At 32.5% G+C, this 72,089-nt stretch overlaps 5 protein-coding genes and 1 pseudogene across 5 annotated transcripts in view; 1 reads left to right on the top strand and 5 right to left on the bottom strand.

Annotated features, from left to right (window-relative positions):
* LOC114733701 (probable LRR receptor-like serine/threonine-protein kinase At5g59680) overlaps positions 1-1,590 on the bottom strand; it is a 3,509-nt gene extending 1,919 nt beyond the window's left edge. The window contains exons 1-2 of the mRNA XM_028921196.1: positions 1,476-1,590; positions 395-938 (exon numbers count right to left, since the gene is read on the bottom strand). Of these exons, the coding sequence (XP_028777029.1) occupies positions 395-938; positions 1,476-1,590 (659 nt within the window). The remainder of the gene's footprint in view (positions 1-394; positions 939-1,475) is intronic.
* A 2,215-nt stretch (positions 1,591-3,805) lies between these two features.
* Positions 3,806-6,929, top strand: LOC114733697 (protein CYPRO4-like). The gene is made up of 2 exons (XM_028921192.1): positions 3,806-5,527; positions 6,283-6,929. The coding sequence occupies exons 1-2, from the start codon at positions 3,896-3,898 to the stop codon at positions 6,571-6,573; spliced, it is 1,923 nt and encodes a 640-aa protein (XP_028777025.1). The 5' UTR covers positions 3,806-3,895; the 3' UTR covers positions 6,574-6,929.
* A 16,368-nt stretch (positions 6,930-23,297) lies between these two features.
* LOC114733709 (ethylene-responsive transcription factor ERF109-like) lies at positions 23,298-24,353 on the bottom strand. Its single transcript, XM_028921207.1, has one exon. It carries the CDS (start codon positions 24,290-24,292, stop codon positions 23,444-23,446), a length of 849 nt encoding a protein of 282 aa, XP_028777040.1. The 5' UTR covers positions 24,293-24,353; the 3' UTR covers positions 23,298-23,443.
* A 4,857-nt stretch (positions 24,354-29,210) lies between these two features.
* LOC114733700 (LAG1 longevity assurance homolog 2-like) lies at positions 29,211-34,933 on the bottom strand. Its single transcript, XM_028921195.1, has 6 exons — positions 34,586-34,933; positions 32,822-33,030; positions 32,007-32,162; positions 31,095-31,280; positions 30,829-31,007; positions 29,211-29,665 (listed from the first exon to the last, which is right to left on the bottom strand). Exons 1-6 carry the CDS (start codon positions 34,700-34,702, stop codon positions 29,646-29,648), a joined length of 867 nt encoding a protein of 288 aa, XP_028777028.1. The 5' UTR covers positions 34,703-34,933; the 3' UTR covers positions 29,211-29,645.
* A 13,304-nt stretch (positions 34,934-48,237) lies between these two features.
* Positions 48,238-51,745, bottom strand: LOC114733708 (abscisic acid 8'-hydroxylase 4). The gene is made up of 9 exons (XM_028921206.1): positions 51,447-51,745; positions 50,975-51,300; positions 50,574-50,725; positions 49,560-49,808; positions 49,329-49,418; positions 49,126-49,204; positions 48,917-49,023; positions 48,693-48,811; positions 48,238-48,494 (listed from the first exon to the last, which is right to left on the bottom strand). The coding sequence occupies exons 1-9, from the start codon at positions 51,668-51,670 to the stop codon at positions 48,404-48,406; spliced, it is 1,437 nt and encodes a 478-aa protein (XP_028777039.1). The 5' UTR covers positions 51,671-51,745; the 3' UTR covers positions 48,238-48,403.
* Positions 51,746-67,573: 15,828 nt separating this feature from the next.
* On the bottom strand, positions 67,574-70,570 carry LOC114733710 (ferredoxin--nitrite reductase, chloroplastic-like; annotated as a pseudogene).
* Positions 70,571-72,089: the final 1,519 nt, after the last annotated feature.

Here is a 72,089-nt window from a genome sequence, read left to right as displayed (position 1 = left end):
TGAATGTATCTTAACGTTGACCCACACTTGTTAGCTTATGCCCAGCACTCAGTCCACATGATATAAGAAGCCCTCAATAGAAATTCAAATTTCCAAAAATTCATGAGTGTAGGTGAATTTTAAAGACACAAAACTTCGAAATTCATGAAACTAAAATTTCTGACTAGAACTGATCTAATATGGGTCGTGTCAGTTTTTTATTTAACATGATTCATAGTTGAAGATGGGATCGAAAGGAGACATTGAAAGCGTTTTAATAAATAATGAAATAAAATGAAAGAACACAACTGTGGATGACAATTTAAAATGCATATATTTGTCAAGTAGGGGAAATAGGATTTTAACTAGTGAAAACCCTACAAGATTAGAGGATTACGAGCAAATTTTAGCTTACCTAATGATTTCTTCTTTTTCTCCAAAATTATGCCTTGCAACAGTGACAAGGGCATAGTTGGTGAAGTTAGTGGGATTATACACCGAAGCATCTAAGGGCTGCACCTCCAATGCTGAAATGAAAGGGCTGGAACTACCAGTCTGGTTATTCCTCGCCAAGCACACACTCAACCTCTTCCCAAAGGCCATCACTACGACCTCGAAGTAGGAACTAAGGCCTTTGGCAAAATCCTCTGTTGTGTTTATGATGCTCCATTTGGTCCCTCCAACAATTTGATCAAACACAGGAGGCTCCTTCCCTCCATCAAAACTTCCATAGTAGAATATGGTTTTCACAAGGTACTTGCCTTGGGGGTTGACAGGTATAGAATAACAGTATTTTCTTGCCTTTGTGTTAGGAAAGTAACGTGCTGTGGACAATATGGGAACCAAGTTTTCTGACTTTATAGGAGTGGTCTTGCCCACTTTGATGAAGTCCTGATCAGATATGTAATTGAGACTTCCCACCGTCACATTTTCCGAGCCTCCGCAATTTAACAAATACCCTGTGACCATGAATAAAGGACCCAAGTTATACCCTTCTTTCTTTAATTGTTGCCTGTCCAATCCTTCAAAAGACTACATTGGGCAGCCAACACGGTGACCTATAGTTTGCTTGATATAAAAGTTAAGATGATGAAAAATTATAATGTTCAAAACGTGTTTTCCTTTTACATTGAACAATTTTAAGGAGTTAAAATGATATCTCAAAGTTAGTCATTTTAACAACAAACTTGCACTCGCGGCCCAAGTAAATTAACAGATAAAATTTGGCATTAACAAAATCAGCGCGGTTCTAAAATCTAACAATGTCAACGAACTACAGAAATTTTACGTGACAGGCTTGAGACCAGTGAAGGGGAAACCAATTTTAGGCGAAATCAGGAGAGGAAAACTCTTAACTTTAATGCATCTAAAGATGAGGACATTGTTGGGTGGGGGGAGGGGGAACCATGTAGACCCATTAATCTATGTGGCGGAGAATTGGCTGAACTGGCTGGTGATAATGGAGTTTGAGGAAATGAAGTATATGGACAATGTACCTTGAGGATCAGAGGGAAAGGCAAAATGGGGGAGGATAAGGAGGAGGAGGAGCCATAGGAGGAAGACGGAGGGGCCCATGACGTCATAACCCACCGTCCAACCTGAAAGCTGCATGCGATGTGGGAAGGGAGCAGAAAAGAAACGAGGTGTACGACATGGCCTGTGCTGATTCTGATTTCAGAGGCGATCGACACGTCCTCGGCCATGCTGAAATTTAGAATAGAACCGTTCGTGGCTTGACTATGTCAACCATCCGTTTCTCTAATAACGACGTCGGCCTCTGGCTGAGAACCTCGTAGGCTGTCAAGGACAAGTCAACAACTACATCCAATATCAGAAATTTAAGTACTATCTTTAACTTTTAATTTGATCTTAAATATAACACTCAAATTTATTTTGTTTCCAATATTTATATATTTTGCCTCAAGTAATTTCTATAATAATTGCATATGTTAAAGAGTTACTATAAATGGATAATGCAAGCACACATGATTAATAAGGGTATTTTAAGAGATACAATTTCTATTTACTACAAATAACTAATTTTCTTAATTTTCTCAAATTAGTCAACTAGATCTTCTATTAAGAACGGAATGTAGTATTTTATCAATAAGATTAAATTAAATTTCTTATATATAAAAAAATTGAATTGATGCAATTAGTTCAATTCATTTTAATCTAATTGTAAATTTTTGTGTGTGCGAATATAAAGAATGAGCATTATAAGAATGGCTTCTATTATAAGAAACAAATAAGTAAGGGTTGTAGATTAAAATATTAGTTAAAATTAATTGAAAACAATAAATGTATCATAAACGTTGATGATTGTAATTAATGAGTGTAAAAATGAAAAAAGCAAATTAAAAATAAAACAAAAAGCAAGTCTTGTATATTAAATTAAAATATTAGTTAAAATTAGTTAAAAACAATAAATATATCATAAATGTAGATGATTAGCATAAAAATGAAAAAGGCAATTTAAAATTTTAAACAAAAGATATTGCTTATATTATTAGAATCAACCGAAAGAATATTGCTCATATATAATTATATAGAGTATTTAGCAATAAGCAATATCACTTGATAAATATGTTTATCAATATCATTATGTTTGACAAACTAATTAAAATTTATCTCGACTTATATAAATGTTTTTATAATCACTTAATATCATTATATCTCTCCCTTAACCAAGTGTCGAGGGTTCGATCCTCGCCTTGGGCATGGAAAAGCTTTAAAAACTCCGGGCCAGCTGTCCCACCCATCGAGGTACCTACAAGCCAGCGAAGGGATTAGTCACTGAGTTCGCCAGTGGATACCCTGATGTTTCATCAAAAAAAATATATCATTATATCTAAAGAAACCCTAAATTAAAATCAATTGAGCTAAAACTTTTACATTGTCACAAATCCCAAAAAAGCAAGGGAATATGGACTTATTTGGATTAACGTTGCAAAAGTGCTTATAAGCACTTTCACGCAAGTTGAGATAAAAATCTTCTCACATATTTACCTCGTATTCTGTAAATCACGTTTAAAAAGCTATTTATAAGCTATTCTAAACAAGTTCTATATTGGCCCGTCTCGAAAAAAGAAGGAAGAAGAAGCTTTTTCTTTTCCAACTGTTTGCGCTTTTGTCATTTGCATATTATAGTAATAAAATAAACAAATACTCCTCCGTCCTTAATATAAGACCTATTTAACTAATTTGATGAGATTAAGAAAGTTAGGTAAGTTAGTTAATTATAAGAAAAGTGACACATTTTTCCTAAAACACCATAATCATTTTTCTTAATACCCCTTCCCCTCTTCTATCTGATTATAGTTGAGAGAGTATCTATAGGGATAATTTAGAAAAAATGATAAATATAATAAATGCGTTTTATATTTTGGACAAAAACCACTCAAGAATTGAGTCTTATATTAAGGATTGAAGAGTAATAAACTTTCTTCTCCCTCTGTGCTAGAGTTATCTGATGAGAATAGATGATGTTCACTTGGAATCTCTGTAAATGCAATGTATAGTTAAATTAAATATGGACATTTTAAACTTTAAGTATGGTGTTAATTTATGCCTATCAACTCTTAAAAGTGGTGCAAAAATTTTCAATCCGGACGAAAGCCAAATGCCTGTTAAACTGAAGAGTGGGCAAATCTTAACTCTTGAAATTTTGGTGGGACACCCTTTAATTAATAATTTAATATTTATTATTTATGCTTTATCCCAATGCTTCGCCGGTAAGGAAAAGTGCGTTTCATGGACGCGACGCGGAGAGCCTCCTAACAAACCGCCAGGGACGTTATCCAACTTTTTATTCATCGCAACCCCTCAAAGATTACGAATTTCAAAATTTTGGCTCATAGTTTTCATCAGTATCCCATCGTTATTTCAATTTCCTTCTCTCCCAAATTCGTCATCCATGGGAACCTCTCAGAGCCGCGAGGGCCTCGATGTCTCGGACTCTGATTACGAAGAGGAAGACGATGAGCAGCAACAAAGCGAAGAAGACCATGACGATTCTAAAACTTCCTCCGGAGCCAAATCCGGAGCATCATTGGATCAGCTTCATGAAGTCGACGCGAAGCTCAAAGCGCTGAAGCTGAAGTACCAATCGTCATTGCAAACCCCTAATTTGAAAAACGCTGTCAAGCTTTACCTTCACATCGGAGGTAACACTCCCAATGCTAAGTGGATCATTTCCGATAAACGCACATCCTACGCTTTTGTCAAAGCCTCTAGTGATAACCCCGAGGATGATGACGATGATGAAGAAGGGGGATCATATGGTAAGGGAGAATCATGGTGGGTGCTGAAGGTGGGTTCCAAGGTTCGAGTTAGGGTTTCTTCGGAAATGCAATTGAAGATGTTTGGCGATCAGCGTCGGGTTGACTTCGTGTCCAGCGGCGTGTGGGCGTTGAAATTCCCCACAGACGAAGCCTACCGGAAGTTTGTGACAGAATTTCAGAATTGTTTGTTTGAGAATGTGTATGGGCTTGAGGCCTCGGAAGATAACAAGATAAAGATTTATGGGAAGGAATTTTTAGGGTGGGTGAAACCTGAGGCGGCTGATGATTCGGTGTGGGAGGATGCAGATGATGGGTTCGGGAAGAGCCCTGAGCCGGCAACGCCTGTTAGGGAAACCGAGGACTTGATGGAGGAGTTTGAGGAGGCTGCTAATGGAGGAGTGCAGAGCTTGACGTTGGGTGCTCTTGATAATAGTTTCTTAGTGAACGATATGGGCGTTCAGGTTTACCGAAATTTTAACCATGGAATTCATGGGAAGGGTGTTTCTGTGAAATTTGATGGTGGTAAGTTGCTGGGAAGTTCAAGTTCAGGGCAATCAGCAGCAAAGAAGGCCTTATTAATGAGGGCAGAAACTAATATGATGCTTATGAGTCCAGTGAAGGAAGGGAAACCACAAGCCTCAGGTCTTCACCAGCTTGATATTGAGACTGGTAAGGTTGTCACTGAATGGAAGTTTGAGAAGGATGGAGCTGATATTACCATGAGAGATATTACAAATGATACTAAGGGATCGCAGTTGGATCCCTCTGAGTCGACCTTTTTGGGCTTAGATGATAATAGGCTTTGTCAATGGGATATGCGTGACAGGAAAGGAATGGTCCAAAGTATTGCAACGGCTAATTCTCCAGTGTTGCATTGGAATCAGGGGCATCAATTCTCCAGGGGAACAAATTTTCAATGCTTTGCAACCACTGGAGATGGTTCGATTGTTGTAGGGTCTCTTGATGGAAAAATACGTCTGTATTCAAAGACATCAATGCGGCAAGCAAAGACTGCTTTTCCGGGGCTAGGCTCACCAATCACCCATGTTGATGTTACTTATGATGGGAAGTGGGTTCTTGGAACTACTGACACTTATTTGGTACTAATTTGCACTTTGTTCACTGATAAAGATGGGAAAACAAAGACTGGGTTTACTGGACGAATGGGAAACAAAATACCAGCTCCGAGACTGTTGAAGTTGACTCCTCTTGATTCGCATTTGGCGGGTACAAACAATAAGTTTCATGGCGGCCATTTTTCATGGGTAGGTACTATTTTCTTTATTGTTAAATTACGCAGCTGTTCCAATAAAATCCTAGCTGATATACCTAATTATTTACCTTTTACCTTGGTGCCATAAAGCACGTTTAATTGCCAATTTGTTACTGATTCCGTTTTTGTTAGATGAACTGTTTCTTTGCCCCCTGCATTGTGCATCAAATTGATTAATTATTATTTTTATGATCAACATAATATCGTACTTGTAACTTACTCATGCTATGCTATGTCTTTTGTTGTGGACATTGTTTTTCCAGCCATTTTAGTTATATTAGCATAATTACTTTGACTTATTTTGGTATATGGTAAACTCGGATATCTGCCTGAGACCATGAGTGTTATCCGTGTTTTGGTCAAACTGACACAAATTACAAGTATGCATTCAGATCGTTTAATGTTTGAAGCCTTTGTTTCCTGTCTCTATAAGGTTTTCCCTGCAAAACTCGTAAATGCTGCTGACAAAAACAAAGCTAAAGTTTGATCAATAAGATTAGGTTTAGAAAAAACACTACCGTCCCGTAATCATGTTTCTATACTGAAAAGATTATAAGGGCAAGCAAAAAGTTCTCGTTCATGGATTGATGGAAATTACTAACAGAAATACATCCCTATTGTCCCTTGCGTGCCTAAGCTGGCATGAGCCCCCCGTGGAGGAAGGGCCTTTTTAGTACTGTTCTCACTGTTCTGATCTTGTGCATCTGCTACAAGCATCTCACATTTGTAATTGTTTCTCTCTTTCAGGTGACTGAGAATGGCAAACAGGAGCGCCACCTTGTTGCGACAGTAGGCAAGTTTAGTGTGATATGGGACTTTCAGCAGGTGAAGAACAGTGCCCATGAATGTTACAGAAATCAGCAAGGGCTCAAGAGCTGTTACTGTTATAAGATTGTTCTGAAGGACGAGTCCATCGTGGAATCGCGATTTATGCACGACAATTATGCTGTTAGTGATTCTCCAGAAGCTCCGTTGGTGGTGGCAACTCCCATGAAAGTTAGCTCTATCAGTCTGTCTGGAAAGCGACGTGGTACATAGGTTTTCCAGAAACTTTTATCACAATCATTCCCCCCTTTGGTTTCTTTTCTTTTACTTTTTTTTCTGTTTGTGGGTCAAACCCCCCTTTGGTTTCATCTGTGTAGTTTTTTGTTTTTGTTTTTTTAGTTGATATTTTCCATGTAACTATCAAATTTCTTTAGGCTGACCTGTTCATTCTTCTGTATGAGGTTTAGGTTTTGCCTGTTTTGTTTGTTTATATGCACTCCAGTTTGGTGATGGATATTTTTTTCCGTTTTTTTTTTCCAACTTTTTCTTGGAGATGAATAGAAGTGTGAAGACGCCAAAAAAACGTGTATTGTCTGGTTGTTTCACAGTACGAGATGTTTCAATTTTCACAAGCACCTTCCATCTCTATCTTTATCTTCTTATTTATTGCCCACATTCAAGATTTGCATCTTACTTTGGGGGTTAAAATCAACTTGGGCCGATTAAGTTGGATAAGATTGTAGGCAAAAAAAAAAAACACAAAAGAAATGAGTAAACAGAAAACTGATCAAAATGAATTATAGTGATGAATAAATGGGATATTTGTAAGTAGTGGCTAATTCTACTTATGATTTCTTTTGTTGTTCTTCTTTGGGTGAGGGTCTGGTGCGGTGTTAAAAAGAGGAGAATAAATAGAAAACTGACCGAAATGAATTATAGTCATGTCTTGTGAATGAGTTTAATTGGTGAGGAAATGACTTGTAAACTATGAAGTCACAAAGTTCGAATTTCGCTATTAATGTGAAGACCTTACCCATTCTCTATAATCATTTTCCGAGCCTGAAAACATGCCATGATCATCACGAATCCTACGGACTGAATTTACCTAGAGTTTCTTGTAACAAGAGGGGGGGAAAAGAGGAGAGTATGCATTATTCGTCTGGAGAATGAATTATCTTCAGTCGTAAGTCATGTGAGTCCATTAAAGAAAAAAGTGGTGAGAACAAAATAGAAACAGATAGAGAAAGGGGGAGTTGGGAATCCATCTCATGCTTGATGCTTGCTATCTCCCTCTACTTTATCCCACTCCATACTTTAGGATATTCTATTATTCTCTACGGCCCTCCCTCTTATTCCACTTTCGGCTTAGTTGGCATCGTGGTTCGGCTCGTGGAAAATAATTTATCTTAAAATAAAATGAAGCTTTTCGCACTATTTAATTTCTATGCTTTAAAGATATATCAATTGAACATAATTAATAAGTGATTCGAATTGCAGATTTTATATTTTTGTTTATCGTATTATTTTCTAGCAGCTTAACGTCATCAGAGTCAATTTGGCATGCCATTTGGGCCCAGAAATGGGCCGAAGCCTTGTTCGAAGTTTGCGGTCAAGGGATGTCCAACACGTAGGCCCAGGTTCAGTAGAGAGGCCTGATACCTATGCGATGGGGACCTCAACAGGCTTGAATTGAAAAGAAGGAAAACGATAGAACTTCACCAAAATATCAAACATTTGAAAATCCTTAATTTTTTTAGGAAGTAACTTATGATTGAATATCTTAACTTGTTTAAAAATGCAATTAATTTACTCTTTTAAATACTTTGCGTAGGTACTTAAACTAACCCCTCATTAACTCCAATTAATGTTGATGGGATTCTATAAACATATAATAAATTAATCATCTCACATTGATGTGGGTATTAGGAGCATTCATTTTTTCAAGTGAATCAGGATTTGATTCTAAACTTTTATGTATGAAGTAAATTTAACTAATTTCGAAGGATGAAAGGAGCCCTTCACAATTGAAATACATCAAAATACATACTACCCCCTAGTATTAAATATAAGAGTTAGTTAGAGATTCAAATTGGTCCTAAATATAAGATGATTACATATGTTAAAATGTTTCCATCCTGGTGCATATATATGATTAACAATGATATTTAAAAAAAATAATTTTTTTTTAACAAATAACTAACTTAACTAATTTTTTTAGTATTTGTAAAGTAGTTATCTAAATCTTATAGTAGTATTAAGAACTTTTGGTAAATTAAAACTACTCATGAAGTAGTATATTTCTAAGCACCTAGTCTGTCAACATGTTGAGTTTCTTTTTCTTTCCCCTTATATTTTTTTTATCATTTTAAATTTGATGGAAAGAATTCACGCACTTATCATACTCATGAAGAATCAAACATGATTTAAAAGATGCTAAATCTCAATTAACTCAAATGGCTCCAACAAAACATGGAGGTTCTGAATTATATAATTTCACATTAATTTTGTATTTCAACGTGAAAGAGGACCTTGATAGATATTTTAGTACTCCTCCAGTTATTAATATAAGACATATTTAACTAATTTGATTAGATTAAAAAAGTTAAGTAAATTAGTTAACTATAATAAATATGATATGTTTTTTCTAAAATACCTTAATCATCTTTATTATATCTTTCCTTTCTCTCATACTTGACTATGAATGAGAGAGTATCAATAAGAGTGATTTGAATAAAATTAATAAATATCAAAAATAAATTTTATATTTAGAATTAAAATTAACTCTATAATTAAATTCTATATTAAAAATCACAATAATATCATTCATCCAAATTCAAAATATCCGTGAGGAGGACAAGGAAGTCACGTCACATCACGTCACATGATCACGTGACCCGGTGAATGACGCAAGAGCCTACGTAAGTAACTAAATCATTGGATGTGGTGCTCGGAGGCTTCATGAACTGATTCGGGTCAAAGTCAAACTTCAGTTTTCCGTACACGTTCTTGCCATTAAAAAATATATAGTCTTATTGGGAAATCAGCAATGATTCGTTCAATTAATAAATTGTTGAATCGATTCTTTCATTCACCTTAGAGGAAAAGATCGACCAAATAGGAGCGTGCAAATTAGTACTAAAATCAAAAACTGAACTAAACAGAACTCAATTCGGTTTTTTTGGGATTTGATTAATTTGGTTTTTGATTTATATTTAAAGGAATTTTGGGTTTTGGTTAGTATAAAAAACATTTCAGTTTAAACCGAAATTATTAAAAAAAAAAGCCCCCACAGTCTTGTCTATTTTTAAGTCCAAGTCCAACATATCAGGATTATGGTTTAAAAAAATGTGGTCAGCTGTTTTATTATCAATCGCTGTATCGCATGGCTTCCATCTCTCTTATCTCCGTCGTGGTCATCGTCTTCCTCCATTCTTCATCACCAATATCCAACTTCATTGACGCCATTCACCACTCCTTCTTCCAGAATCAAGGTATGTCACCTAACAGGTGAGAGAAGGATCGGAACGATTCAGTCCGTCATTGCTTTGCCGCCGAGCACCGTCTTCAACTCGAGTCGTCCATTGCCTGACCACCAGTTTGTGTCTTTCTTTGCCTCGCCACTCTTCCAGTTTGTCTGTGTGCATTTTCCAATTCTTGTCCTATGTTCGGTTGTTTCTCCTTCATCTTCAACTTGTCTTGCCATTGTCTCTGAGGTCGTCCATTGTGGCCGTTTGGATAAGCTATTTTTTTGTCTAGTTTTTCCTTTTTTAACTTTCTTTTATATCTTTTTTTTTAGATATATATTGTGGGACAGTTTGTGAAATAAGTTTACAACCCATTATCTCAAAAGATCAAAACCGATCTAAGATCAAAAACCAAACCAAAATATCTTGGTTAATTCAATTCAGTTAATTTCTATTGATCAGTTTCGGTTCCATTTTAACAACTCATTTAATTTGGTTTTTCATTTTTTACTGAAAACTGAATACTCATCCCTACGACCACATCTGAATTAATAATATTTTTGTCGTTTTGGAAAACAGTGTGTAACTCAGTTCGTTACATTCACCAATACCTATTGATATTTTAAGGCTAACATAAAACATAGAGCATTTAATACAATATACTGTCCTCCCTTCTCATAAATATAAGATTTGATTAACTATTTTATAAGTTGGCATAAAAAATAAGTAATTTGTCATGATTAAAAAAAATCAGTTGAATTGATTTTTTATTATTGTATAAAAAATGTGTCATTTTTCATAAAATCCCCTTCTTCTTTTTTTTTGAGTAAAAAGGAATTTATTAGAAACGACAAACAAACTGCGTTCACAGAAAATAAAAATTAGAAAATATTTTTGTTTCAATAAAAAATATAAAATCTCAAGGGACTTTATTTTTTAAATGGATAAATTTTTTGGAAAAAATTCCCTATTACTTGCATACAGTAGAGAGATTTCCATAAGGAAAATTAATGGTTAGAAAGGATATTTTAAAAAAATCAATACACATTTATTATAGATGACTAATTCATTCAGTATTCACATATTAGTTATATAACTCTAACAAGCTGATATTAAATATCAGATGGAGTATTAAATATAGGAGATAGAGCTGATAAAAAAATAGAGGAGATAAAGAGAGAAAAAGAAACAAGTGAAATTAATTAAGGTAATGTGACAAAAAGTATTAGATAAGGAAGGTGAAGCTGGCAAAAAAATTACATAACAGTAGTTGCCAAAGAAAGGATCAATTGAAACTAAATGGTTTTAAAGTTAGAGAATTGAAAGCATACTTTATAAAATAAGGAATGAAATTGAAATCTCATATTCTTCCGATTTTTAATATAAGACATATTCAGCTAATTTGATTATATTAAAAAAGTTAGACAGGTTAGCTAAGTATAAGAAATATGACATGTTTTTTAAAACACCATAATCTTCTTTCTTAATATCCTCTTTTCTTTTCCTACTTGATTGTGTATCAATAGTGGTAATTTAGGAAAAAAAGATAAATATGAGAAATAAATTTTATATTTAAAATCAAGATCAGCTCAATAATTAGATAATATATTAACGAGTATAAAATATTTTAACAAAAAGTGCATTTTTGCTAAAACAATGCTCCATCTAATAAATGTTAGAGCTATTAAGAAAATTAGTATGTAAAAAATATGTTTTTTTTAAATATCCTATTTAATCATTTAGAAAGAAGCTAGCGCATTTATGAAAGCATAAAAACTCCACCGAGAATATGTAATTAATAAAGATAATTTGGAGGAGAATCATAGATTTGATAAGTGGATAAAAATCTTATATATATATATAAATATATATTTAAGATTAAAATAAACTCTTCAATTAACTCTCATATAAGAGAAAGAAAGTACTCATCCAATCCTTAATATAAAACTTATTTAACTAATTTGATTATATTAAAGAAATCAGGTAAATCAGTTAATTATAAGAAATATTATTTTTTTTCTAAAATACTATAATCATCTTTCTTAATATCATCCCTTCATGTTCTACTTGATTATGGTCGAGGAAGTATCAATAAGGATAATTTAAGAAAAACTAATAAATATATTTTATATTTAAGATCAAAATCAACTCAACAATTAAGTTGTATATTAAGCATAATAGAGGAGTATTAATTTATGCCAGGCATCAACCAATAATAGAAGGTGGATCCATGTTAATGATTGTCCAGGTAAATGCGTTTGTTGAACAAATTATAGCGGTTTCATAAAGTATGAAACATCGGAATCAACTTTAGCCCCTAACCTAATAGCTTTTCATGCAATACATAACAACCATGCATACACACACAAGAAAATGACGTTGGCCCCAATTTAAAAAAAAAGGGAAAAAGGAAAATGACGTACACCATTACTAAAAACATGTGACGCTCCGATGATGAACGAGTATTTTTAAAAAAGCATATCTCAGTTCCCCCGTTAGGCCCTTGACTTTAACTTTGACGATAATTTAATTAATTAACAGTTGCATAATGTAGCACGAATATGTAATGTAATAAACATAAACAAATCTTTTTTTAAAAAAAAGTATTCGGGAGGGAATCTTGATGGGTCGCTCTTCCGTTTGAGATTCGCGTATATGTTCCCTTAACTTATCCCAAAATGGGGACAAAATTAAAATTTAAAGGGGAAGCAAAGAAATGAGCACATTTGAAACGTGACCAAAAAAGTTGGGTGAGGAGGAAAGGCACGTGTGATAATGCCAGGTGGCAAGGGCTGTCATGTGACGTGGCGCAGTTTGGTGGCTACGCGGCCCTACCAAAGCGAACTGGCACTGGCGGGTACTGTGTGATGCTCCCCACTGAACGGACCTAAAGTGCTCTCAGCTCACTAACAGTGTGTTTGGATTGCCGATTTATTGGGGTAATGTGCTTGGGAGTAATGTGAAATGCAGGTAAAGGTATTTAAGTAGCTCCCGTCTTACTAACAGGACTTGGGTCTAGCGGTTCGAATCCTCACTGAGAGAGGTGCTCACATTTAGTGCCGACAGTAACTCGAATAGGATTGCCTTCAATAGGAAGATACTTATGCTGTAGCAAAAAAAAAAAAAGGAGGTCTCGTCTTTATCTAATAATATGATTTTTTTTGGGTAACAATTTAATTATTTTTATTTATTATATTTCTTAAATTTATCAAACTATGTACATGTAATATAATGTCTCTTGTTCTTAAGATAAGACATAATGAACTAATTTAAAGAGATTATAAAAACTGAATAAATTATTTAATTATATCATATGTTATATGATCTCTCTAAAATATTTATATATATCACTAGATTATAAATAAATTTATAAGTCAGGCTATTTTATATCTGAACTTATTATTACTTATCCAAATGAGTTTCAATTTATCAAACTGACTTTTATAAAAGTCCATTTAAACATAAATTGTAATATCCTAAATTTTATTTTAAGATTTATACAAAAAATTAAATTAATAAATAATAAATAATAATAATATAAAATATATTAATATTTTATTATTATTATTATTATAAAATAACAATATTTTATTTTAAAAAAAAAAAGAAACCCCACCCACCTTTTTGCCAACAGTGAAAATTTGGGGAGTTGAAAGCAATCAAGAAGGAATTAAAAAGAGAGAGAGGAAACGGTTGCAAGAGATAAACGAGAGAAGGGGTGATTAAAAAGAAGGAAAGAGAGGATGAGACAAAGTAGAGAGCATGAGAGACAAAGAGAAAAAAAAGAGAAAGCAAGCTGAGCATGCGTGCTTTCTGAAGGATAAGGCAAATATTTAGAAATCATTTTGGTAAATAAAATCACTTCTTTTCATCAAGTTTTCTTTATAAATATTTTTTTATATATTTTAAGCTTTCTAATAACAGTAATACTATAGTTATTAGAGAAAATTTTGAAATTTAGATACGGAGTAAGTGTTGAGTTTTGATGAGTGTTAACCACAGTATTGTAGATCTATTATAGCATATCATTTCTATTGGTTTAGATTTGTCTATTTATTGATTTTAGTATTTAAAAATTAATTTTTAGTTGGAAAATCTATTATTTATCAGATATATTATATATTATACCAATAAAAAATTAAGTTAAATAATTTATTTGAGTTGTTTGATATTTTATTAAGATTTTAATCAGTTTAATTTTATTTATTGGGTGATTGGAGGTTTTAAAATAATTATTTTAGCTAAAATTCTATTATTTGTGAGGGAAAAAAATTGATAGTTTTATTATTAAAATTTTAATTATATTATTTATTTATAAATATTTGAAGTACTATTGAATTTTTAATGGTTTGGTTTTGAGGTTTAAACTTGAAATGAAATTTTTAAAATTTAAAATATAATAATTTCATATTTGGAAATTTTGAAAAATTCTTTTTTATTAAAGTAACTAATTCAGAGGATGTAAATGAATATTTTGGCTTGTTAGAAAATTTATAAGTTAGTTCTAAAATACTTAATTTTGAATTAGGACAGTTGTGAGAATTTAGGATAAAAATTAAATTAAATTAAATTAGAAACTTAGCTAATATATATAAGTTTATATTAATATGTGGTTATATTAATTGTGTAGATTAATTATTGGATTATTAGTTTGAGCATGAGGTTGACTTTGTGGTAATCCTTTTTATAGCGTTAGTGAAAGGTAATCACTTTCCACTTGTTATGTATACTTGTATGATGCTTATGATGATTTCAAATTACATGATATTCTTAAAATACCATTGGGCTATGATTTGAGCAATGAAATATATTACTGTTGAAATTGCCTTGAGATACTTCATGTCATTGAAAAACAATTATGAATTTATGAATTTATAAAGTTGTCATGTAGGACATGAATTTATTGAGAAATGGTTTTGAGGATTGATGTTGAATATTAAAATTTAGAAATCTTGATTTTGGTAAATGTGAAAGTTATTATATTGTTGGTAAATAATTATCTTATAAATCTCATGAGTATAAATACAATAGGGGATGGTAAACATTGATTGATGGAAGACATATTACAGGGAGAATAAAGGGTGAATTTTGTACATATTATAGGAAGAATAAGGTGGTAGGACGCTAGATGTACAGTGGTTGATCTTTTGGCCCTTTCATGTACTGTAGGGCATTTAACACCTCGCTAGTGGAGTAGAGGAGGAAACCATGGTCCAGTCTTGTGCTCTGTGGATTTTGGCCTATTTACATCATCTGATCAGTAAGCTTATTATGTTGAGCTACCAGTCACATGGGTTAGTACTAGCCCAAAGGTTTAAGTAGAGGAAATAAGGCGTGAGAAAATAAAGAGAAATTGAGAGTGAGATATTGTATTTTGATATATATATATATATATATATATAACTATGTGACAATTGTGAATGTTATGATTTTTGCAACTGTTCCGCTTGATAGCTCTGAAGCACTTATTTGTATGCCTGATGAGTAGAATTGTTGGTTACTAAGGCTTTTATCTCACCTCATGGTTTAACATTTTCAGGTAATAGCTTTAGGGTTGGTCCGTTAGGGAAGGCGACGGAGGCTTAGCTATCAAGTTTATCTTGTAGAGCTGCCTTTTTGTCATGTGATGGGTATTTGAATATTGTCACATATAACTCTTTTTGCATACTCTGATTTATTTAAGACTAATTGTCTTAGTTATATTTGTCACTAGATTATATGCTGGTAGAAGGCTAGATGTCTCTAGCAGTTTACTTGTGTTTATAGGTTGTTGATCCATAATAACTTTTGAAAATAGTTAATTAATGTTGGTTTAAAAGAATTTTATTCGAAAAATATCATGTTATTAACTTAGAGTTAAATGTGATATTCTGGACTTCGCAAGGTCCAAGACCCAATTATTGTGAAATACTATTATTATGGTTAATATTTCAGACAAATCAAATTTCTTTTTATAACTATGGTTGCCTTTTCAAAAATTACACTAAGATTCTTTTCTGCCATGATTAGTATTATCAAATTTTGGATTTAAAAAGGTTAGCAACATGTTGGAGATAACCGTTGTTACATAAATCAACTGACTTTTACCTCAACTCATGTTTGTAAAAATCAAATGAAATAAAAGTCAATTTTGCTATTACTAATCCAAACACACCCTAACATCACTTCATCAGGTGAGATTATGTGGGGCCCATGTGTCTGTCACCCCCTCGTCCCACGCTGTTCTTCACTTCTACTCACTAATCTCCGCACAAGTTCTATCCATCCACATCCCACTGACACCTAATTTCATGTTGCAAGTAGTTCTTTTTAATAATATTATCCGGGTGGACTTTCATATGATCGCAAGCAACTGGAGAATAACTAAAAACTTGCTAGAAATGGTAACTGAAACCGCAATTTTTAATGGTAATTTATAACATACGATAAAAGTACTCCCTCCGTTCCTTATTATAAGAGACGAATAACCGAATTACGTTGATCAAAAAAACAGTTAAAATTAGTTAAGAACAATTAATGTGTAAAAAGTATGATTTTTTTTCCAAAAATGCCCTCATTAATAAGGAGAGAGAGTATGAAAGAGAACAATAGTAAATTCTTAAAAGAAAGAGAAGTGGGAAGGAGAGAGAGTGTGAGTTGGAGACAATAAATATGGGTAAAATAGGAAATCAACACAAAAAAGTAGAGACAATTTTTAAGTGTCTCTTATATTTAGGAACATGCTATAAGCATCAAATGTCTCTTATAATAAGGAACGGAGGGAGTATATGATAAAAGTTTTCTCCTATGAGATATTTGGCATTTTCCAAAAAGTGCTTTTAAAAATCATTTTTTTGTAAATTGAGACAAAATCTTCTATATATTTACTTCAAATACTGTAAAATTACTTTTAAAATCATGATTTGGTTCTATCCAAACATCCCTTTAATTTACGTGAACATGCTTTTGATAAGCAACTTCAAACAAACATTGAATCCTTAGTCTTGGAATATAATGCATATGTGTTTTTAAATATTTATCTATTTTTATAATGCATGGTTCATAATTTTATAGTATTTTAAAAAAAATTTCAAAATACTCCTGTTTAAAGGACAAATTTGAAATGAACAGAAAATTGTTTGAACACAAGCAAATTTCTTGGTCTGCATAATTTTGACAAAGTTAGTTTGAATAAATCATTTCAACCATTTTAATGAAATTCTCCCATACTTCTAAGCAACTAGTCTGTCAACATGTTGAGTTTCTTTTTTTTCATATATTTTTTATCATTTTAAATTTGGTGGAAGGAAGTCACGTACTTATTATATTTATGAAGAGTCAAACACACAATGTCAGATTTAAACATGATTTAAAGACATGCTAAATGTCAATTAAGTCAAATGACTCCAATAAAATGTGGAGGATCTGAATCATATAATTTCACATTAATTTTGTATTTCAATTAAAAAAAACCTTATTTTCTTTTCTTTTTTTTTTAGTTAAAGACAACCTTGATATTTTAGGGTCTATTTGGCTCAACAAAAAGAAAGGGGGATGAATTTTAATAGAGGGAAGTGAAGGTAAAGAGAGGGGAGAGATTTTAATATTATTTTGTTTGGATTGATCAGAAGTGAGGGAATAAGAGGAATGTTAATGTTACTTTGTTTGGTTAAGGAGGGAAGGAGAGGAAAAATATTTTATGTGGACAATTTTACCCTTCTTTATTTAAGTTGTCTTTTCAAACTTTTTAAAATATTGAAAAAAAATTAAGCTTTTAGTCCTTTAACTTCTGATTCACTTATAACTTAATTTCTCAACCATAATTCTAAATGACTCAGTTCCTAAACTTTCGATTTGCTTATGACTCAGTCCCTCATCTTTTGATTTTTTTTATATTATTATCTTTATCATTATGACTCGGCCCTACATGGCAAACCATCCTTGAAATTGCTCCCGCCTAAGCTCCATCTGGATTTTTTTATAATAGTAAATAAAAAGAACAAAGGGTTGGAGGACGGACAAGGGAGGGAAAGAAAGTTGCGGAGCCCCCAAGCTTACCGACGTCTGTGATGTTGAGATTCAAAAGCTCCACTGATCAATCTAAATTTCGCTTCCATTAGTCTTGTCTCTTTTTAAGTCCTATCAGAATTATTTTAAAAAAATGTGGCCGGCTGTTTTATTAGAACGATCCAAACTCTGCTATCCTAGTCCAAATCTAGAACCATGGCCCGCAACCTCGCTCCTCATCAATCGCAGGATCGCATGACTTCCATCTCTCTTATTTCCATCATTGTCATCGTCTTCCTCCATTCTTCATCACCAATATCCAACTTCAGCGACGCCATTCACCACTCCCTCCTGCAGAATCAAGGAATGTCACCTAACAGGTGAGAGAAGGATTGGAACAATTCAGTCCGTCATTGCTTTGCAGTCGAGCGCCGTCTTCAACTCGAGTCGTCCCTTGCCTTACCACCAGTTTGCGTCTTTCTCTGTCTTGTGACTCTTCCGGTTTGTTCGTGTGCATTTTCCAATTCTTGTCCTGTGTTCGACTGTTTCTCCTTCATCTTCAACTTATGGTGCCATCGTCTCTGAGGTTGTCCATAGTGGATGTTTGAATAAGCTATTTTCTGTCCATCTTTTCCCTTTTTAACTTTCTTTTATATCTTTTTTTGCTATATATTGTGGGAGAATTTGTGAAATAAGTTTATAACCCATCATCTCAAAGACCAAAACCGATATAAGATCGAAAATCGAACTAAAATATTTCGATTAATTCAATTCGGTTAATTTCTATTGATAAGTTTCGGTTTGGTTTTAAAAATTCATTTTATTTGGTTTTCAGTTTTCAATGAAAACCGAATGCTCCTCCTTACAATCAAATCTAAATTTATAATATTTTTGTCGTTTCGCCAATATCTGTTGATATTTTAAGGTTAACATACAACATAGAGTCTTTAATACAATATACTGTCTCCCCTTCTTATAACTATAAGATTTAATTAATTAATTTATAAGTTGGCATAAAAAATAACTAATTTATCATGATTAAAAAAAATTGATTCAATTGATTTTTTAAAATTATTATTGTATAAAAAATGTGTCACTTTTCATAAAATCCTGAGTACTACCTCGAATGCTGACTATAAAAATTAGAAAATAGTTTTGTTTTGATAAAAAAATATAAAATTTCAAGTGACTTTATTTTTTAAATGGATAATTTTTTTTTGAAAAAACTTCCCTATTACTTGCTTATAGTAAAAGGGTTTTCATAGGGATAATTAATGGTTAGAAAAGATATCCTTGAAAAATCAATATATATTTATTATAGATAACTAATTTATTCAATATTCACATATTAGTTATATAACTCTGATAGGTTGATGCTAAAGATCAGGTGGAGTATTAAGTAGAGGAGATAGAGCTGATTAAAAAAATAGAGGGGATAAAGAGCAAAAAGAAACAAGTGAAATTAATTAAGATAATGTGAGAAAAAGTATTAGATAAGGAAGATGATGCTGGAAAAAAATAATAATAATATTAGTTGCCAAAAAAAGGATTATTTGAAACTAAATGATTTTAAAGTTACAGAACTAAAAGTATACTTTATAAAAGAAAAATATATTTCTAGGTCCTTCTAGTTTGATCAGATTTTGAATTAGGTTCAATTCTTATAATTTTATTTCTTTTTATTGAATCCTTGTAGTTGATTTTATTAAATTTACAAGTCCTTCTGTCCTTAATGTTGCAAACGCCATTAACTCGTAATGGTAGATGATGATCTTGCAGCGTGCTCCCCCCACCCCAAGTTTGTGTCTCTCTCTCTATCACTTGTCTCTCTCATCTGTTGAACCTAAGCATGATGAGCTCCATGACACCCAAAAGGAGTGAAGCAGGACTGCCTCTTCGATTGATCATACTCCTCATCAACATGGGCATGCTGCTTCTATGCAGTTATAAATATATTCAATTAATTAAATATATTTTCCTTTTTATAAAATAAGGGATCAAATTAAAATTTAATACACCTCGAGTCTTTAATGTAAGATATATTTAATTAATTTGTTTATATTAAAGAAGTTAGTTAAGTATCAGAAATATGACATGTTTTTTTTAAATACCAAAATCATCTTTTTTAATATCCTCTTTCCTTCCCCTACTTAATCATGTATCACTAGGGATAATTTAAGAAAAAATAATAAATATGAGAAATAAGTCTTATATCTAAGATTAAAATCATTAGATCTTGTATTAAAGACTAGATGGGTATCAAATTTTTTAACAAAAAGTGCATTTTTGCTAAAACAATGCTCCCTCTTGAAGCTATTAATAAAATTAGTTGATAGAAAATATGTATCAATTTTTTTTTGCAAACTATCCTATTTAATCATTTAGAAAAAAAACTAGCGCATTTATGAAAACTCCACCTAGAATGTGGAATTAATAAAGATAATTTGGAGGAGAATATAAATTTGATGAGTGGAAAGAAACTTATACATATTTTTAAGATTAAAATAAAGTCTTCAATTAACTCTTATATAAGAGAAAGAAGGTACTACCTCCTGTTCTAAATATAAGACCTAGTTAAGTAATTTGAATGAATTAAGAAAATAAGTTAAATTAGTCATTTGGAATAAATAGGGGTTATCTTTCCTAAAATATCCTTATTAATCAAGTTTGTTGGCCTAAACCACCATTATTAGAAGGACTATTTTGAAAATAAATAAATAAATATGAGAGACAAAATGGATTGAAATCTTATATTTAGAACTAATATAAAAAATCAAACAAAGTCTTATATCAAGGATGGGAGATAGTATTAACTAATGTCACATATCAACCAATAATAGAAGTTGAATCCATGTTAATGGATTTCCAAGTAAATGCGTTTTTTGAACGAATTATAATGATTTCAAACGAAGTCTTATACTACCTCCAGTATTTAATATAAGATCTTATTTGACTTTTATTTTGGTCCTAAATATTAAATCCCAATCCACTTTATCTCTCATATTTACTCAATTTTTTCTGATAGTCCTTCTAATAATTATAGTTTTAGTTAATACACTTAATTAGTAAGGATGTTTTAGAAAAGACAACACCTATTTAAGACAAATAACTAACTCAATTTACTTTTTTAATTTTCTCAAATCAATCAACTGGTTCTTATAATTAAGATCGGAGGTAGTATTAAAAACAGGAGGTAGCAGTTTTTTGGATAATAAATGACTACTATATATAGACAAGAAAATGACGTTGGTAAAAAAAAAAAAACAGAGAGAGAGAATGACGTACACTATTACTAAAAACATGTGACGCCCCGATGACAAACAAGCATTAAAAAAAGCATATCTCAATTCCTCCAATAGGTCTTTGACTTTGACGATAATTTAATTAATCAATAGTTGCATAGTATAGCACGAATATGTAATGTTATAAACATAAACAACTTTCTTAAAAGAAAAATTATTCGGGAAGGGAATCTTGATGGGTCGCATCTTCCATTTGAGATTCGCGTGTATGTTCCCTTAACTTATCCCAAAATGGGGACAAAATTAAAATTTAAAGGGGAAGCAAAGAAATGAACACATTTGAAACGTGACCCAAAAAGTTGGGTGAGGAGGAAAGGCTCGTGTGATAATGCCAGGTGGCAAAGGCTGTCGTGTGACGTGGCGCAGTTTGGTGATTACGCGGCCCTACCAGCTGCCAAAGCGAATTGGTATTACTGTGTGCTGCTCTCACCTGAACGGACCTAAAGTGCTCTCAGCTCAGTAGCATCACTGCATCAGGTGAGGTTATGTGGGGCCCATGCGTCTGTCATCCCTGGTCCCGCGGAATCTTCTTGCCACTTTCCAAACACTCACTTCACGCTGTTCTTCACTTCTGCTGAACAATTCCGCACAAGTTTCTTCATCCACACCCCACTGACAGCTAATTTCATTTTGGAAGTAGTTCTTTTTAATAGTATTATCTAGGTGGACTTTCGAATGATCGCAAACAAATAGGGAATAACTAAGGACTTATCAGAAATGGCAACTGAAATTGCAATTTTTAATTGTAATTTATTATATACAAAATACTACTCTGCTCTTGTTTATAGGGTAAGGAGAAAAGATATTTTTTGATCATACTAAGAAATTTTTTTTGTATAAATGTACAATTTCACCCTTTATTTATTATTATGTTGATTTTATTTATATGAGGTATAATGTATATCAAATAGGGATAAAGTTAGAAAATTATCAAATTTTAAATAAAATTTGATAAAGTTTAAAGTTTTTCTTAGTTTATATAAAACATATTGGAAGTGACTTATAAATAGAACTATGTGAGTAAGTATGTGATAGTATAAGTTTTATCTTAATTTACATGAACATGTTTATGATAAGTAGCTTCAAACAAGCATTAAATCCTTAGTCTCAAAATATAATGCATATATTTTTTAATATTTATCTATGTTTATAATACATGGTTCGTAATTTTATAATATTTAAAAAACATTTTAAAATACTCCTGTTTAAAGGACAGATTTGAAAGGAACAGAAAATTGTTTGAACACAAGCAAAACTTCTTGATCTGCGTAGTTTTGACAAAGTTAGTTTGAATTAGGGGTGTTCAAGGCCGGCCCGTCCCGGTCGGCCCGTTCCGGTCCCGGTCTTATTGGGACGGGACGGATCCGTCCCGAAATTTTTCGGGACGGGACAAACCGGGACGGGACAAAAAGGAACCGGGACGGGACGGGACACGGGACGGGGTCGTCCCGTCCCAGTCCCGTCCCGTTCCTTTTTTAAAAAAAAAAATTAATTTTTTTAATTTTTTATATAATATCATTTTTTTCATATTTTTTTAAGATTTGAGACTATTGTATGGAACTATGGATATATTTATTTAGAGCTTTTATATTTGTTAATGATTTGAGATTATTGATGATTAGAATTTTTAGCAAGTTTTTATTGTGTTAAAAGCTTTTGTTTAGAGTTTTTAATAACTATTATATGTAATATTTTGAGCTTTTGTTTAAGAGTGCCCAAACAAATAAAAAAGATGTTTTTATAAGATTTAAGCTCAAAAAAATATAATTAAAAAAATTAGATTTTTTAAAAAAATTAAAAAAAATTAAAAAAAATTATTTCGGGACGTCCCGGTCCCGTCCCGGATCCGTCCCGTCCCGACCGGGACCGGGACAACCCCGGGACGGGCCGGGACACGGGACAGAAAATCTGTCCCGTTACTGTTCATCGGGACGGAACCGGGACGGGCCTGTCCCGATCCCGATCCGTCCCGTGAACACCCCTAGTTTGAATAAATCATTTTAACCATTTTAATGTTTAATTTCTGCATTATTCTATTGTTTAATACTCCTTCCATGTTCCGTGATTGTGCTGAATGTTGTAGTAGTTGGCAGGAAACAACATAATTATTCAACAAAATTAAAAATTGATAATTTACTGAAAAGAAGTAGAAATACCGAAACTATATTACGAGGGTAAACACTTTCTACAAGTACATTTTCACTCAGACTTTTATACATTTCAACTCTTTTTTTTTTTTTTTTTGCATATTCACTCAAACTATAGAGACATGTATTTGCACCCTTCTTCCAAAAAAAATTACTGGAAGTAATTACAGGGGACAAAATCCCTCTCCTTCCTCCGATTAAGCAAATTGTACAATTTTTTATTTGGATTTTTCTGGGAGAAAAATCACCAACTATGAGGACTCTGGCTATTCATGGTAGCAGAGTCCGAGGAATCTCCTCCAAAATCCATCATCATTTTCAACCAGTGTTGAAATTCAGGGTCTCCAAGTCCATCCAAGAATTCATTTTCCTTGCTACTCCCAATTCCCATAGTCCAAACATCGTCATAATAATTCCCAGTATTTGAGTTTCTATTTCCTTCCTCTGCTTGCCGCAACACGGACTCTGAGCGTTCTGCTTCCAAATGCTGCTCTGTTTGGGAATGCGAATCACTCAGTGAGTTATCGGGAAACGGGAAATTGAGCTTCGCTCGCGGCCCGCGAAATTCAATGGCCGCATTATCGTATGCGCGTGCGGCTTCCTCTGCGGTATTGAACGTCCCCAACCAAACCCGGGTCGCCCTTCTCGGGTCTCGGATCTCGGCTGCCCATTTTCCCCAGGGCCTCTGTCGCACTCCTCTGTACTTCTTCTTCTTCGACGACGACGTCGCCGCCTTCTTTTTCGCTCCACTTTTCTTTTTCTCCTCGGGAAAAAATTTGCAACCTAAGCACCCTTCGATTTTGCATTCTCCGCAAGTCTCGACAACGCTCATGGTCGGAACAATTCCGATTGGGGAGGAGGCGGTGGCGGATACTGCACCGGAGTACTCAAAGGTAGGAGGAAATCGAATTTCTTGGATGACATCGCCGGAGGTGGTGGCCGTGATAGTGCCGGTGGAACCGACGACGACATTGGTGAGTGCCTCAACGATGACGGAGTGTTCGTGGTCGTTGTAGAAGAAGTTAGGCGGCGGATGAGTGGAGGTGGACGCCATCGGAGTTCCGGTGAGCTTCGATCGATTGGAGAAAGACATGTTTTGAAGAGTCTGAGTCGATTCGAGGTAAGAGTCCGATTGGTGAGTGTTTTGGAGCTGGATATGGTGTTTGGCGCGTTTTGGAGGTGAGAGCGAAGGTGGAGTTTGTTTATATAGGGTTTGGGGAGTGACGTGGCTGGGAGATGCCAGCTGGGCACATATGGCCACGCAATTCGCACACGGTTTTGAAGGGGATTAATTTTAATCACGTGCCCTTATTTCCAAGTGCAAGTGGACTCATCTGTTCCAGAATAGTAGTCTCTAATTGTTTTTTTGGACAGAGATTTATATAGTGCTTTTACTTATTTTAAGGTAATCATATTAAAAATTAGAATCCTTTTTCACATTTAATTCTTTTGACTGAGGATAAAAAGTGGTTGTTATTATTATTAAAAGAAAAGTGGCTTCGGTAATCATAAAAATGATAAGAACCAAAACGTAGGCCATCTTGATGTAGATAGTTCAGATTTATTTTTTCAATTTTAATTTTAAAAAAATTATTTTAATTTGTTTATCAAATCTAAAATAAAATTAATTTTTTAATTGTCCATTTTTCAAAATATAATATTTTAATTTAACAACTAGCAATTAAAAATTTTAAATGTGAACTATTAAAATCAACTATATTCTAAAAACTTATAGCACCTTATTTGTTTGAAAATGAGTGGGGTATGGCATTACTGGATATGAATATATTCAATTAATAAGATTTGAATAATATATTGATTCAATTTGAATATATTGAATTGAATTAAATGGGAAACATTATAAATAAATGAAATTTCAATTGGAGACTCAAATGGAAAAATTAATAATTTATTTTGAATTTGAATAATATCTTAGTTGAGATTTAAATATATTGAATTAAATGTGAAGCATCATAATTAAATAGTATATCAATTGAAGGCTTAAATAGAGAAATAAATAATTAATTTGAAATTTTATCTATTCCTCCTAAATTCCGCATCTCTAATTCAAATTCCATTTGAATGAACACAAAAAAATCACACTTCTATAATAAGTAACTCTTGATCTACAGTAAATAATACAATTTATTAGAATTTTAAATTTAATCAAATATATTGATCCATGCATTCATGAGGGAAAATTTTCTAGTTATATCTAAACAGTGTAAAGCTTATTATACCATGAGCACTGTAACTAGTTTTCATTTTGAAAAAAAGGTGTTGCCAGCTTAACATATTCTATGTGATTTCTTAATCAAATAATATTATATACGCCATTAATCAAATATTATTATATATATTTTTCCGGAGTAAAAGGAGGAAAATGTTTAAAATGTAAGAAATTGAAATGAGTAATTTAATCGTGTTTGAATTTGAACTGAAACGAACATTCTATATGGTATTCTTAAACTTTGACCCGTTGAGAAATGAGGAGTCTGACAGATTCAAAAGAAGGGAGAGAGCGCGTAGAGTTTGTGTTCGCGCGCGTCATTGATGATGATCCCAGAAGGGGAGGGAAAGGGAAAGGGAAAGGGAAAGGAAGGGAAAGGAAAGTGGGAGGCACGACCCCAAACCAAACACGTCATCAAACTTATTTTGGGAAGCGGCGCATCGTCCATTCGTTTGCTTGTGTCTTTTTATTGGGCGGACCACAGGATTTTCAAGCTCCGGAAGACCGAAGCAGCGAAGTACTATGAATTCATTTTGACTTTGACCAAATCAAGACCAAGTGTCTTTACTTTACCTTAACTCCCGACTCACGGAGTCATTTATTTCAGGGCAGTGCATTTGCCATTTGGGAACTGAAGTCGCTGTATCTACTCTTGTGTCCAAATGTGGTACAACTACAGAAAAAGTACAATGCCTTCATAAAGGATCACATTTAAATTGACCTTTGATACTTACAATTGTCGGTGCTTCTTTAGGGTTGGTCATCATAAATAAATTCACATAAGCGCCTCTCTGGTATCACGATCTGAGCATGGAAAAATAACTAAATAGATATGACTGTTATTAAATTAAAAAAAAGAGTAAAAATATGAATATACAAAATATAATAATTTTAAATTATTATAATAGGAAGAAGTTATATTTAGTGTATAAAATATATTTAAATTAGAAATTATAGTAATGTGAAAATTTTTGAACCAAATAATATCACATAATTAATTGGATGATATACTCTACACAATTTATGTAAATATAAAATTAAAAATAAAAAATTATTTTTACTTAAGAGAATATTAAAGATAAATAACTAAAAACTGATTGGAAAGCATAAGGAATATACAGAGAAAGAAGCATAAGAATAATATAAACATAAGAGTAAAAATATCTTTTAATTTCAAAAAGCTGCTTTCATATAGGTTATAAATAAGTTTTTTATGCTTTTACAATCATGTTTAAAAAAGTAGCTTTTAACCTATCAGTTAGATTAGCTAAAAGCTGTTACAAATAACTCTTAAATTTTTTTTTGGACCAGAGGCTGAAGAGAGAACCACCTAACACGGGTGGTACCCAAACAGCCCGAATGTCCTACTTTATACACCTACATACTCACACACCCATCCGATGTGGGGCTTGAGAACACCCACAAGGGACCCCCCAGCACGTACTACATGCACCCACTCTCGGTTCTTCCTGGGCTAGCTCGCACACTTGGCTTCTTTTTTTGGACCAGAGGTTGAAGGGAAAACCACCTAATGCGGGTGGTACCCAAACAGCACGAATGTTTTACTTTATACACCTACACACTCACACACCCATCCGACGTGGGGCTAATAACTCCTAAATTTGTAAATTTACTTATCATATCTATAACCTCCTTACTTCCTGCTCAAACGCCCCACCAAACAGGCTTGTGCTCTGTTTGGATTAACTTTGACCCAGACTTATAAACTAAAAGTTGCTTTTAATCTTGCGAATTTTGAGAAGCTATTCTTGGCGCCTGTCTTATTGTGCTTAAATTATTGTGTCATATTCTCTCTCTTCTCCCTCAGTTCGTCTCCACATGCTTCTCCTTTTCTCTCTGATGCACCACGCATCAAGTCCGTCCCCTCACACGCGCACACACACAAGTATGTGCCCTTTTAGCATAGTTTTTTTATAATATTTTTATTTTTTTAAAATTATTTTTCATTTTATATTTATATAAATTGTACACAGTATATCATATAATTAATTATGTAATATTATTTGATTTAAAAAGTTTCACAATACTATAATTTCTAATTTAAATATATTTTATTCATTAAATAAAACTTCTTTCTATTAATAAATGAAAATTATTATATTATGTACACTTGACATTTTTTTCATATTTTATTATTTAATAAAAGTCATACTTTTTTTTACTATTTTACAAGCTAAATTTACTTATTTAATAATAATCTGAACAACTTCTACTTACGTCATGCTTATTTATAAAAAAAACAATTCAAATATAAATCATATTATCCAATTTAACTTTTACTTAATGTAACTTTTTCAAAACCTAATAAAAAATAAATTACTTTTTCTACTGCTAATTCAAACAGAACCTAAGTTGATACAAAATTTCTCCCGTGTAGTTATCTTGCATATCGCAAATCACAATTAAAAAGGTACTTTTGAACGCTCTAATCACCATTCTAAACAAGCACTGAATTACCTTGCTTACACATATTACAAGAATATACTTTTGAATGGGTCCGCTTAACATGCTTCAGGTATATTACTCCCCCCCCCCCAAAATTCCTTTTTTGGAAGAAATAGTATTTTTAAATAGGATTAAAATATAAATTTGTCTCAACAGCTTTCACTTAGAAATCTTAGGCATCTGAAAGTTTTTTAAGATGCAAATTTATCCCAAAAGATTAAAATTATAGTATTGATGCCTCTTGCTATTAAAAAACTAATGTAAGCATTAAAATGTGTGAAAATTAGGTTAATAAAAACATTAGGTTTTTAAAGCCTGAAAAGGGGCTTGAAAATGGGTTAATTATGAGCCTGCTTTTCCTTTTAATTTCTCTGTTTTTTTTTTTTGGGTCTAGTTAAGTGTAGAATGCTGAAAGCTATGTGCACTTTTTCTATCTACGATATTTTAAGCTTTTTTTAATAATTTATAATTGGATCTTAGTATTCTTTATTCTTATAAGTTGTAAATTTTGAAATTGGACGCATAAATTTAAGAGGATGACTTATAAATATAAGGAGTTGAATTGTAAATCAATACGTAAAATTTGAAGAAATAATTAGCAAGCAAACTTGCTAGTAAATTTAAGATATTTATTTGTGAATTTAAAAATTGACTGGTAAATATGAGAGGTTTACTTGCAAATCTAACAGAATTTGACTGATAAATATTAAAATATTGACATAAAGAAGTTGTTTTCCTTCATCGGGCGGTTGATCAGTCAATGTTGATTAACAGTGGGCATTGGCCGGAATCAATGTGTAAGGTGGGTCAAATGGCATATGTATAATTTGTTCACCCGGCTTGTCGGAAGTGCACAGCTCATGAAACAGTAAAGTGCTAAGAAAGTATTTTTCTCATGGGAATTAATACTAGAACCACAGTCAAATGAAAGATCTCACGTTTTCAACTAAGCTGAGTAAATTCAAAGCATGATGATGGGGTTTAAAAGCCTAAAACACAGCTGTAAAAAGAGTATGAAGGCTTAGTTGGAAGTGGGCTAATGCAGCCCACCACGCTTAGCCCGCGGCCTACAGTGGGTCAACATGTTTTAGCTGGCATAACCCCCCGAATTCTATTTTTTACATTAAATAATGCCAACTTTCAATTGCGTCTTCACCTTGTCTTCCCAACTTCCTCACCGGGAAAGTCCACTTCGTTGTATTCCCTTTTAACCCACAAATACTGTGATGAATTGTCCTTTTCATTTATTTACCGTAATGCATACAGTTTGAGATATTATGTATAAATTCATATTATCATCACTTCAGAGTAATTATCGCACCCAGACGGCAATTAAGGCACGTTCCTGCAAAAGTTACAGCTCCAATGGACATGCCGAGGAAGTAGAATAACGGCAAAAATTTGTTTCCTCACTTTTTTCTTCCTTAATATTCTTTTGTTGCTATTTATCATTCAACATTTCAACCTCCAACTAATCTAAGCACGTTTGTTTGAAAGAAAACAATTATACAGGAAGCACTAATTTATACAGCAAAAAATGGAAGAAGCAGAATGTGCTGGATGGTCTTCCTACCTCCTTTTACCCAGTAACCAATGAAAAATTGAAACTAAATTTTCAGCCCTCTTCAAATGGCTGTACTGACCAACCCGTATCCAGGAAATCTACCAACATGTCAAAAGCAGCATCTGCAGAGCTAACATCAGCGATAGCAAAATAAACTCTCAAAGATTGTCAGACAAAAATCTCCATCTAATCATCATTCTCTGAATCTGCACCCAAAAAGATTTAAAAAAAAAAGACCGATTTCTTCAGCAAAATGAAAGACGATCAGAAGACAACAAGTGATTGAATCAAATCAGCTTATATCATTAACTTCTCATTGAATAAACACAAAACATGAGGGGCATACGGGATAGGAATTTTAGAATGCTTCCTTAAAACCCTCCCCTTGATCTCGTTCAGCTCTCAAGATTACATTTTCTTCCCTCACATCAGAGCCATTTCATTATATAAAGGCAAGAGGCTATTAGCATTCTCAAAATGACGGGGAACCATGCCCCATTCCATTAGTTTTTACATTTTAGACTCCCAGCAGCAGGCAAGCTGTTCTACCCCTTTACCCTTTTAATTTCTGAAAACACCTACTGTGGCCAGTGGCCTGTTTTAAGCCAGCGCATATGATGTCAAAATGCAGCCTATAAGACGATGCTCAATATATAATTTGAAATCCACAGAAAAACCACAGCATTCAAAAGCATACACACTACGGCTCACATTAGATTTCATGTAAAATATAGGTTTACATTCTACTCCCTCTGTCTCTTAATTATAAAACACTGAATTCTAGTTTATATGTAAAAATTTGTTTTTTCTTTATAGTTCTACCCTCAATTAAATGTCATTACTGGAAAGTGCATCTTTATTGAGAAAAATATAATTTTGATCCTATATAAGGGGAATTCTAGAAAAAGTTTGGGAAACTCACTACTAGGTCCCAAAGAATATGATTACTCAAAATCCTAATAACAAGTGAGCAGCCTAGACCTCATTGTCATTTTTTGCATTGGAACTTGTCCTTAATTTTTAGATTTGTTGTGTCCCTAATTACAAGTCTTATCACAAGGTTTTAGATGTAATTAAAACTTGTAGGGACTATCACTATATGTCCTCAGGGAGTAGTTTAGTTAAAGGCACCCCAGAATTAAGAGGCGCAGTTATCATTAACCAACCATGAAGATTTGCAGATTGGGCTTTTGAATCTCTCCACATTTGCCAAAACTTGTATACTTCTGAATGTGACAAAAGTTTATCTTTATTATCTCCGCAATTGAGAGAAGGAAGACAACAATAAAAATTAACATCCCGACCATAGATTAATTTCTTAAGCTAAAAACACGGATATATTGAATCTGAATTAAAGAAATTGATTCACCTGATCTTATATCCTCACCGACTTTTCCTCTATTTTTCAGTTGCTTACAGATCATCGCACATATGAGAATCCACCAGTATACATGGAACACGAGCAGCATTATGAGCAATGTATTAAAGAGATAGTACAGAAACTTGGGATAGTCCTCTGCTAGGTTTAAGCAATCGCGAATCTTATAGCTGAAAATAAAGTGAAGTGCAGAGATGATTAGAAGTGCAGCCAAGACAAAACAAAGTACAATCAATTTACTAAAACTGAAAATATACCTTGATGCTCTAATAACCCAAAATGGATAGAAAATTAGCCGAAGCATCAGCCATGAAAAGGCAAAGAATCCAAAGAACACACTTGCAAAAAATTCTCTCCCGGAGTACTTGAAAACCTTTGCAGCTTCCATGAATACGTCGCTTGCATCATGAAGGGCAAGGACTATAGAGCCAATCCTGAAAAAACTGTAAAAGCAGCACCTTACAATTATTTTTGATATTTTTGCTTATCTAAATCTGTTTGCCCATGATGCAAGACCAAGAAAAGACTAAAAAGAAAAATGAAAAAGAGCAGAAAGAAGACAATGCTTTGCATAAAATGAGATAATGTTTCCACCAAGACCAAAATGCTTGGGTATTGATGATGGTAAATTTATTATACCAATCAATTACAAGCTTAACGTTATACACATCCGGTGGTCACATAATACCTCCACCTGGATTAAAAAGTTGCAAAAACAAGAGGCATAGGCTTCAGTATTACATTTCTGCTCTGGTTACGTGGCTTGAATAAACAGATGCGTAGCAACTTTGCAATACAATCAAACATAACCCTCCATGTGACATGAATGAACATACGCATGAAAGGATCTGTTAGTACAATTAAGAAAAACAACATAACAAATGAAAATAAAAAAACTACAATGGTAGCTGTAGGAAGAAATTACTATCAATTTTAAATAACCTACAATTAAGCATCCCATCTTTCAGATGCAAGACCCCAATTGCGGGGACTGTGCTATATGTTATAAACAACTTCTAGAGCTGCCTTGAGTTGTGCCACATGAAAATCAACAATAAGCATGCAACATAAACAACCACGATGAATCATCCAAGCATATGCACAAGTACATGTAAAGAACTAAGTTCCATGTAATAATGAATCCTTCAAATGCAAAAAAAACTAATTACCTTGTCACATATGATGTTCCAATCAAGATAACAGTAATAATATGATGAGACATCATCACTGAAAAATCCTTCCTTCGAGTCTCCCACCTCAGAAGAGCAGCAATGCTGTAGAGGTAGAACCCACATTGGCACATATAGAAAATCTTAAGTGGATTCCTGAAATGAGAAATGGAACAGAACGCATATGATAATTAAAAAGCTATCCAATGGTGAGTGCAAAGCACAACTATGAAGTTGATCATCTTTTAAAATCAATACCGACCAGTGACATTCAATCAGAAGAAAGAAGGAATTTTTTATTGAAGCTCACTGGTTGGTATTAAGCTGCGGCCAGTGAACCGCACAAAATAACCAGATGCATGTTTATTTAAGGAAATGAGCCACATGTCTGCGTACTGTTTTGACTACTCTTCAAATATCAGACTAGTTATGTACCGATATGCAACCATATCAAAATAACTATATGTCGGACCTGTAAAATTTTCAAACCAAAATCAGAATAACACCAAATCCTCACGTTCCTATAACTCCCATAAACATCAACTCATCCCCACGGATCTACCACCTAAGTTGTCTGCTTTTTAATCTAAGTTTTCATACTATGCATTGTGTGACAGCAGCATTGAAAATTCAGTACAGAATAGACAAGATAACATGCACTAAAAGTTCTTGTAGATCAAGAAAATTAATAATGAAAGTGAAAAACAATAGTGAGGTTTGCATATGAAAGTGAAAAATTAATCTCTTTTGGATATGGAATAAAATTCATTGGGAGGACGGATGTCTGTTCAACAAGCTAGACTATAATTACTTACTTCAACTCTTGATTTGGCCAGCTATCGAAGTATAATTTTATATCTCTGAACCAGGGCTCTAGATAATTAATATTAAGAACATAAAATTCCACGGTGGCATAATAGGTTAGCTTCCACATTGATTCGGAGCATTTTACAATCTTTGATTCTGTTGCCTTATTCATCCTTAAACGCCCACGACCCTTGGTCAACAACTTGATGGCCAACCACTGTAAGCAACAAAACAACAAACTAAGGAATCAAAAGGAGTTTGAATAAACTTATATGGTTACAATATATTATAATATACAACAATAGAAGAAAAATGAAAATTGCTTGCATAAATGATTGTGCCACAGGACGCCAAGACAGTCCATACACACAACACGAAAGAAAGAAGTATTCAGAAGATTCCCAAGGTGCTGTAAATTTTGCTAAAACATAATGTTGGCTTGACAAGAAAACACGTTAGAAAAGAAATCCATTTGTTTAAGCCTTGTCCCTATAAAGACAGATGGATACTTCCTTTACACTGGAATATTTTCAGCTCACATTACCTTCATCCAAATATTGTGGATTGGAAATATTCTGCTTTAGTCCTTTTACCAACAACTGTGCATCTTTTCTTTTTACTTCCTATGACGTATTACAAAGACAAGAAACTAAAGCCCACCAACCAAATAAATTGCATCTGTTACTCAAGCTGACAGAAGATGAAAATGTTAAACGACCAAAGCATTGACATTCTTGGAAAGAAAAGGGGTCAAACAGGAAATATTAGAGATAGAAATAGAGAGAGGGTTTGGGAGGGGGGGAGAGAAGCAAAAGGAGAGATCCGCTAATTCACCAATCTCGTTATTGGAAACTGGCAACTCAAAAGAGAGAGGAACAATGAAATAATTAAGTATTCGTAGGCAATCCAAAGAACAGAACAAGTATACTATTAGCAACTGCATTTTCCCCTAAACTTGACAATGCTTGGCTACAATACAGACTGATGGTGCATCTATATTATCCTGGAACAATTGTGATCAGCTTCCAATACGATTTCCATCCGCAATGTCTGTCTTTTTTGTTGTCTTTTATGATACTAACATGTCGCTCTGCCTTGGAATTTACATAAAGAGTTGATATTCTTCTATATGACAAAAAACATCTGGCATTACTGCGCCAATCTGGATAAGATGATAATTTCTGGAGTCCAACGTATTTTAATGAAAAAAGATGTCCACTATAACTCTGTAAAAATTCGATCTTCTTTAATGGTATAAAATAAAGTAGCGCAGCAAAGTGTGGCCCAAAGTTTACAGATGTAACAGTCATTCACAGCTTTCAGACCTTTATACGGCTCACGCCAAGCTCTCACTGGCTAACAGTAACGAAGCAGCTGAAAAAATACAGAAATAACTGAAAAACTTAACATGAGAATAATGACTCGCTATTTAGACACGTCAGGTTGACAGGTCCACTGAAGATCCTTAAACCGCCAGCTTCATTCGATTAAACTCCAAGAAACTACGACTCTGTCTTGAAGCAATTGAATGTAGAAAAAGGAAAGGAATAAAAAAATGCAAGAAGAAGAAGAAGAGCCAAGATTCTCGATGGAAAACGCAAGAAGCAAAATATGATCCACCACATTAAGATATTTAAAAAGAAAATAGCCATGCGGAATTCAAAATGCTCAAAATACGGAGAGAAGCAAGAGCGGAGCTGTTCAGTCAAGCGAAGAAGCTAGTTCCAAGAATCCAATAGAAGCTCGGGACATCGAAAACGAAAGAATCTTACTCTGAAGATGTATCTGTCGAGAAAGACTCTCGCCACAACGAAGCCGATGGCAAAATAGATCGCGATGTGAAAATGCCAGGCGCTTGGTCTACCATTGTCAGTCGAAATGGAATCCATACGATGCTGGAGCTGGAACCGCAGCTAGAGGAAGACGACTCCAATCGGAAATTGAACTAATGGCGAAGATCAGCCATTGAAACGAAGGAATCTCATGGAATCGACTTTAGAGAGATCTAATTTGCCCTAATTCACAGAGAGAGAAGGATTTGCGACGCTGGTAACAGAATGCGGAGAGAGAAAAAGAAAAGAGGGAAAGAAAGGAGGGAAAGAGAGAAAGAGAAAGTGCGAGCGAAGGAGGTTGCAACGGAAATGGTGAGGGTTGGGGTTAATGATCTTCTGTGCTTTATTTATTGCCCCGAATATCTTTGAATCTCAAACTCACTTCGAGCGGCCGATATGTGGGTCCCGCTTTTATTCTTACACGTGGCAATTACTTGCCCGTGGGCATAGCATCCCAGTTTGAACTTCTGATGTTTTTTCTGGCCCTGCTTCATGGTTTTGCTTCAGGATATCCATAAAAATTAGTTGATTTTTAATTTAATTTTAAATATAAATTTTTTATTTATTTTATTTTTTGTATTTGTTTATTCTTTAGGCTTTTAATATAAAACTTATTTAATTAATTTGATTAGATTAAAAAAGTTAATTAATTATAAAAAATAGTATGATATATTTTTTTATAAAACACTATAATCATCTTTCTTAATATCCTCCCTTCCTTCCTTGATTATGGTTGAGGAAGTATCCATAGGGATAGTTTAAAAATAATACTCCTCCGGTCCTAATTATAAGACCCAATTGACTTATTTGAGAAGATTAAGGAAGTAAGTTAAATTGGTTATTTATAATAAATAAGTGTTGTCATTCCTAAAATATCCTTGCTAATTAAGTATATTGGCTAAAACTATCATTATTAGAAGGATTATCTTGGAAAAAAATGCATAAATATAATAGACAAAATGGATTGGGGTCTTATAATTAGGACCAAATAAAAAGTCAAATAGGGTCTTATAATAAGGACCGGAGGAGTAATAAATATGATAAATAGGTCTTATATTTATGACTAAAATTAACTTAATAATTATGTCATATATTAAGTACTGGAGGAGTATATTTTTTTTAAATAGTCCTTATAATAGTTACACTTGTCAAATGGTAATTCTAGCTAATACACATAATTAGCAAGGATATTATAAGAAAGACAACACATATTTATTATAAATAAACACCTATTTATTACAAATAACTAACTTAACAATTTTTTTTAATTTATTCAAATTAGTCACTGGTAATATTTATATAAACCAATTATGATCAGACATCTCACATCTAGTGGTTTTATTAGTAATAATAATAATATTATGTGATTAGACAATCGTTAAAGGAGCATTTTAAAACTACAGATATAACGACAACTCGAGAAGTCTCATTGGAGGTATTACTCTCTTGCTTGAAAGTTCATTACGAAAAATATATTTTTCTCAGTTGAATGAGATTAAATTAACTACTACCTCCGGTCCTAATTATAAAAACGAGTTGACTAATTTGAGAAAACTGAGGAAGTAAGTTGAGTTAGTTATTTGTTCTAAATAGGTGTTGTCTTTTCTAAAATATCCTTGCTAATCAAGTGTATTGACTAAAACTCTTATTATTAGAAAGATTACTTTGAAAAAAACATATAAATATGAGAGACAAAGTAGATCATGGTCTTATATTTAGGATCAAAATAAAAGTCAAATATGGTCTTATATTAAGGACTGGAGGTAGTATAATTTACATTCAGCCATAATTTCTCTATATCTTAGTTTCCAGAGAGGTTAAATTTTAGGAAAAATTAGAGATAAATCCCTATTGAAAATTTAATTAACAAATGGAACCTAAGGATTTTGTGTAAGCTAACTTCTTTTATATGCATCTTGTCTTTCCCTGTGTGCAATGATCTTCTTTTGTATGATGTACAACTCAATTTCCCTTATGCAAATAAAATTATCTTATGTGTAAGTCATCTTTTTTATGTGCAAACTAATTCCCTATATCCAAATTGTTAAGAGAGACTCTATAAATAGGGTCTTTGTGCATGGATTAAAGGTGTGAGATAATGTAATCTTCACCATGAAAGGAGAAGGTTAACTTGAGTCTCCCACCTCAAAAATCCTCATAGGTTAGGGGGTTTGTTTATCACTCTTGTGTAATGGATGATTAGTGTTAACCTAAGTGGCTTACAATGATTGTACGAGCATGTGAACTGTTATGAATAATACATCTGATTTATGTCTTTCTTCTCCTTATTTCTCTCAAATCTCTAAAGTTAATACAAATAATGTTTTGTGTAAACTATCTTTCTTTATGTAATTAATCAAACTCTATTTGTTAATTAAATTTTTAACGAGAGATTTATTCTTATTTTTTTCTAAATTTTATTGAATAGGTGACGAAAATGATGGAGGTGAGTTGCGAAGAAGAAAGAGGAAGGAAAAGGCATGTGATGGAACTGTGTAGAGTGGCGTGTAAGTTGAGTTGAGTTGACATTATAGCTGATCATGCTTGGAGTCACGGTACAACATGCTCATGAACTTTCCCACTTTATTACACTATTTTTTCACTGTATAATTTTTTTGATTGATTTGCTTGATTGATTTGATATATATATGTATATATATTTACGGCAGTGCTTTGTTTTTTTTTTTGGCCTGACTGCAATGCTTTGTTTTTCTTGCCAAGAAAATAAAAGGAAACATACTTGTTGATAATCAAAACATTCTTAAAAAAATTTGATAATAATTAATTAAAAAAATAACTTATAAATAGGATAAATATATTATTCAGTGTTTTTTATTTAACACATGAAATATGAATAGAGTACAATTTATGTTGAAAATTTTGCTGGGTAGAATGTTAATGTAGAATTTTGTTGAAGATTAACATTGAATGAAAACTTGCAAGTGATGAAAAATTTTGAAAATTAAAATTAAAAGTGTGAATAGTAAAAATTGAAAAGTTTAGTGGGAACTGATATTTTTTTTATTTACTGATAATATTAATGGATGTCTGGTTAGCCATGAAGCGTCGTTTTCTGTTTTTTCCGGTACATGTATTAATTGAGAGACAATGATAAGGGCACAATAACTGCAGAATCTCTTTACCAAACACAAAGGCGGTGGGAGCAAGGAACCTGCACGGCGCGCACACAATCAAGGCCACTGCATGCTTCCTTTTATACCTCTTTTTATGGTAACAAGCCAAAACTCAAATATTTTATTAAATATATTTTTAGAAAAAATATTTTATCAAAGTCTCGGCCCCAAAAAAAATATTTTATCAAAGAACAATACTTACACCAAGATTCTTATATCAATTTTGTCAAGTTCTTCAATTACATATAGTTATGTGTTCTTTTTTTAAATATTATCATTTAACATTTAATATAATTAAACCCACATAAAAAAATAGGAAAAAATAATTATGTGTAATTAAAAAATTTGACATAATAAATATAATGAGTTTTCTTTATCAAACACGACTGTTGTAATTAAGTGTAATATTCCAAGGAGCCTTAACAAGCAAAATAATGTAATCTCTCTATGTCTTAAATATAAAAATTTTAATAAATTAATTATTTAAAAAAATGTGGTGATTTTCTTGAATTATCTCTTTTAATTATCTGTTTTCTAAACTATGCTTGTTGAATAATCAATGGTGGTAGTTTAGGAAAAAAAATAAATAATAAAAAAAAATTAGAGTTTTATAATTAAGATCAAAATAAACTTTTCAACCAATTTGGACATTTAAGTCTCATTTGGTAAGAAGCATTAAAAATAGAGAGTAAAGATTACAATTAAGATTAAAAAAATCTATAAAAAAAGTGTTTAGTATGAAAGATTGCTTATTATATAAAATTAAATAAACTCACGCGGGTGGGATTAAAAATACTAGGAAGAGATGTGTTATTCTCCAATCCCATTTTTATGGGTTTGTCAAATCCCATCTAATTACCAATTACTCATACTAAATACTCCTCCGGTCCTAATTATAAGACCCAATTGACTTATTTGAGGAGATTAAGGAAGTAAGTTAAGTTGGTTATTTATAATAAATAAGTGTTGTTATTCCTAAAATATCCTTGCTAATTAAGTATATTGGCTAAAACTATCATTATTAGAAGGATTATCTTGGAAAAAAATGCATAAATATAAGAAAGAAAATGGATTGGGTCTTATAATTAGGACCAAATAAAAAGTCAAATTGGGTCTTATAATAAGGACCGGAAGAGTACTATTTTAATGGTTTTTTCTAATCTTAAACCCAATTCTTACATCTCATTCTCAAAATTTCGTATCACACACGGGAACTTAGAATAACAGGGGTAATATATAAATTTCTTCATGACATCTCAAGTTTTACCCAAGGAGAATGGATTATTATTCTTTATGTTTTTTCCCTTGAAGGTGGAAGAACTATTCAACATTAGATTTGGAAAGTTCCTCATTATTCCCATTGCTTTTTGCTTGTTTGACTTTTTAAACTTCCAGACAAAAATTAAACTTATTGACCAAAGCACAAACGCATGCATTCGTATGCTATTCAAATTTTTTTTTTTTGTGGAAAAAAGAATATATCTCCATAAATTTCAACTTAGCTTTCCAGCAAGCTTTCACAATATCATGCAATGAACTTCAATTGATTATTTGATGCCAACCAAGCATGAGGAAATTGGAATCAATAACTGTTGTCTTTACTTAGTGTTTAAATTCTTTGAAAAATAAATTACACGAGAGAAAATAAATAGAGGAAATTTCTGGGGCGAGGTTAAGGTTAAGTTTTGTGAGGCATTTTCTTTCATAGATCATTCCAAACTAACATGGGCCATGGCCCATTAATTTTCTTTGGGTATATGAATACGAGACATATTTTATGTGCCCAAACAGATCCCGGGCAAAACATTGATGGATTTTCAAGGCCCATGGAAAATAAACTTCAGATTCAGGTGTAGCCAGCAAGACCAACGTGAGAATTGATTCTAGCACAAAAACTAGTCATTCACAGCAACAACATGACAAACAAATATTCAAATTTTTACTAAAAAAGATATTCACATTTAGTACTCGACAACATTTTGAATATGATTGCCTTCAATATGAGAATACTTGTACCTAGCAAAAAAAAAGGTTGTAACTACTAACTGGCAAGAAGAAGATTCCTACATTTGCATGAACTTGTACTACTTACGGTTCTAATTATAAGATCTCGTTTGTAATTTACAAATGAGGTTTTATAATTAGAATTGGAAAGGCTAGCTGTAAAATAAGTATGTAATATATACATGTAGAAAAGACTAGTTGGCCAAAAAAAAAAGAAAAAAAAAAGGCTAGCTAGTAGAATCCATACTTTGAGCCAGTGTCTATGTGACCCAGTAGCACGAAAGCTTCTTTTGTAAATAAGAGGTTGTGAATTCAATTCTATTTGTCCTTATAATTGAAAAAATAATAATGTTCACGGAAAAATAATTAATATTTTGAAATTTTTGGATCAAGCTGTCATCTCAAACTTACTTGTAGAGGATTCCAGAGTGTACGCTAAAGGGTTGATAAATTCTTAAGTAACAAAAAAAAAATTAAGAGTATAAGCCAGAGCCGTGAATTGTTGGAATTTGATTGGTGTTTTCACTCATATTAAGGTAAGTAATCCCTAATTATCAGGACCTTTTTTCCTTTTATGGCATGCTAAATAATGGCTTGATCCTAAGCGAGGTCTCTTGAGAAAAATGTGGTTGCCTATGAAAGCTTCATGTGTGGCTGTGCTCTTTACCGGTGCGTAGATAATAAGATAACTAAAATGTATTGTCAGTCTCATTCAGCGGATTTTTGTAGTTTTGTGACCTTGCCTCCTTTTTTTCATTTTCAAGACGTAATTAATTAATTCTCAGTTATTAATTACTATCTTCTTAATATAAGATCTTGTTTGACTTTTATTTTGGTTTTAAATATAAGATCCCAACCCACTTTGTTTATCATATTTATGTATTTTTTTCAAGATAATCCTCATAACAATGGTAGTTACAACCAATACACTTAATTAGCAAAGATATTTTAGGAAAGACAACATATATTTATTATAAATAACTAATTTAACTTCCTTTTTTAATCTCCTCAAATTAGTCAACTAACTCTTATAATTAGGATCGGAGGTAATATTAACTATAACGAAAAATTTGAATATTGGAGTATGACATAATCTAAAATCTTGACACATTAGTCCGTGAATCTTTTTCTACCTATATACCTCTTTTTTTAGTTTAACTTTATTTAACATGAAATTTATTTTTATATAACTCACACTGAAGTCCCTACACATAAGATTTTATTGGAGTTATTTCCTTGTCTAGCGAAACCTCAAAAACACTGACCTGACCTACAATCTAAAAGCAATTAGGGTTCCATTCGTATTGAAAATTATAAATAAAACTTGATATTACAATTGAGAAAACATATTAAAAAAGTACTTAATTAGAGGGATTGCTTGCTATTTAGGATTGGAGAATACCTATTCCCTCCATAGTATTCTTCAATTTCATTTACATGGATTTGCTCAATCTCAGATAACAAGCAATTACTCATATTAAGCATTTTTTTAATAGATTTTCTCAGTTATAATTTCAATCCTCATCTCTCATTATTAAATATGCTTCGTAACAAATGGGATCTAACGGTGTTTTTTTTAGCTTATATTAAATGATTGTGCGTTATACAAAGTAAATGTAAGGTCCCGTTTAATACGAAGTATTGAAAATAAGGGATATAGATTGTAATTGCAATTGAAAAAAACCATTTAAAGTATTATTTATACGAGTAATTACTTGTTATATGGAATTAAGCAAACCCATAAAAGTAGGACTGGAGAATACCACTTTCCAATGGTATTTTCTAATCCCACATACATAGGTTTAGCTAATCTCATATAACAAGCAATCTCTTATACTAAATATTCTTTTAATAGATTTTCTCAATCCCAATCCCAATCCCAATTCCTATCCCTGATTTTTGATACTTTCTACCAAATAGGACCTGAGACTATTTTCCCGTAATGTAAAAGTAATTTTTGGAAGATTTGGGATTTCCTTCATGAGACGTTACAAGAGTGGGGTGGTGAGAGTTATAAGTGATGCAATGGACACAGCCCGTAGATGGGGATGGGTTCATGTGGACGCAGCATTAATTTAGGCTATTGGTTTTCTTGTGGGTGAAGTTGAAAGGATGCCAAATATGGCACCAACAGATCATCTCTGTCATGTGTTGTTTCCTTTGTCTTTTATCCTTGTTTTGTTTTCTTGATGTTATGCTGCTTCCCTTATTTTCTTTCTTCCCAAAAAAAAAAAGAGAAGAAAAATAGAAAGGCATACACTAAAATTTTAATATTACAAGTGGATTGAACCTGTAACTTTTTATTTATCGTAAAATTTTCATACGACTAGTCCACATAATCATTAGCTTCATCTTCTTCTGAAGGCAGTTTTAATACTTATTGCAATGATAAGCGTAATTAGGTCCTTTATTCCGGCACTAAATTATTATCTAAAAATTTTTAATTTTAAATAATTTACAATGAGTCGACAGGCCCTTCTCGAATTCACTTTTGGAGCCACACCCATGATGAAATCCTGAAGGTCCAATGAAACAATTTTGGTCCCCCCTCTTCCACCAAATACGAACAGTCTTTGTTCCTTTTGAAATATCAATCCCCACTTAAAAATTATTAATCATATAAAAATAATAAATACGTTTGGTTGCATTTTTTTTTTTGAGTACTTGAATTCTAGTTATTACTCCTATATATACGTTTTAGATAACTAAATCATGTTTAACAAACTAACAGTTAAAATTAGTTAAAAATAATAAATAAGTCAGAAATAGATTTTTTTTTCAAATTTGTTCTTATTTATTAAGAGAGTAAATGAAAGGCAATAGATAAAAAAAAATTATGAAAGAGAATATATGGAGTAATATTAATGTGTGAGATATTACTAAATACAGTGAACTAAGAGTAAAATAAAAAAAACTAATAAATATTCAGATAAACTCAAAAATACAACTTATATTTTGGATTAGATCTATCTCTAACCCTCTGTTTGGATGGGAAGAAAAGTTGAGAGGAAAGAAAATAAGAGGAGAGAAAATCAAGAGAAGAGAAAATTGGAGAGAAAATATTATCACCTCTTATGTTTGGATAGACAAAAGAAACAGAAAAGAAAGAAAATAAGTAAATATATAGATGACTAAAATACCATTTCTATTATATCAAAATATATTTTGATTAAAATCAAATTAAATATCATAATGAAAAACCATATTTATATTAACATAATCATATAATTTAAAATTAAATTATTTGATAAAGATATATTATCATGTTATTACATTTTAATATCAAATAATTTTGTAAGAAAAAAAAAAGATATTTTGTGTAATGTAATGCTAAAAAAAAACCAAAACAATAAATCTACTTGTTTTTCCTGGGTGTATGATGCTTGCTGCAGGATCAGATGACGAAGCAAATAATGGTGGAGCAGAATGTGGCGCAATAGTAGGAGTAGTTTCCTTCAAACGTCTGGTGTAGACCCAAGACAAAGATGGTTGATCAGGTGCCAGTACGGGAGCTGGTGCTGGTGGCAAGCTTGGACTAACAGAATATACCAGAAAGGTATCCTCCTCCGCCGGTGGAGAAGGTAAAGCGGAAGCATTAGATGCAAAGTAGGCAACAGATTCCTGAAAAGTGACATCAGCTGAAACCAAATAACGATTCAAAGTAGGAGAAAAACATCGATAACCCTTTTGAACTCGAGAGTAGCCAAGAAAGACACATTTAAGAGACTTGGGGTCCAATTTGGAGACCGTGGGACGCACATCTCGAACAAAACAAACACAGCCAAAGATCTTAGGATCAATAGGGAATAAAGCTTTGGAAGGAAAGAGAGTGGTGTAGGGAATGTTACCATCAAGGACAGAGGAGGGCATGCGATTAATAAGAAAACAAGCTGTGGAGACTGCATCTGCCCAGAATGGTTTTGGAACCTGCATTTGAAATAAAAGTGCACGGGCCACCTCTAATAAGTGACGATTTTTTCTTTCAGCCACACCATTCTGGGCCGGTGTATCCACACAAGAAGATTGATGAAGAATGCCATGTTGAAGCATAAAAGAGCGAAAGGATTCAGAAAAATATTCTTTAGCATTATCACTGCGCAAGGTGTGGATAAGCGTATTGAATTGAGTTTTAATTTCGGCAACAAAAGTACAAAAGTGAGAGAAAAGCTCAGAACGATTTTTCATTAAATATAGCCAAGTGGTACGGGAATAATCATCAACAAATGTGACAAAATATTTAAAACCACCTTTGGACTCAACTGGACACGGACCCCAAATATCGGAGTGCACTAACTCAAAGGGGGACGAAGCCCGTTTATTGACTCTAGACACTAACGGTAGACGATGATGTTTAGCAAACTGACACGACTCACAATCTAAAGACGACAAATGCTGAAACTGAGGATAAACCTTTTTTAAAGAAGATAAAGATAAATGACCCAAACGACAATGTGCTTCAAATGGAGTGACACCACCAGTACAAGCCACCGCACGAGACCCCTGATCATCAAGGAAGTAATGTCCGCCAGATTCGTAGCCCCTACCAATAATCCTCTTCGTCAAAAGATCCTGTATCAAGCAATGGTCAGGAAAAAGTGAGACCCAACAATTTAATTGGCGAGTAAGCTTGCTAGGGGACAAAAGGTTAAAAGCAAGATTTGGGACATTGAGTACAGATTTTAAATGAATAGAAGGAGTAGGTTTAACAGATCCAGATCCAAGGACACGAGAGTGGGAACCATCCGCAATGGTGATAGCAGAAGGGTTGGCATACGAATTATAGCTAGAGAAGAGATGACGGTTACCTGTCATGTGGTCAGTAGCACCAGAGTCTATGATCCATTTGGAGGAAGAAGAGACAAGGGCAGTAGCCTCATTACCTGTTGTACTAGCAGTGCTCACGGGGGGATTTGCAGTTTTCAATTGAGCATACTCAGTAGCTGAGATAGTAATCATGTCACTGGTTGTTGTGGCCACATGGGCAGAGCTCTGTCGTTGTTGCTTGTTTTGCAGCTTACGACATGTGCGTTTAGTATGTCCCGGTTCCTTGCAGTAATAACATATCACTTCCTTGGGCTCCTGATTACCACCTCCTGGTTTCGGACCAGTACGACTAGGGAGCCCTCGATTGTCATTCTGGCCTCGACTGAGTAATGCACTAGTAGGTGGAATGGGAGTTGAGGAAGGGTTTTGTTCAGTTCTCAGTACACAAGAGAAAGCTTCTTCAAGAGAGGGGATGTCAGCTCCCGACAAAATTTGTGATCGAGCAGCCGCATATTGAGATGACAGTGTAGTCAGAAAACTCATGGTGGCCATCTGCTCGCGGTGAGACACATTAACTTTCCTGTCATCAGAAATAGGCATAAGAACATTGAGCTCTTCATAGGTGCTTTTAAAATCCATAAAGAAATTTGTGAGGGAACGGTCAACTGGCATCTCGGACCGATAGAATGATCTGCAGACCTCGTACATACGAGAGATGTTGTTCTTTCCTGAGTATAAGAGTGCCAAATAATCCATTAGCTCTTTAACAAATTCACAATGAGTAATAGAAGGCATGATCTCACTGTCAATAGAGTTACGAAGTTGTAACAGAAGCCGTGCATCATCTCTTAACCATGACTTGCGAGAGGCATCCTTTTCATCAGGAGGATTGTCAGTCAAGTGATCTTCCTTCTCAATACTCCGAAAATAAATACGAATAGTCTTACTCCAATCCAGATAATTTTTCCAAGTTAGTTTGTGTTCAGTAATCTTAGTGACTACTGGAACCATCTCAGAAATAACAGACTTGTTATCACCCATTAGGATAATAATTATCACAAAATACTAATCAGCCAAGTGGATCACACTAGGGACCACAGAATAAAAAATAGATTAGAATACCACAAACCAGAGTGTCAACGCTTGTTTAGGAAGCCAAAATTGCTCTGAATCATAACAAACAATGTGACCCAGAAGGTAGAAGCAGTAGGGATGGGTCGGAAAACACCAGAAGACGCCGGAAATCGAGAGAAGACGCCGGAAAACGCTGCAAAACGCGACGGCGCGTGAACAGTACCCGCGCAGGGTGACGGCGCGTGAAGGCCACGCGCTGCTCGGACGACGACGAGACTCCGGTGGCTGGCCGATCGGACCCCTGCGACCTCCTATGGCCGGTGCGTGTTCACTGTAGAGGCTGGAAAGCTGATCGTTTGGTAGCCGCGTGAACAGTGACGGCGCTGGTGAACAGTGACGGACGCTGGAGGCCAGAAAAAAATGTTTCTTTTAACCCTAGTAAACTGGCTCTGATACCATGTAATTTAGAGAATGAAAATTGTGTATATTATTGATACTTCGATTGGGTATTTATATACACTAGAGGAGCCTAGGTATTAATGACTCATTAATATGAAATCATATCACATCATATCCTATATACTAATTACAGGATATTTACATATCTTATAATATCTCCTATAATATCTCTACACTTTCAATTCATTTTAGAAGGATTTTTATAATTTTAGTTATTTTATTTTTCAATTAAACAAACACAGAAGAAAGACTTGATAATAATAAATAAAGTGAAAAAAATAAATAGGTACTATTTTGTTGAAAAAACATATGTAAGAGTAGAAAGGAAAAATACGTTTTCTTCTCGTTTTCTCGAGAAAAATTGGGAGGAAAATGGGTTATGGGACCCATCTCATTTTCTCCCCAACTTTTCTTTCCTCTCACTTTTCTTCCCTCATCCAAACAAGAAAAAAAATCACTTTTCTCTCTATTTTCCTTTCTAGTTTTCTTTCTTCCTTAATTTTCTCTCCATCCAAACATAATATAAAAGTGAAACTTTTGTATATGAACGGGGAGTATTATTTACACTTCACCCGTCAAGTGGCGAGAGACATTTTTTAAAGTACGTAAATCACAACACGCACGTTTTTAAGATAAATTTCATAATTATATGGAAAAGAATAATTACCTTCATTCTTTTTGGACCTGGATTTTACCTTCATTCATTCCTTCGTGTTTTTTTTTAATATTAGCTGTAAACCAACGACCAACAGATCCGTATAGCTAAGGGTGGATCTTCCTTTGGCGCTGCCTGATTCGCTTGGAACACGTGGCTCTTTTTGAACGACAGATCGTGAACCTCAACGTCATTCCGTATGCACTCTCCACCACAGAAACGTAACCCCGATTTTGCTTCTGGTTCATCGTTGCGTGTTAACGTTATTTTCCTTTGGAGACACTTGTCATGAATCGTACTATCGATGATTCTCCCAATAGGGTAATTTTTTTTATCATTATTTATTTATAATTTATAAATAGTTTGATTTGTTAAGTTTTTTTGTGTTGAATATAAATTATTAATTTTTTTGCGATCTAACAATATATTACTCTAACCATTTCATTTTATAAACAACAACTATTATCTCTTTCTTGTCTCTATAAGTAACATTTTTATGTTGTCTTAAATTTTTGTGGATAATTCTCTATTTTGTGCTCATTAATTATTTATTTTGATACTTAATATATTTATTATTTCATTTTTTCAAACAATCATCTCTCCATCACATATTTTCTCTCTTTCATAATTCTCTTTATTATAATAATTTTATTATTCTCTCTCTTATACTCTCTCCCCTCATAAATAAAGACATTTTAGAGAAAGAACTTATAATTTTTACACATTGATTGTCTTTAACTAATTTTAATTAACATTTTGATCAACGTGATGAGCTCTAACGTTGCTTATAAAAAGATATTTATTTGCATTGTAACACCAACCTCGTACATTAAAAACTTGCAAAATAAATTAATTACAATTATGACATATGTGTCAAGTGTATAACAAATACAAATTTTATTAATCGTTTTCATATGTTCATTAACAGTATGTGAACGTGATGGAATAGAGGAGACAAATACTTGGGGTAAGGTCAGAGTAAAAAGGGAAAAATTTAGAGTCAAAATTAACGGACTGGTATATTGATAATATTAAAAATTTTAAGAATTTAAAAATGTTGTGAAGAAAACAAACTTGTCTATTGCGCTTCCAAAATAATTGTTGATACTTTTTCCTAATTTAAAATCTTCCCGAAATAAATGCATGCTTGAAACTGTGTATATATTAATAAAATTAAATTTTTTTTGGATACAAATAATAAAATTTAAATTTGTAATATAGAGTAGTTACAATAAAAATCAATTATGTATTAATCATTAATAAAACAGCATACACTGAGAATAAATGCATGCTTGAAACTCTGCATATATTTATAATATCTCAGCACTCACAATTACAATAGGTAGAAACGTACAAATAATAGCGAAGGCGTTACATGGAAGACCTTAGATATATAAATGACCTCACTTGAAAAAACTAGAGGCTTTGTTCGGGTCGAGTCGGGTTAATTAAGGAGGATGGATTCATATATATATATATATATGGAAGGGGCTTTTTATAGGTAGTGGAATGCAATATGTAAATAGTAAATTAATACTCTCCAAGTCCTAAATATAAAACAAATTTTGTAGTGCAATTTTGTACGACAAAATGAGTTTCATATTCAGGACCGGAGAAGTAATTAAAAAGAAGACCAATAATAACATATATAATTAATTAATTAATTAATTAGTTCTTCCAAAATCTTGCAGGAAGACCGTGTAGAGGCACTGGAAACGGGCTGTATTGAATTCCCTTCTCATTTCGCATCAGTTCCCACCTGCAAACCAACCAAAAAATTATTAATCGCCCTTCTCGTACTGTTTAAAATTATAAGTAATGTACATGTCTAATTTTATTATCTATGAAACTTATCGAATTTTACAAGAAATATGAGACTAATTTAAAAAATAGGTGTATGATTATTTTTCAGGAAAAAAAAATTCAGAGTAATGAAGGCCATAAAAGAGTTACGTACCTAAATTTGGTGACCAAATGGTGGATAAAGATGAGCATATTCAACTTGGCCAGCTCATTTCCAGGACAAGAGTGTACTCCATTTCCAAATGGCATAAACGTATTGGCCTTTGGAGGAACCTGCATGATCCATACACGAATCAAAATGCAATTGAGATTTTCCTCTGTAAAAGAAAAATCAAATCAAATTATAGTTTTTATTTATTCTTCATATATGCAGCCTACCTCAAATCTGGATGGGTCAAAACTTTGAGGAGCGGGGAAAAGTTCTGGATTATGATGGATATTCCTGAACAGTGGCATCACTTTCCATCCCTTGGGGATCAAATATCCTGAACAGTCAATTAATAGTAAAACATATTATTTACCAATTCATAGTCAAATTAACATTAGTTATGTCGAACCGAAAAGACTAGAATTCATAATAATCTTACCTTTGTACACTACATCTTCTACAGCTTCCCTGAAGGTAAAGGAAATAATACTAGCCATCCTCAGGCTCTCTTGTATCACCTGCGAATTAAAACAGTATCCTGATGTTGAGGAAACCAATTCATGAAAGAAACACGAAAAACAAAACAGGACCCTCAAACCTAGCTACCTAGGAAACTGTAGTTAGTAGTGTAGGACCACGTACCCTATATGTAATGGGCATGTTTCTAGTCTGACCCCAAGTTAAGGGCTTCTTCCCTTGCTCGTTGGCTTCGTAAATTGCCATTTGTTCTATCTGCATCGCAATTATTGTTGACCAGTTAATGATTAAATACACCGCACGTACAGCGATGTTATTATTGAATATATAAATTCAAACACAGTTTTATAGATATGGCCTACTTGGATATGACAAATCTCTTTATAGATATGTTACCTTTACAGCTTCAAGAAGCTTCTGGTCATCGTGAAGATACTTGAGGATCCATGTGAGGACACTGGCTGTTGTGTCCTGGGCGGCAAATAGGACTCCTATTATGTTATCAGCAATCTGATCATCACTTAGAGCTTGGCCCTTGTTGTCCTTGTAATTCAACATGTGCCCCAATAGTTCATTCTCCATCAACCTTTGCTCTTTCCACTTCCTAATGAGCTCACTAATTATGTCATTTATTCTCTTCCTTGCCTTCACATATTTCACCAAAATCCCCCAATAACAAATTATATCAGTACTTTTGTTGACATCAGTTCAATATTGACAAAACTACAATATCATATCAAAGTGATACAAAGAGAAGTTTATTATGTATAAAGATCAATGTAAGATAAAGTAGCATCCAGCACTCTGATATTATTTTTCTAGTCTCCTGATAATATTGTTTAGTTTCATCCAACATCCTAATTCTATTTATAGTTTAGGATGTTGAATGCATCATAAATAAGGTTAGGGTGTTGGATAGTATTAGCAAATAACATTAGGAAGTGTTGGATGTTATTTTACCTATGAATGTAGTTATTACTGTATGCATAAACACTTTTTTTTCGTGTTAATATAAAAATTATACATTGAGATCAATACTATAATTAATATAAAATATGATTATGTATTGAACAGTCAACCAATATGTAATTTAGGGTAAAATTTTATTAAGGTACTACTTCCGATCTTTATTATAAGACATTGTCTAACTTTTATTTTGATTATAAATATAAGGCCTAATCTATTTTATCTCTAATATTTATATATTTTTTTCAAGGTAGCTTTTCTAATAATAATAGTTCTAACTAACACATTTGATTAGTAAGGATATTTTAGAAAAGACAACACCTGTTTATTACAAATAACTAACTTAACTTAACTTATTTCCTTAATCTTCTTAAATTAGTCAACTAGTTCTTATAATTAAGACAAGAGGTAGTATATATGTACATGAAATGAAATAGTTCTTACCAGGAGAGCCTTGGAATAAGCAGTTCCGGGGATGCTGGTTGGGAAGGAATTGTAACCTTTGTCTACAATGGTATAGTTCTCCTTGAGCCGATCTCTATAATTGCTATCCAAGTGACCAAACACAGACAGGATGCCGATGTTGAAAGAGAACTGTCAAAGGGGACATAATAAAGCAGTAATAATGCATCGAAATTATTAGTATGTAGCCCCACAAATGAAAACAAAATCCAACGCCATGCGTGTGATAAATTACAACGAATAAGCCAAAAACTAACCCCAATGCCACAGTTGAAAATCTCTCAAATTCAAAATTTCCTCTTTCAGCTAACAGTTCATGTGATCTTTATATATTCACAGAAAACTGACAAAAGCACAGAAACAGAAGAGACTGAGACAAATCTTTTTCATCTCGTGGAAGACGTTGATGACTTGATCGGGAGGAGAAGCCCAGGAGTGGAGAGCAGAAATGGCTGCGGATTCGATATCTGGTATGAGTTTTCTGATGCTTTCTGGGGAAAGAGAAGCCTGGACGAGCTTCCTGAGGCGAAAATGGTAATCTCCTTGGTGAAAGAATAATGCAGAAGGACCAATCAATCTCTCTTTGCTTTTAGGATATGTGGGTTTGAACAGGTTCGCGTGAGTCACCAACACGAACCTCGCAGCCTCAGGACTCGCCAGCATCACACAGGGACACCCTAGTATGTGCGTCTTGAAGATTTCTCCATATCTGCAGCACAAAAAGCTTCAAGTTATAATAGGTTTCATGGAAGCTAAGAGACAGACACGTGTGTGAGAAACTGATGAGAAGAAGTGAGCTATGTTTATATATGTGTGTGTGTGTGTGTGTGTGTGTGAGGGAGATAGATATGGAACCTTTTCTGTTTGGAAGCGAAGAAGCGATTGGGATTTTCCGAGTAGAGTTGAAGAGTTTCTCCGACGTAAGGCCAACCCATTGAACCAGGAGGGAGTTTGGCGGCGAGTTCTTGAGGTTGTCGTCTTTTCTTCATGGAGGGATGATAAGAGAGGAAGAGGAAGCATGACGAAGAGAGGAAGATGATGGTGTATATCAGAAATATAGCAGAAATCTCCATACACATGCACCACCTTCTCTCTCTCTCTCTCTCTCTGCTTTGTGGATATGTGGATTTGTTGATATGGATAAATGTTGAAGCGAAAGAAGATTATGGGCGTCTTCGTGTGAGCACCGATGACTTTGGCTGAGACGTTAGGCTGAGGTAAGAGGAGTGGTTTATATAGAAGCCTTTGGGAAGGACTGGCAGCTTCCGCCATTAAACAATTGGGAAAATTACAAACAAATACCCCCAAATTACTGAAATTACGCAGAGGTCACCTAAATAAACAAAATTACTATGAGGGACCCAGTCTCATATTGTAAATATGAAATCTTGATGAAATGTCTAAAATACCCCCAGTCAAATGACAAGTTGACTATAGGAAATAATAAGTTCACTTTAACGAATAATAATTTCAGTAGATCAAATCACAACTTGATTGAAGGTATGCTAAATGACAAGTTGACTATGGGAAATAACAAGTTTACTTTAGCTGATTACAAAACTTCAATAAACTAAATCACAATTTAACTGAGGGGTATTTTAGATATTTTGCCAAGATTTCATATTTACAATATGGGACTGGGTCCTTCATGGTAATTTTACTTATTCAGGTGACCTCTGTGTAATTTTGGTAATTCAGGGGTCTTTATTTGTCATTTTCCCTAAACAATTTCTATTGGCCAGAAATTATATTATTTTTAGAAACCACGTAATAAATTTCAATACGTTTCCATAAAATAACGAGCACCAAACTGGTTCCGCAACAGAAAACTCCATGACTAAAGACGGTGAATTAAGATTTAACAATAGAGAACAAGTTTATCTCGAGAATTGAAATTAAAATTTTTATTTATCTTCGAGGCCTGGATACAGACTAAATAAATAAATAAATAATACGATAACTTAGTAAATTTAAAAACCACAAAAAGTTGGTTGGATCTTTCCTTCTTGTTTGGATTGTCTGGATATGTTTGGATACAAATAACGACTTTGTTCATTTTCCAAACTCAAGTTAAATTAGGTATAGTAAAAAAAAAAGTAGTTTTTACATTTTGGCAAATCAAAGTCTGAATTGTTGCTGAAAAAAAGTACTCACGTTTAATACTCGATATATTATCGAGTAGACTTACCTCCAATAGAAGGATGATTGTACTTATGAAAAAAATATAAGAGCTAATAAAGCTATGCTTTGTTATTAAATGTGAAATCTTGGCCTATTTTATCTCTCAAGTTTATAATATTTTTACCAAATTATATTTATTGATTGAACATATTAAATACTACATGTGATTTTTAATACAATAACTAGTTTGATATTCAATTTAGTCCTAAATATAAGATCTCTATTTATTCTGTCTCTTATATTTATTTATTTTTTAAGATAGTCATTGTAGTAGTTATACATATTAAAAGTGTAGTTTTAGCTGATACATATTATCAATAAAGAAATTTTAAAAAGACAACACATATTTATCACAAACAACTAACGTAATTAGTTTTTTTTAATCTATTTAGATTTGTTAACTAGTTTTTATATTAAGAACCCAGGTATCACGTGTTTGTATATGGGAGTAATTTCCATTACAAATGATTGAAATAATGATATCTTACAAAAACCAACACATTATTTTTTTAACAAATAACAAACGTAATTAATTTTTAACCTTCTTAAATTAATTATCAAATTCTTATATTTAAGAATCAACGGAGTATAACTAGAGTGGCTATTTTTTGTTTGATCGAAACTGAGGTTTGAAAATTATAGTTTGGGCCAAACGCACATGAAATTAGAACCAATCGAAAATTTGTTAACTATATCAATGAATAGACCGGAAAATTCGTTAACTATATTAACTATCTCAATGAATATAACTGAAAATTAGTTAACTATATATATTGACTACATCAATGAATATAACCAAAAATTCGTGAACTATATCACTGAATGGATGTGTGATGGTGTTATTTCTGTTTCAGAATAAATATGAAACAAATAATTTTCGGACCACTCAGATTTTGTTTGTTTAGAAGCCTCCACCTAATTATATGGAAACAAAAACTGTTACAAGCTGGAAATTTTAAAATACGTGTCAAATTCGAACAAAATTATCTTCAATAAAAAGGTATCTGTGCTTAGCGGGAAAAAGAAATCACTAGCAAATTCATTAAAAATATGTTCACTTTTTGTTTAGAAATAAATTTGGCAACACTATTTTACTCTTCATAACAATTTTTAGTAATTCAAATAGTAACATGATTAATAAAATTTTGAAAAATCTTTAAAAAATCACTGTTGAATTTTAAATTTTAAATCAATAATTGCTGTAAAAATGTGTTGTATTTGCTTTTCGAGTATAGTTATTTTCTTTACGAGTGTTGTAACCAATACTGATTTGAAATTTTAAAACTCAACATTCATTTTGCTAGGATTTTCCCTAAAATTTTACATAAAAATAATAATTCATCAATTTCTGATTTTTCTTTTGTTAAATACTAAGAATAGATCAATGATGCATGATCTATTCCTATTTAAAATTTTTAAACATTTACTTATTTAAAAATAACCACAAAAATTATTTCTAAATTACCACAAAACATAAGAAATCAAAAAGTGTCTTGACTTGACTATCATTGTTGACCGTGACACAGACTATTATATTTATAACACCATCACGTTAGGTCCATCTCAAAATCAGGACCGTCCCTAAATAAACAAAATGGTTACCCGGTCAAATGAAAGCTAGAAATATAAATTACTACATCTAATTCTAATTATAAGATTTTATTTATAATACACTACAGACAGTATTTTATAATTGGGATCGAGGTAGTATAAGTAAAACCTGAACCGTTGATTTTGTCAACAGTTCATGATCTCATCTTAGAGCCCATTTGGAATAGTTTATAAGTAACTTTTCAATTGTGATTTATAGAATACGAGATAAATATGTAAGAAGAGTTTTGTCTCAACTTACGTGAAACGTGTTTATAAGTGATTTCAATTGTGATGACAAATAGGGTCCTAGTTATCCTCCGCACAGTGCAATTCCAAATCAAGGTCAGATCCATACTGTTTCTCTTGTCTCTATTGATAAGTAGAAAATAAACAAAATAGTCATGCAAATCAAATACTACCTCTAGTTTGTAATATAAGAGTTAGTTGACTAATTTGAGTGGATTAAATAAGTTTGTTAAGTAAGTTATTTGTAATAAATAGATGTTTTTTTTAAAATATCCTTCCTAATCATATGTATTAGCTAAAACTAAAATTTAATGAAATATTACTACGAGAACTATTTTAAAAAAATAGATAAATATGAGAGACAAAGTGAATAGGAGTTTTATATTCAAGACCAAGTTCAAAGTCAAACTAGATCTTATACTAAAGACCGAAGATAGTAATATCTATTGTACTTAATATTTAAAAAAATTAGAAAACTAATGTAGAGATATTAAAAAATATATTAAATGATATACTATCTCTGGTCCTAATTATAAAAGCTGGTTGACTAATTTAAGGAGATTAAAGAAAGAAATTAAGTTAGTTATTTGTCATAAATAGGTGTTGTCTTTCCTAAAATATCCTTGTTAATCAGGTGCATTGACTAGAACTACCATTATTAGAAGGACTATCTCGGAAAAAAATACATAAATATTAGAGACAAAATGGATTGGAGTCTTATATTTAGGACCAAAATAAAAATTAAACAAGATTCTATATTAAGTACCGGAGCTAGTATTAAAATCTTAAAATATATAAGTTGAGCATATGCTTAACATGGTTTTGCCGATGGTTCACCTGATAAAATTGTCCTTTTATTTTCCTTTTCTGTGTGTGTGACGAATTGAATTTGAAGGTCTGTAGTGTTTCGATTAACCTTTCAAATTAATTTTCGGGTTAACTATTAGTTTTCACTCCTCACATCCTTAATGTAAGCAATACTTAATTAATTTGAGTATATTAAAAAAATTAAAAAAATTATTTAATTATGAGAAATATAATATGATCTCTTTAAAATACCCCTATAAAACATTAATTATATTATATATCAGTTTACATAGTAGATAAATTAATTTTGGAAGCAATGATAAATATAATAAATAAAATAGATTAAGGTTTTATACTTAACTAAGTCTTACATTGAGAACTATAGGAGTATTACTCATCAAAACTCGTAACATATGTATGACATATACTTTCTTATATCTTCAATATATGAGTTAAATAACTAATTTGAAGTTTTTAAAAAATATGTTAAATGATTTATTTGTAAAAAAATATGTGCTGTTTTTTTTTTTAAACAATACCATCTTCTATCATTTGCATCACTTGGCAAAAAAAAATTATTTGCTTTGGAATTTGATGGAAATTTCTTAACATGCAAAATCAATAAGAATAATAAAAAATTATAAATTTAGAAGATAGAGTAGATAAAAATATTATACTTAAAATTAAAATAAATCTCTAACTATACCCTATTTAGAACCGGAGAGAGTGTTCGATTTAGCACAAAGAGCATCATACTTACTCTAGTTTAAAATATAAGCTAAATTTTATCCATTCACGTTCATTATGAAATTAGGCTAAATCAGTTTTAAACAATAAATATGTAAGGCATATTTTTTTTTTGCAAGTATGCCCCTATTAATAAAAATAATAAGTAAAAGATGTAATAAATGAATCAAAGAGGAAATAGAATATTTGGGTATAAAATTAAAAAAAAACTCATTAAATACTTAGACAAAAGTAATATTATCTTATAAAAAAAACTAAGTCCTTTTAATAAAGTTTAGCTTATATTTTAAATCAGAGAGAATACTTTTAATATGTGTAGTTTATACATGCACGTAAATATATCAACACAAAATTAGAGTTTAAAACACCGTCCAAGTATAATGGGTCACGCTCTACCACTTAAACAACTTTTCCTTAACAGAAACAGGAATCAATTGAAGAGGCAAAGGAATTAAACATAAGTGGGGAATATGGGAGGGTGTTTGATCTGCCAGGAGCGGAAGGGGACAAGAAAGTCATAAAAGCAAAGAATAGACATAGGACAGACGCGTGCCTTCGAAATCCCTACCGTAATTAATTTCCCTCTCTTTTACGTTGTGTCCCATGATTCATTCTGCTGCACAATTCTCACTGCCCTTCGTTACAGTCCGTCTCCTTCTTTTCATCAAATGTCAAAGGTGCCAATTCACTAATAATATATATATTTTCTAAATATAAATCTATAATTGCGCAAGCCTGATCTCAAAAATCATATACAATTATATTTCTTTAAAATTTATGTTGGAACGCTATTCGAATTGTACGTGAAAATTTGAGAGCAAATAATGGCCCGTGCAATATTCGAATTGTACTCGAAGGAATCCATATGGATGAGCCAAACATCGTCATTTTGTCAACTTGAAAATCATGACTGACATTTTCATTTTAGAATTATTATTTCATCATATAAGATAAATTAATAGATTAACCCATTGTTTCATGAGTCATAGGATAATACAAATTATTCTTTTTTTTATTTCGTGCAACATGCAAAACCCATACTAATTTTTTTAAATATAGAAAAATGTCATATGTCTTCTTAATAATTGATAAATATATGATTTATAAAATTTAGGTGTAGGGGACTCAGATAATATCTTGTTTACTTAATAAATAATAATTTTGTTGGCCTTCTACATAATAAAGAATTATTAAAGATTAAAAATGTAGAGCCTTCAAATTAGTTCCTAGCCAAAACATGTGAAATAATAGTCTTCTTCTCATCAAGGAAATTTGTACTAATCAAAACCTTTTTTTTTGGTTGACCAGCAACTAATCAAAACTTTGATGCCCGTTGCGTTATAGACGAAAACCTAAATTAAGATGCATGTCTATTTTCTTTTCTTATAATATTGTTTTCTGTTTGGGGGGATTGAGACGTGTGTCTTAGTTGAATTTGACGTCATAATTCTATCGTGCACTTAGTTGCAGGGTGTGCGCGTTTAATTGTCCTTAATTTTTTAAAAAAGGTTTGCATACTTATTGTGTTATTATACACCTATATTATTCGTAGATGTAATTATTTTATCTCTAAAATATTTTTTTTTTGGTGAAAATCAAATATTGTATTAATATTTCATCAATGAGTTACTATTTTCGTATTTGTTATATACATACACACGCTATTGTCTTGTGAGAAAGAAGCTATATAGTTCTTCTTCACAGTTAATTGACATAACTCGACAGGAAATTTTATCATTATTTTATAATTTCTCGTACATGTCTGTCAAAATATTCTATTTATCTTCTTTTCTTATGTTTTTGAGCAAATCCATTTGCACTCTAACTTATTATGGCATGTAAAACTCTTATTTTCTTGATGTATTTTTTTCTTATATATCCCAAAAAAATGAAGCTATACAGTTTATTTAGCATTTCAGAAACATTCTAAAAGGAAATAAACTTGAAAACGAGGAATTGAGAATGAGGTTCCTAATAATGCAACAGTCAAGAGAATGCTACTCTTTTTCTCAATAATATAATGTCATGACATTTCTGGTTTTATACTGGAAATCGGGAAAAGGCATGATTTTATTATTTTTCATGAAACGAAATGCATATTTAATTTATAGAAATTAATTAGAAATTCAAGTTTCGTAAAAGATAACATTAAAAAAATTTGAAAAAAAAGAACTTTAAAATATCAAAACTATGAATGAGATTTGTAAAATATTAATATTTTTTAAAATTTAGGATATATTATTTCTCATAAGATTTGTATTTCATGAAGTCATGTCATATCACTCATTATTACAGGAATATTCTGAATAAAGAAATTAAAAAGTTGAATGACAGAAAATTATGAAACTGCAAAAATATTAGCGACAATTTTGATCTTTGAATTAAGATGTTTTTATTTATGAAATTTATTACTTTACTTCTATAAATTTCGAGCTTAATTTTTATTTTCTTTTGACACCTTACTTTTTGAAAGAAGTTAGGGAAAATGAATTTAAAAATTTCTATTTGGTCTTCTAAATAATGAAAATCCCTATTTGAGCACGCATACCCACATTATGATTTTGAAATTTACGGAAAACACCAAATTGCTTTTTAATTTTTTTTTAAAAACCCAGGAAGCACTCTCATCGACTGGCAGTCACCGAAGCTCTAGCACTGGTGGTCAACACCTGGGTTTAGGTGGGCGGCTAGTTGCTTGAGCTCTGGTGGCCGGCGACAACTATTTTTTTGGAATTTTTTCAAGTCCCCGTAATGTGATCAACAAGTTTGTTATAACATTTAACAACAAGTTTTTCAAGAAATTTAAAAATTGACATTTTTACAACATTAGTAACACGTTTGACAGGTTCTTTAATGCTATTAACAAGTTCAATATAGTAATTAACAACAAGTTTTTCAGGAAATTCAAAAAGTGGCATTTTTACAACTTCAGTAATGCGGTTAACAAGTTATGTAACGATATCAACAACTCTTGTAACGCCATTAAACACATTTTCTATGAAGGTTGATGTTCTTAATGTTAGCTTCCCATAAAGATTGCATAACAAAAAAATTTTCATTTATTCGGTAATCACTATGGTTATGAAAGTTGTTAATATCATTACATGACTTATTATTAGAGTTGTTAATAGCATTATGGGAGTTGTTAATAATGTTACATGACTTAATAATCGCATTATTAAAGTTGTAAAAATACCGCTTTTTGAATTTTCTGAAAAACCTGTTATTAACTGTTATATTAAATTTGTTAATAATGTTAAAGAACTTATGAACTACGTTACTAAAGTTGTAAAAATACCAGTTTTTGAATTTCTTGAAAAATCTATTATTAAATGCTATAACGAACTTGTTAATCACATTACTAGACTTTAAAAAAATCTCAAAAAAAATTTGTCGGTCACTGGAGCTCTGGTGACTCACTGTTGAGGGTGCTTGATTTTTTTTAAAAAAAATTAAAGGACAATTTAGTCTTTTTAACAAATTTCAAAATCTCAATTTGGTTATGTGTGCTCAAAATTTTTTTTTATTATTTAAATGACCAAACGTGGATTTTCAAATTTAGCTGTCATTTTGATATCATTTTCCAAGAAGTTACCTTCTGTATTCAGAATTTTAAAAAAGCCTCAAATCCTCATATGGAAGCCTGTTTTAATACCTATTGGATTTTACATATTACTAATTATAAAAGTTAGTTTGACATTCAATTTAATCATAAATATAAGATTTTAGTATAGTTTATTTTTCGTATTTATTTATTTTTAAGATAGTTCTTGTAGTAGTTACATACTTAAAAGTTTTATTAAATATTAATTATAATTAATACATATAATTAGTAAAGATATTTAAAAAAACACTTATTTATTATAAATAATTAATTTAATTAATTTTTTTAATCTGCTTGATTCCGGCAGAAGGGGATAACTAGTGTCACATCGCAATCCTGGAGGATTTAAAGGCGAATCTCGCTTGGCCGGCGATTGGTCATGTGGCCCGGTAGGGCCCACAGACCCGGCGGTGCATTACAGCTCACAAATTCGTGGCCGTTCCTTGTCCCGGACTTTCCCTGATCCAATGGCCATCACCTTGCGTACGGCAACCTGCCCACGTGGAAGCTTCACGAAGCCTCGGTGAATGGTCCATACGCGGGGATTCTCTGAGGTCAGGTGGTACGGGGCCCCCACGTCGCATCAAGCTGAGCTGGCATACCGACACGTGTCAAGTGGATGGTGGTCCAGACCTAGCGAGTTCGGAGCCAGACGAGAAGCTGCTGGCATGTTGTGGGACTCTCCGCAACCTTACCAGCACAGTCCACCGTTGGATTCGCCTCCGTGTCGGGTCCCACTTCCCACTTTGCTTTGTTGCTGTTTTCCCATATTTAGGTGAATGAAAAAGAGGTCGGGTTGTTCATTTTTAGATGGGTGAAAATGAACGACTGGTACGATTGTGTTTGGCAATCATAACTTGTTGAGTGCAAGAAACCGGTTTCTTATATATAATTTTGAAGAATATTTGAATCTAAATAAAGCAACTTAATTGTATTAGATAATCATAATATTTGAATTTAACATCATATTAAATGATGAAAAATACCATATGGTGGTTTTATACGTAGCTTACTTATAACTCATTCTCACATACTAAAAGATATACTCCTTTAGTCCTATTTAGAAGATATTTTTTGATCCTATTTATAAGGTATTTAGAAAAATTTTTTGTATGATGTACAATTTTATTGTTTATTTATTATTATGTTGATTTTTTTAGACAAGATATAATGTATATTAAATAAGGATAAAGTTGAAAATTTGTCAAATTTTAAATGAGAGTTAATCAAATTTAAGATTTTTCTTGGTATGTATGAAACATATTGGAAATAACTCATAATAGGATCGTGGGAATATTAAATTGATAATTTTTTTCATATTTTTTGTATTGAAAAAATATGCTGTATGTTTTTACTCACACATATCCTTTATTATATTTAACATAGGTAAAATTTGGAAAAGAAATATCATTAATTATTCTATGAGTGATCTATATTTAAAGCCAGGCTTTTTTGACAAATGAGTCATATATAGGATTAGAAAAAGTAATTGGATCGAAATTGACGTGAGAAAGGAGATGCCGGCCACAATAGGAACAGGAATGGGGAATGGCTGAAGAAAAGCATTACAACGAACAGAAATAAGATGAACAGTGAAAACAAGATGAAAAGATATGAGCATATTTTAGAGTATGATGGTGCAGATGGTGAAAACAAGATGAAAAGATCTGGGAGAATCTCGTGAAAGTAAGTCGTCAGACATGATGATGATTCATAGAGATATATATGTAAGGTAAGGTAATTGATCTTTTATGAGGAGAATTATTAGGAGATTCCAGACAACGAAGATAATCATTAAAATTAAAAGTCTCAATGACAAACACTGAACACCTGAGACTTATTATATTTTTTATTATGAAATTTGTTATTACAAAGTTTTTATAAGATTTTTTTTTTTAAATATATTTTTTTCCCTGGATCTTATTAATTTCTCCTCTTTATTTATTGCTCCACCATCTTCAGCTTGCTTGCTCGCAATTTTGATCATGCATGCCTGCTTCCATGTAATGTTACTAACAGGCCACCACACAAGAATATAATTTGTTCTTATATTGCTTTCACATAACAATGCAACACCACCTCACTGCCTCCCTACCATCACCGTTATATTCTTTTTATTTTCTTTCTTGGATTTATTAAGTGTAATTTTTTCAGAAAAGTTGCTCAAGAAATTACTACCTCCAGTTCTTAATATAAGGCATCGTTTGATTTTTATTTGATACTAAATATAATATCTTAATCTATTTGTTTATAATATTTATCTATTATTTTTTTAATATAGTCATTTTAATAATGATAGTTCTAGCCAATAAATTTGATTAGTAAGGATGTTTTAGGAAAAACAACATCTACTTATTATAAATAACTAATTTAAATTATTTTTTAATTTACTCAAATTAATTAACTAGTTCTTATATTTAGAATTGGAGGTAATATGAAAGATGTAGCTTGTGCTTTCTCCGTTTCAGAATATAGGAAATAATCCCCGCGGGGTGTTTTGATTTGGTCCTAACTATTTATATATTGATTACATACGCTAAATTTCATTGAAGGGTAGCTAGTTTGAATGCAATTATTAAATGATATTTTGAAAACTAATATACATTTTTAACAAAATAATTAATTTATCTAATTTTTAATTAATCCTTATAAGCTAGTTATTTAACTACTACATTATGGATCAAAGGCAGTAATATTTTAAAATAAGTGAAGTCAAATGTTATCTTTTCAATAGTTATACTTGGTCGACTAGTGAAAAACTTGAAGGTTTGGTTGGAATTAAAATTTTACTGCTTTCCATCAATTATCTATATTTTCAATGCTCATCTTTTACATTTTTAATACTTATAAATATATATCAGTAGCATCTTCAATATATTTTAATTTCTTCAATGGTCATCTTCTATGTTTTCAACAGCTTATCTCTTATATTTTTCAACACTTATCTTTATTTATTTTAATACTGAAATATGAGTATTGAAAAACATCTAAGATGAATACCAAAAGAAATTAAAAAAAAAAACTGAATACTGAAATTGTGAAACACGAGCGCTGAAGCCAAAGATCATGATTTTTTTTGGGTATTTGAAAATTTAAAGTTTGCAGTTGACAATAATACTAAAAACACGAAATATGAATCCTGAACATCTAAGGTGAAAACTAAAAAGAAAAAAAGGAAAATTGAGTACTAAAATTATGAAAAATGAACAAAAAATATAAAAGATGAGCTCTGAAACAAATTAATTTTAAAATTGTTTTAATGATTTTGATGTTGAACTTGATCACTCAAGATTATAACCTTTACTATTATTCTTCTAAAAAGTTTGAAAGGGTCATGATACTAATTATTGCTCTAGAATCAAATCATGGCTTTCTCAAAACCACCTATATAAAAGGAAAAAGAAATCTTTTGTCACCATTGTTTTATGAAATTTTCATATATCATATTTTATCTGCTTTCTTCGAACAAATAATTATTGCTGTCTCATGTTAGCCACACTCATATCATTGTAGGCAAAAGCAAAACACACACGCACACACAAAACAAATAAGGATGCAACCACAGAATATATAGCTCTTAAATTTTATCGTACGAATGAGCCTTTGTGTTTTCAACTCGATATGATTACCATCTTTTTAGTAATAGTACTATTTACATGGAAGCTTTCTGTGGTATACTACTTCTTTTTCTACGAGGGGGAAAAACAACCTTTGATTCTGTCAGGATTAAATTACTTTCTAAATTGCATTTTCTATTACATAACTCCAACATGATACATCTAATAAAACGGTTTTTGCTTGTCAACTTTCTCCTCTATCTTCTTTTAGACTCATCTTATCTAACGAGATAACTGATAATCTGACCCGTGCACTACCATCCACTTTTCAATTGTTTTAAGAAAATTAAATATTATTTTTTTCATGAGAGAAATGATATATGGAAAGATTGGAATTGAGAACATACAGAGGAAGAATATGAGAATAAAGACAAGGAGGAGGATATGGATGCTGATGCAGTCAAAAGGAGATATGAAGAAATAAATGTAATAATCAGAGAAGATCTGGGGGAGATATATCGGAGTGATTCCAAAAATCCAAAAAAGAGATAGCCTTAATAATTACTTCATATTTACCAAAACAAGACACACCCATATCCGCCAAATAAAGCCCCTTTTGTCTTCTCTCAACTCCCCTACCTCTCCTCTTTATCTTACTCTAATCTCTAAGCTTTGAGTTTTTGTTTTTAAAATGATTTCAGTTGCAGGCTAGAGAGAGAGAGAGTGCGTGTGTGTGTGTGTTATTTTTTTCAAAAATTAAATCTCTTGAGTTTTCATATTTGATTAGGAAAACTAGTTTACTTTTCTATAGGATTAATATAATTTTTGGTTTTTTAAATTTGTTTCTCATTTTGGTTTTGGTCTCTCCAGTTACAAACTATAGGTTTTAGTCTCTCAAGACTCAAGAGACAAAATTGCCCAAGTTTTTATTGAGTTATAAGGATCAATGCTGTAAATAATTTTTACAAAAAAATTAAAACCCATAATTTAAAATTTGAGGGACCAAAACTAAATTGAGGGTAAACTTGAGGGATAAAAAAATATATTAGCCTTTTTCTATATGATAATGATGTTAATTCATTTGTCGCCTTAATTAGGCGCCTTGCATCAATCACGTATTTTATTGAGGTCGGTGGATATGTTTGTGATACGGCAAAGGGGTTAATGCAGGGGGATTTTAATCTAATTTTGTCACTATTTAGTCTACTTCATATATTTCTTTTACTTTGTGTGCGTAACTTTGAACAATGTAGGTTTATTCACATAATTACCAATATCATATGTTGGGTATTTTTTTCAAGAAAGTATTTCTGGTCTTAGTGTAATTTATACGGATAGTATTGAAAATTATTTTAATTTTATGACAAACCTAATGTTTTAAACTATTTTTATTAGTACGCACAAAGGGTTATGAGATAGTTAAAAATGATTTATATTTGAAATCATAACGTTTTGAAGCTCTAAATAATAATCACTTTAGCCAACAAAGTTCGTAAGAATGTGGTCATGGATTCAAATCTTACCATAAATGAATCACTTGCATGGTTTTGAAGTTACAATCTCTTCTCTTTAATATAAGATCCAGTTGATTAATTTGAAAAAATTAAAAAATTATTAAATTACTTTAAAATATTTATATTTATCGTTTTCTTAAAATTAATTTGGCTAACTTATAAATCGATATATAATCTAATCATATACACAAGTATTTTAGAGATCATTTAACATATGTTATAATTAAGTAATTTAGTAACATTTTATTTTTTAAATTAGTTAATTAGTCTTATATCAAGGACAGATGTAATATTAGGTGCTTTACCACCATTTTAAACCATATATGAAAACTGAACTACTTATCCAAAGTTTTGATCAGTGAAATAAGTTCTAGGGCATTTATAAAGAACACTTGTGCTGGCCCTTTTGACATCTAATGCTGCCAAATAAATGTTCCAATTGGAAAATGTATGGTTGCCCTTTAATCTCACACCCTATTGGAAGTGGTCTTCATCAGGTTTCGGACAACACAATATAATACAACAACGGATTTATCAACAAGAATTAGCATATATGGACGCCTCAATCTGATTTTTTTTTTGGGTAATAATTATGCAGAGTGTGCTTCTTCTGATCGGTTCGTTTTGGTTTAAAAAATAACGTTATATATGGTCCAAATTCAATTGTTGGATCACACACACGGACACACACATATTATTTATTATTAATATTTCTCAGTCATATCTTAGTCTCATTTATTGGCTGATATTTTGCTGATCGATCGGTATGGAGTGGTAGACCATTCGGACGGCGCTGCAAGTTGGTAGATTATTGGTTGAAAATTTTGTATGTGCATTGCCAACTCGTGAGTTTGCATTTTTGATAGGGAAAAATTAGAGGCCACAAATATTTTGATTATATATATATATATATATACACACCACACACACTTACATTGCGTCACGTTTCATAATTTAATGCAAAGTAGTAAATATAATTTAATGAGATTGATCTCTTTAGACTTTGGGAAACTGCATGCATATATTATATACTCAATAATGCAAGCGTCGTTTTCAATTTTAATGTTCATTAAAATGATGGGAAAAGTTTCTGATTTATTTACTTGAGTTCTTACGTGCTCTTGTTTATCAAAAAATTGCTGAAAAATTTTCCATTATAAAATTTTTATCTTCAAAAAGAAGAAAAGGCACTAGTTTCCCCTCATGTCAATGAAACAAAAATTCCTTTCCATATCATAAGCTAATTTGGTTAGGGAATCCACTTTGGAAAGATGTAACTTTTGTGATAGAGAAAAATTTTTTTCAGCAACGTTTCTTACATTCATTCTTTCATTGATTTATTTTTCAATTTCATGGAAGCATGCCTTATTGAGGACCACTGGCCCAATAGAAAATGAAGAAAGAGATTAGCCCAATCCAAAGGACTTGGCCCAATTCCGTCATTAGTCATTAGAATAAGCATGTTGCGCCTGTATTTATAGGAATAGATTTATCATGCATTTAAATGCAGGGGGAATTATACATTTAAAATAATCAATTATAAATGCAGGGGAATGAAGTTGGAAAAAAAAAAAAACATGAATGAAATAAATAGAATGCCATATTCCTAGGCCTAGTTTGGATACTCACCCGAGTGATAAGCACCAAATTTATCAGATTTGAAGTCTGAAATGTCTATATTAAATCTAGATAGTCCAAATTAAAAATTTTTCAATTGATTATTTTAAATAAAAACATTTTTTTAAAAAAAATATAATTGAGAGATTATTTTTATTTTAGATTTTATACCATTTAAATAATTATTAAAAAATTAAAAAGAAATCAAATTTAGATTTTCATATATGATGAGTTTGGATGCTTATCAACTCATCCCATAATCGCTGAAATAAGTTGTACATTCAATTTTACCTTCAGTTCTTAATATAAGACTTTCATTTGCCTTTATTTTAGTCAAATATAAATCCTAATACACTGTCTCTCATATTTATATCCTTTTTTTAGGATAGTTTTTCTAATAATGTAGTTTTAGAACAACTTGATTAGTAATAATATTTTAGGAAAAATAACACATATTTATTACAAATAACTAACTTAACTTATTTAATTATATACTCAAATTAGTCAACTAGCTCTTATAATTAGGACTGGAGGTGGTGGTATTAATTTTGATGTTAAACAACGAATAATTACCCAAATAGTCTAGTGAATTGAAAAAGAAATGTCTGATTTTTCCATCATTACTATTAATGTAAAGGAAAAAAGATGAGATGAATAACTTGCACGTAGATGGAAAGAAAAGCAATCATGATCACCTTACAGAAAAAGATAGACTATAAATCTCTATCAACTGCTGGGATAAGATAAAGCAACATCTGCTGGTCAAAAAAAGAAAAGATAAAGCAACATCTTTGAATATAATTATGCTTTTGCATGCTAATGGCTGCTTGGGAGTTAGATTTTTGTCATATTGGAGTGGCACGGAAAAACCGCAAATAAACAACTCCAAGTCAAAAAAAAAAAAATACAGTGGGTAAGAGTATAGGTTCACGCATTCCCACATTAAGTATGCATGGCAGAATTTTTTCATCCAGATTAAGATGTCTATTTTTATAACAACTAAATTAAAATTTAAAGAGAACTTGAAGAACTAAAAGAATTAGTTAACCTTGACCATACAAGGTCTGCAACCTTTATTTCAGAGTAAATAGAATTTCAATTGTACAAGACTAAACAAACAAAGGCATTTACTTAATGCTGGTATACTACATCTCTATAACTTCCCTCACAAGGATCCATCTTTCACAGAGATTGGTTAACAACTGAACAATCACCACAATACCATTCATTCATTCTTCTCCTTCTTCCCTATTCCTTGGGACAGCCCCAAAATGCTTAACCAAAATGTCAGCCACTAGAGGCACCAAGTCCTTACAGGGGACACCCTTCTTATACACTTCTCCTAAATGTGAGTCACTCCCAATTCTGCCTCCCAAGAAGACATCCACACCTTCACAAACCTTACCATTCTCATCCCTTGTCATGCATCCCATGAACCCTATATCCGCCACCTGAACCTGCCCACAAGTGTTAGGGCACCCTGTCCAATGCATTCTCACTGGTCTTGTCACAGCCACTTGCCTTTCAACTTCTTCAGTCACCTTCAAGGCCCTTGCTTTTGTCTCTATTATGGCTTGCCCACAGAATTGATTCCCAGTGCAAGCAACCAGTGATTTCATCAGAAGAGATGGTTCAGGTGAGAATCTGTCTTTCAAAGCGGCTCTTTGAGCAAGGCTTCAAGTTTTGAGTTCTCTACATTGGGGATTATGATGTTTTGTTCCACTGTTAACCTGAGTTCACCAGTGCCATACTCTTCTGCTAAACGAGCAAGCTCGTCCATTTCATCTGCTTGCACTCTACCTACTGGTATGTGAAGCCCCACATAGCTTAAGCCCTCTTGCTTCTGGGCATGAACACCTAGATAATCTCTTCTTTCCCATTGTTTTTGAACTAAGTCTTTCGGAGCTGCTCTTTCCAGATTCTTTCCTGGCATTCTCTTCTCCACTTCTCCCCTGAATACTTCTATCCCCTGCAATTTCAAAGCACGCAATTCTGTTAGACTCGACACAATGCTTCCCAACACACAAGGACATTTTAGATGTTATATTTCACAATCTTCTTGATACACATCTTTTTATGCTGCAGGAGGATTTAGAGCTTTTTGAGCTTCTGAAGCAAGAAGGATAAATCTTCTCCAGCAAATGCATGCAGTCTAAGTTCCAAATTGTCAACTTAGTAACTTGTCGGTTACTTTGACATTGGCGCATAAAACAAAAAAAAAAAAAAAATTGTTGTGACTGGTGGGCACCTGTCAGAGTTTGTAAAGGATATTATGTAACCGCTTGAACAAAACATGAACATAATACATTTAGTCGAGTAATGAACATTACAGGGAAGTAAGATAAGTAGAAGTGATAAAATTACCAGTTCATCAATCAACCACATCATTCTGGTTTTCTGTCTGTTTCCTCTGGCGCCGAGGTCTCTGTAGGCCTCAAGAACAGCTTTGCACAAAGGTATTACATCATCAGCTGAGACCCATGCATCAAGTGGAATTGCCTCTGCGCATCGCTTGGGACTAAAGAAACCACCCACTAACAAATTGAACCCAAATCGACCATCTTTTTCAGCAGGCATGTAAGCCAGATCATTAATGTGAGGGTGCTCATAAAGATCATGGGACCCCACTACGCAGACATTCCACTTCCTTGGCCTGTTCAAATTATTAAAACATTCAAAAGCGGCACTATAACTTACAACTCTGTGATAGATCATAAGTTTATACACAAGAAACTCTAAAAGTGGCACTAGAACTCACAAGTTTGTGACGGTTGGGTTGCCAATTGAATTAGCAGTGATGAATTGGGACAACAAGTTGGTGTAAGGCCTGGTATCAACAATCTCATCTCGGTCAAAGCCTGCAAGAGGGTTGCCCACAGGGTTTCTTACGTTGTCCATGCCACTTTGGAGACTTGTCAACCCAACATCTGCGCGAGCCTTTGAGGATTTCTGGGACATCGGGCAGCACCACTCCTCGTATCTGCCAGTTCTGCCTTGTTGTCACATCAGCACACACCCTTCTTTCCCATACTTCCTTATCACACTCGCCAAGTACCTTGTCTGGGCGCTCGTTGTCACCCCATTCGGAAGTTTCAGCCTCATCATGAATCTACCATCTGATTTTGAAATGGAAATATTCACTTCAGAAACATAAATATTTCTTGCTCTATAGCATTTCTTTTGGAGGAAAATTTCGATCCCCTGAGATATAGCTACATTTTCTCTTTGGTTCCCGTCCATGAAAATGATTTCCATGCCGTCATTATACCTAGGAAAAAAAAAAAATCTAGAATATAACAGAAGCTGACTCACACATTTTTTAATTCACACCTGGCACATACTTGAATCCGCAATAGATAAGAAGGAGTAATTTAAGAATCATGAATTTCATATAAGTTCTATACATCTGAAGCCAAACAAATAGAAACAAAAGTTGTGTCGCTGTTACCCCATTCAGAAAATTCAGTCTCATCAATCTAACATTAATTATTGACCGTGTATGAGTAAAAAGTTACCTCGGAAATATAAGCTCGAACAAGTAACAATCAATTATATAATAGCATGTCCTCAAAGGTTGAGAATTAGTGAAACTTACACTGATGCTTTCTCCTGTGGAAGAGGCCGAGCCATTTGAGCCTGACATCAATATCATCCTTGGTAAGCTTAGAGCTCTCAATCTCCTCAAGAGACATCTTAGCTAACTCTTCTATTCCACCTTCCATAAAAAGCGTCATGGGTTCTTTCTCGAGCTTGACCTTCTCTTGAGGATTGATGCCTTGCCTGAACTTCTCCTTCAAAACCCAGTACCCATCTTGTTCCTGAACTCGAGGCTCTAACCTCGACGTATCCACCTCCGGCGGAGAAGCAACCTGAGTCGTCGTCGCCGGAGTTGCAGAGATCACCCATGTCGGCTTGCGGCGAGAAGAAAGGGAAGGAGAGAGAAAACGAACAGAGAAAGAAGAAGCCATTTGAAAGCAGAGAGTGTGTCAAACAGAAGCTTGGGGTGATGACAGAAATGGGTGTGAGAGAGAAAAGAGGTCATTTTTGTAGGAACGAGAGGCTGAAAGAGAGGCAGGACCTTAGAAGCGAGCAAGAGCTCCTTTGTGAGATGGAAGGACCTTTCGATGAGGCTAAGGGTCGTCCTTGTTTTGTGGTTCGACCACAGAATTGCCTTCTTGTTTCATCGTCATCTTGCCATTATTTTTTCGCTTTTGAGAATCATTTTCGGCGATTCTTCACGTTTTTTTAGTTTTGCACAATTGGACAACAAATGGGATAAGATTTTTTTTTTTTAATGTTTTCAGTGAAGAATGATATTTTGCGTGTATATGTATTAGTGTGTTTATTTTTTTGCCAACATATATTATTGTATTTATATACGTATATGTTTAGCATTTTCTTTTAAATATATTGTTGGCAATATATGAAACGAAAAAAAGGCATTGAATTAGTTTTAACTAGATTAACTCTCATGCAATTTTTTGAAAATTTTATTGAATAAATGAATGAAAAATCACAAATTTCAAAGTGAACAATAAAATATTCTTCTAATTCTAAATATAAGACTCATTACTATTGAGTAATTTAGAGAAGTTAAAAAGTTACCGAATTACTTAATTATAACTATATTATATGATATCTCTAAAATACTTATATAGATTATTATATTTTATAAAAAATAATTAGTAATGTACTAATTATTTTTTATATGTTAGATTCGGGAGATTTACCTATCTGTGTCTTAAGATGTGGGATTTAACATCTTAGATCACAGGATTGGGAGGATGCACCGTGTCTGTGCCGGTGCTGTGTCGGTTGTTCGCAATTTTTCCTCTTGAAAGGGAGGAAGGGTGTTATGGTCTTTTGCAATTATAATTAATTAATTAGATTTATTAAATAAGAATTATGTCAACATTTTTATGTAAATTTGATATAAAATAAAACTTCCAATAATCTAAGGGACATGCACACCAAATACGGAAGCGGCAAAAGTTTTATTTCATTTATTTATTATTATTCCTTTTGACTTTTTGTTTGTGGTTCGCCCCTCCCCTAGTAGTGGCCTGGCAATGCAAGGACGTGAACCACTTGACTTCTCCAATCCATAAATTATAAATAATACTCCCTTCACTGTTTATAAAAGTCTGAAATTTGAATTATATTGATTTTTTTCTATAAGATCCTACTTATATTTGTTTGAATATTTAATGTGTTTTTATTCTTTTTTTTATCTCTAATTAATTAAAAAATTTATTATGTTTTTTTTATACTTTCTTCTCTCTTACTCTTTATAAATACGTGCTTAAAAAAACCTAGAGAATAAATAATAACAATAAATTTTATTATAATATCTTTCACCCATTTCCCTTGCGGTACTAACTTCATCCACGGATCAGACAAGAGCTGCTGCTGTCATATTAAATGAGGGTGTTTTGAAAAATAATTTACAAATCTCCACAATTAGTCATAATCTGATTATTCAAGTCTTAATCTCAAAAGTGATGGAATGACGCAACTCAAGTATATGTTACCAACTTGCAACTTACTTTTTTTTTGGGGCCAATACCAACTTGAAACAATCTTTAGCTGACATGATGACATGATTGCTTGCGCATTGTAACAAGGTTGAATA

Source organism: Neltuma alba, unplaced genomic scaffold, assembly GCF_004799145.2.
Source record: "Neltuma alba isolate B1F8T4 unplaced genomic scaffold, ASM479914v2 tig00013029_pilon, whole genome shotgun sequence".
Classification (NCBI taxonomy): Eukaryota; Viridiplantae; Streptophyta; class Magnoliopsida; order Fabales; family Fabaceae; genus Neltuma; species Neltuma alba.
The sequence above is the reverse complement of the archived record's forward strand: the minus strand, read 5'-3'. Positions and strand labels throughout refer to the sequence as shown.

Bases quoted from the DNA above. Each gene is read 5' to 3' on its own strand.
- LOC114733697 (XM_028921192.1), top strand. From the start codon at position 3,896: ATGGGAACCTCTCAGAGCCGCGAGGGCCTCGATGTCTCGGACTCTGAT. The intron at 5,528-6,282 runs GTAGGTACTATT...TCTCTCTTTCAG, and splicing joins ATGGCGGCCATTTTTCATGG to GTGACTGAGAATGGCAAACA.
- LOC114733709 (XM_028921207.1), bottom strand. From the start codon at position 24,292: ATGTCTTTCTCCAATCGATCGAAGCTCACCGGAACTCCGATGGCGTCC.
- LOC114733700 (XM_028921195.1), bottom strand. From the start codon at position 34,702: ATGGATTCCATTTCGACTGACAATGGTAGACCAAGCGCCTGGCATTTT. The intron at 33,031-34,585 runs GTAAGATTCTTT...TGTTGCTTACAG, and splicing joins TCGACAGATACATCTTCAGA to TGGTTGGCCATCAAGTTGTT. The intron at 31,281-32,006 runs GTAATTAGTTTT...CTGCTTTTACAG, and splicing joins GGAACATCATATGTGACAAG to TTTTTTCAGGATTGGCTCTA.
- LOC114733708 (XM_028921206.1), bottom strand. From the start codon at position 51,670: ATGTGTATGGAGATTTCTGCTATATTTCTGATATACACCATCATCTTC. The intron at 51,301-51,446 runs GTTCCATATCTA...TTTGTGCTGCAG, and splicing joins TTCGCTTCCAAACAGAAAAG to ATATGGAGAAATCTTCAAGA. The intron at 49,809-50,573 runs GTAAGAACTATT...AAATATGTGAAG, and splicing joins CTTATTCCAAGGCTCTCCTG to GCAAGGAAGAGAATAAATGA.